Here is a 71,637-nt window from a genome sequence, read left to right on the forward strand (position 1 = left end):
CCTATCTAACCTACCTACCTACCTACCTACCTACCTATCTACCTACCTACCTACCTACCTATCTAACCTACCTACCTACCTACCTATCTATCTATCTATCTATCTATCTATCTACCTGCTTACCTACCTATCTAACCTACCTACCTATCCAACCTACCTACCTACCTACCTACCTACCTATCTAACCTACCTACCTACCTACCTACCTATCCAACCTACCTACCTACCTACCTACCTACCTATCTAACCTACCTACCTACCTACCTACCTATCTACCTACCTACCTACCTATCTAACCTACCTACCTACCTACCTATATAACCTACCTACCTATCTACCTACCTACCTACCTATCTAACCTACCTACCTACCTACCTATATAACCTACCTACCTATCTACCTACCTACCTACCTATCCAACCTACCTACCTACCTACCTACCTACCTATCTAACCTACCTACCTACCTACCTACCTATCTACCTACCTACCTACCTATCTAACCTACCTACCTACCTACCTATATAACCTACCTACCTACCTACCTATATAACCTACCTACCTACCTACCTATATAACCTACCTACCTACCTATCTACCTACCTACCTACCTACCTACCTACCTAGTTATCTAACCTACCTACCTACCTATCCAACCTACCTATCTAACCTACCTACCTACCTACCTACCTACATCTTTCTCTTTCAGTTGTTTTGACTTGGGGCTCAGTATGCTGTTCATTCGGGCCTTTGGCTTGTGCACCTTGTGGCCGTGTCCGGAGTAGCTGGGACGGCAGGCCTATGCCACTCGGCCCGTTCTGATCGGACTGGTTCTTGACAATGGCTCATCATAACCGCTCCACTTTCACGTGGTGCAGTGGCCCTTTAACATGGGTCTTCTGGAAACCAGAACACAAATCCTGAAACCAACCCCTGATGTTGGTCCTTCACGTACAATGGCTTCCGAGGAAGTAAGAGCGTGATTTTAGGCAAAAGATCTCCCCAGGTAGCCCTAATATACCTCCCAGGGCATAGAACAAGGTTTAGTTCACTTTGCTGGCTACCTCGCTACCGGACAGCGTCCATATGTCTTCCCAATGCCTGCAGGACTGTCGGTAGCTCTTCTCCTGCTGCCTCGACCGGTGTCCAGCCTTTCTGACTTTAGACGAGGGGTTCCGAGCACTCCCCGCCCTACTTATGTCCATCCCACACTTCCCAGCAGAGTATCCTGGAGACCCTTTAATGGCCCCGACTCTGGGTCCCCCGTAGTGTGAATGTTGCACACCGCATTCTGGCACAAGTCTTTTCCCATCCCCCAAGCGCCTACAGCAGGTGACAAACACAAACTGCTTCCTGTAGTGACAAGTGACAGGAATCGCAGCTGCGTTAGTGGCCTAACCTAACGCCACGAGTCTCCAGACTCAGGTCACTGGGTTAACTGCCTTAGTTTCGTATCGAAGCCGAACTCCGACTCAGGCTTTCGGACAAAAGATATCTAGGCTTTTACCTGCAAGAACAGCTTCATGCGTGGGGGTGAAGGGGAGGATAAGGGGTTTGAGAATTGAAGGAGGAGTAACAGCTGCTCATGAAGTGAGGGACCTCATGCCACAGGACCCTGTTTGCTCTGTCCGGGTTGCACTGTGCAGACGGTAACCACCAGAAGGCATGGTGGGAGACGCCTGGATCTAGCGGGGGTGGTGGTGGTGGTGGAAAAATTCCTCTCGCACCAAGTATGAACTGGTCTATGGCAGACTAGACACAGGAGACAGGGACACTAGAGCTGACATCCAAAAAGAGTCCCCAGGCAAAGAGCTGAGGAAGGTTTTCTGCTTGAAGGTAGACTTCGTGGCTAAGGCAGCAACAGTTGCCTTGTGGTGGCGTTGCAAAAGGCCTGACCAGAAAGAGGCAGAAGAAAGAAGGAAGCAAAGCAGGGGAAAGTGGAGAGAGGGGTCCATGGGGCTTCTGAGGAGGCTCGCCCTTCCCCTAAGCCAAAGGGTAACAGAATCATACTCGTCCCTTAACTCTGGCTGTAGGTCACTGAACACTGGAGACTTCAGGGATGCGCAGGAGAAAAATGCCAGTCCCTGGGCCCAGGGTAATGGGGGGCAAACAGGACTAAAAGGTCAAGAAGTCTAGATCTTGGAGCTTGGCTGGAGCAGGGGGATAGGCTGTTATCATGGTGAACTCAGATCTTTCAGCTTTGTACCTCCCAGAGGGATGGATGTAGGACTATTGTCACCAGGATGGGTCATACTGTCACTCCCTGGGAACAAGGCACCATGATTTCTTAACTTCACTAGATTCCCTTGAAGTTGGGGAAATTTTTCTTCCCCAAAGAGAAGAGGGGTACAGACCCCAGCCGCAGTTACCACAGTCCACTTAGAGGAAACCAACAAGACCCCATTTACCACAGACATTAGTGCCATCGGGCAAGATCCACAGTGCCCTAGGTGAGGCGTGCCATTGTTGAGGTCACTGCTATGGGCACACAGGTGCACAGGCACCATCGGGATCCTCAGCCCAGTCCCCCAGACGGCCTAGAGTGTCACATCTTGGCCCCAGTCAAAGCAGAACTGAAAAGGTAGAGGGACTGGTGCCAGAAGTGTCAGCCAAGCTGGTAAAAGGCAGAGGCGCTCAAGTGGGCCAGTATGAAGCAATCCGTTTCCATTTCGAATAAGTACAAAGGCACAGACATGCATACACTGTTGGCATACAGGAAGTGCTTCACCCTGATGTCACAGAGTCCTGGATCTGAAGAAGAATTCTTTGTATGTCTCGGATTTTTCTAGAAGCCTTTGGCAAACACATTAGCATTCTAAAGTTCAGTGCTAAGTGAAAGAGGAAGTGAACACAGCGAGAACTGGTCTTTCAAGATCCCCTGGCTACTCGGGCCAAGTGGCTGTGTTCAGACCAGTAAAAGTGGCCAGATTACCCGGATGCTTACCTGAGACAACACGGTGTTGTGTTTCGTGTGGCCGGTTCATGTGGACTTATCAGAGAGCGTGTGTGAACAAGGGTGAATGCCTGAAACCTCACGGCGTTTGTTTGCTTTGCTGGTTTATTTTCCTGTTTTAAAAGTAAGAATTCTAGTGGTCAAGAAGCAGAGGCAATCTGAGGCAAGGAAAGATGCATCCGCAAAACAATAGCAAATCAAAGGTGGATCAGGAGAGCCTTGGGAACTGGCCTCACAGAGGGGCACAGCAGGAAACAGCCTCTGCTTTTTGCTAAGCTGGTAAAACATTGGGCTTAGTGTGTTAAGCTGATGGCACTTAGAGTCTGTGGTTGTCACACTTCCTGCAGAACAGGTCCCTGGCCCAAGCCCAACATAGATCTGGCCGTCAGCTCCTAGAGGAGTGTCTGCCCCTGCTTGAAGGGCCCTGCTCTGCTGAGGAGTCGGTGTTCAACGGGACTGTCAAGTTCGGTCTAACAGTTCATTTCCATTATGTCTTGGTGACAACCTGAAAGGTCACTCTACATGATTGCCGGGCACTGAGAACTGTAGAGGAGGCAGAACTTCCTACAACCCTACAGTATAACAGTGGCTGGTGTTGGGACTTGACCCTGTGCTTCCAAGTTGTCTAGCCCACCACGCTGTTCTCTGAATTCTTGCCCTAGCGCCATGATGGGTGGGTCCAGGCAGAAGTACTCAAGCCAGCAATCCCAGAATTTGGCCGAGGCAGGAGGATCACTGTAAGTTCAAAGCCAGCTCCAGGACAGACTGAGCTACAGAGTGAAGCTCTTCTCAAACCCGTCCTCTAACAGAGCAGACCCAGATTCTGTGCCCTCCCTGCACGGATCGTGTGCCTAAATCCTAAGCAATGAGAGACGGGAAGAACTGTTCTGAGATCCAAGGAAGGAGGCTAACCCTCAGCTCCCATCTTCCTCTTCGGTATCTGCAATCGGCTGCACAGGCCAGGACTCCCCCACCCCCCACAGATGCTTGGATGCCAAAGACCACTCAGTAAGGAGCAGGGCTTCCCAAGTCTCGAAGAGCCCGTGGCTCATCTGGAAACTGGTCAAAACTGCACATGTGGTCTGTTGTCTCTAGATGCACCCCTCAGCTCCCCGACAGGGCTAGGTGCAGACCCCATGGCACAAGCATCTGGGATGGTAGCCAGGCCCGAGATGAGATTTTTTTTTTTTTTTAAATGAAAGTAATAGATGATAACTCATTGAGAAAAAAATAAAAATAAAATAAACCAGGAAGTCATGAGTCCTCAAGGACATGCCAATGAATACAACAGTTATTTGAACTGGGTGTCTGCCTTGTTTTCAGATTACTTCCATAAGCATTTGTTGGCGAAAGAGAGAGGCCACAGTTGACCCTTGGCAGATGGCAGCTTCCGTGTTCGGAACGTGCGTCCTCAGCGGTAGAACAACATACGACCACTTGAGAACTGGCGACCCCGTGAGAAGTCAGCGTAAGATGAGTGACGCCCCCTCTAAGCAAACGCAGTGTGACGGTGAGAAGACCCCAGGAGAGCTGAAAAGAGGGGTCCTCCACAGAACGACTGCTCCTCGATGTTCAAGAGCGTTGAGGGGAACCTGAAGAATGCTTGCAAGCCAAATGAGGCAAAAAGTCACAACAACCGAAGGCCTGTCAGTTCTGAACTAGGTCTCTCACTATAAAGGGCATTACCAGGACAGTCAGGGACATTAAGGGACATGAGGGCAGAGAGGTTACAGTCCCCTGGGAGACTGCCCTTCCTTAGTGTTCAGAGCATGTGGAATCAGGCAGGTGACTCGCTCTCAAACGGTTTTAAAACTAAATTCCTGGGGTCTGGAGAGATGGAGGGCGCTGACTGCTCTTCCAGAGGTCCTGAGTTCAATTCCCAGCAACCACACGATGGGTCACAACCGTCTGTCATGTGGTCTGATGCCTTCTTCTAGATTTGTCTGAAGACAGCTACAGCGTATTCTTGGAAAATAAATAAATAGATCTTTTTAAAAGAAACACCTAAATTCTTCTTACTATATTCCTAAATTTTTTTTTGGTACCCTTTGTGATAGTTTCAAATTTTAAATAAATAAATAAATAAATAAATAAAAGCAAACTTAAAAAAGAAAAGTCACCACTCTGTCCTGTTTTGCACAGGAGCAGAACATTTTGTTCTGTTACAGGGGGTTTGAGGCTAAGATGTGAACATGGCGGTTTGGATCTGACCGTGTCAAAACTCTGCTTTAAAAGGTCAGTGGGCTGGAGGAGGGAAGGCTCGGAGGTTAAGAGCATGCAGTTTTGGTACCCAAGTCCAGTTCTCAGCATCCTTACTGGGCAGCAGCTCACGGACAAGCTCTGGATTCGGGAGCTCTGACGCCCCCTGCTGGCCTCCACAGGCGCTGCACCGCAACGCACACATGCTGGACACACAGACACACACAGACACACACAGACACACACAGGCACACACAGGCACATAATGAAGAAACTGGAGGACGGGTAATAATAGCAAGTCGAGTTTCCAGCACTTACAAGCTGATTCACAACCACCTTCAGTTCTGCACCGTGCACACATGTGGCGCACACACTATATGCAGGCAAAACACTCATACGCATTAATATTTTAAAATGTTTTTTTTTAAACCAGTAAAAAAAAAAAAGTAACGTTAAAATTACCCTTCTGGGTGCCAGACATATTTGAATTTTAATTTCTTTCCAATTCCCTGCTCTCAGGCCCCAACTCCAGTTGCAAGAGACTTTCTATTTATACTGAGTTGGTTTTTCGGAAGAGCTTTTGCCACTGGAGGGGGACAAAGCTTTGAGACTAGAGCTGTGACTAGGCTAACCCCAGGGTGGTACCGCTTGCTACCGACTCACTTATCCAAACGACGTGTAACACCTCTACCTTGTCGAGTCCTGACAGAATATACCCAGAGTCAGGCACAAAAGTCACTGCACTGGGTTTTATTAAAACGCAAGTCACCATTTAGAACAAGCTTCTTACCATGTTCCTCTCGTGACTTTTTTCCGCCTGAGGAACAGTCGCACGGTCCCAGCTATACGGGTGTATAAAACAACCACACACACCAACAGCTACTGAGAAACAGACTATGGTAAATCATAAATTTATCCTACAACAATTACCTGTTACACGTAAGTCCAGCATACTTATTTTAAATGAGATATATATATGTGCTTGTTTATTTTTTAATGAAGTCTCGGGTTCTAGGACGCCTTCGGTGTTTATGGAGTTGATTGTGTTCTTTTATGAACCTCAGCACTGAGAAGCCCCTTCCCGTAAGCAAGTCCCTTCACAAGGCGGCAGGGCTCGGCAGACCACCACAGAAAGTACTGGAAATCCCAATTTCAGGCCGAAATTCACTTCACGGTGTTCCCCGCTCTTTGTTTTCCTGCTGAAACTCAAATGGCAATTTTTGTTTTTTTGTTTTGTTTTGTTTTGTTTTTTGAGACAGGGTTTCTCTGCGTAGCCCTGGCTGTCCTGGAACGTGACCTTTGGCTGGGCTGGCCTTGAACTCACACATTTCCACTTGCGTCTGCCTCCCAAGTGCTGGGATTAAAGGCCTGTGAAACCATCACTAGACCCTCAAAGTAAAATTCTTTAAAAGAGCCGTAGATTTAACTCAGGGGTGGACCACTTGCTACACATGGTCAAGGCCCTGGATTCAAGCCCCAGAATTTTAAAAAATAAGAAGAGGAGGAAAAAAAGAGGTCTTGCACAAACACAAACACACTTCACAGAACAACAGATTCTAACACAAAGAATCGGAGAAATTCGGATGCTGACTGGATAGCTTCATATTTAAGAAGGCCAGGTAGGCACAGGGTCACGTGTCTATCACCCCAACACTTGTGAGGCGGATCTCCACAAATTCAAGGCCAGCCTGGGCTATATGGTGAGACTCCAGCTCATAAAACTAACAACAGAGAGAAACAGCATCAATTTCCCCCTTTGGTTTCAGAGTTTCTCTGTGTGGTTCTGGTTGTCCTGTAGACCAGGCTAGCCTCCAGCTCACAGAAGCCTGCCCGCCTCTCCCTCTGAAGAGTTGGGATTGAAATGGTTTATTTTGTATTTTGTATGCGCCACCATGTGAAGTCAGACATGGTGTCTGAAACCGCTTTCCCCTCATCTTGTCATGTGTGCGTTATGGGTATGCAGATGTGACAAAGTGTCAGGTGGGGCTGGAGAGATTGCTCAGTGGTTAGAGCACTGACTGCTCTTCCGGAGATCCTGAGTTCAAATCCCAGCAACCACATGGTGGCTCACAACCATCTGTAATGGGATCCGATGTCCTTTCCTCGTGTCTTAAGACAGTGACTGTGTGCTCATATACATAAAATAAATAAACGATAAAAAAAGAGTCAGATTCAGGAACCGCCACCGACGGCTCCTTTAGAATTTAGAAGGCACCTTGGATCCTGGACATGCAGGAATGGCGTCCTCACTCCTGAACACAGGCTATCACTCCTACTCCTACAAGGACCCCTACAGAAACTCACGGGGTTGTTAAAAAAAATATCAAACTTGAAAGTCAAGGGAAGGGTGATTACTGGGGAGGAGAGAGGAGCTGAGGTGACTAAGACCGAAGTGCATATGCACACATGCATAAATGTCATGGTAAAGCCCATAATTATGGGTAATTAACATATTTTAATTAAAGTGTCTAAAAATTATGAATTTAGATTAGTTGGGGGCTGTTATACTGTTCAAAATTAAGTATATGTGAAGATTCATATCATATTAATAACAATATTCTATGTTGGGTAGGGGTTGGGGAGTCACACGTGGCAGTAACCAGTTGCTGGGAGCAGAAAGAAACGTCAGAAGTTCAAGGCCAGCCTCTGCCATGTAACCAATGTGAGGTCAGCTTAGGTTACATGAGACTTACAAAACAAACGAAAGATGTTATTTAAAATGGACAGACCAAGCCAGGTGTATTGGTCTAGAACTGGAATTCAAGCACCCGAAAGTCTGGGGTAGGTAAATTGTGAGTTCAAGACTGGGTTCAAGTCGTGGATTATACAGTCAACAATCAAAGACACAAAACTGGCAAAAAAAAAAAAAAAAAAGGAAAAAGTTTCAACAGGGAAAGTAGCGTAGGAGCTGGGGAGATGGCTCAGTGGTTAGAGCACTGACTGTTCTTCCAGAGGTCCTGAGTTCAAATCCCAGCAACCACATGGTGGCTCCCAACCACCTGTAATGGGATCTGATGCCCTCTTCTGGCCTGCAGCTGTATGTGCAGATAGAGCACTCATATACATAATAGAAAAGAGTGAGAAAAAAAAAAAACCCATATGCTTCAAATAGAAAAATAAGATAGTGAGGATGTGTCACATTAAAACCTGTTACATTCCATGTCTCACTCCATAGCTACTGATGAGAATCAAACCCGTGGACCTCACTTCCTGCAAAGGACTTATTTTTTTAATTGGCTCATAGAGATTCGAATGAATTAAAGAATACAGTTTTCAGTAGACTTATATCCACACACACAGATATCCACACAATACTTATTTTCCTTAGCACGACTGTATATGCACAGATCATATGTGAACACTAACCTATATGAAGTGTGTGTGCCTGTGTGGAGCTCTCTACTTCCCCTCTGCAGACAGCATCTCACTCGATGGGAGACATCGGAGGTCTTCTGAGTGTGATCAGACACAAGACGATTGTTTTCCTACTGTGTCATTTACACAGGAGGAACTGCACAGAAGTGAGTCAGAAAACTCCATCTCTAGATGAATCCCACACCATAAGGCTGCCAGAACAGCGGTTCCCAACTGTGGTGCTTTGTATATGCTTGGCCCAGGGAGTGGCACATTAGGAGGTGTGGTCGTGTTGGAGGAAGTGTGCCACTGTGGGCGTGGGCTTGGAGACCCTCCTCCTGGCTGCCTCAAGACAGGGATTTTTTGTCTTTAGAAGGGGAGGTGGAAGTGGTGTTACTTCACAGTGGTGGAAACCCTAAGATAACTAACTACCTTTCCGAACCTGCATCTCTTAATAAAGCTCCTCAGGCCATGGTGACCTCCAACCATAAAGTTATCTTCGTTGCTACTTTGTAACTGTAACTCTGCTACTGTTGTGAACTGTGTAAATATTCGATATGACCCTACGGAAAAGGTCATGTGACCCCCCCCCAGGGGTCACAACCCACAGGTTGAGAACCACTGCTTCAGGGAAAGAAATAATTTAAAAACCAATGTAACTAGATGTAGTTAACATACAAAAACAGTCACTGGGCTGGCTGCTAAGCCTGACAGTCTGAGTCTTACCCCCAGGGCTCACATGGGAAGAGAACTAAGTCCTGAAAGTTGTCCTTGAACTGTGTGCTGTGGCACATGCACACAGTAAATACATGTAATACAAAAATGAAAGCTTGGGAGATCGGGCTCCTCTTACAGCGCAACCACATCAATCACGTCCTGTAACGGAGGGGGCACCACGGCCATCGAGGGAAAAAAACTATGTGGCCATGGCTTCGGACAGGCATTTCGGGATCCAGGCCCAGATCGTTCCCATGGGTGACAGGCTGTACCTAGGCCTCTGGCCACTGACATCCAGACAGTTGTCCAGCGCCTCAAGTTCCAACCTAATCTGTATGAGCTGAAGGAAGGTCGGCAGATCAAGCCTCACACCCTCACGAGCATGGTGGCCAACCTCTCGCATGAGAAACGGTTCGGCCCCTACTACACAGAGCCTGTCATTGCTGGCTTGGACCAAAAGCCTTTCATTTGCTCTCTGGACCTCATCAGCTGTCCCATGGTGACCGATGACTTCGTAGTCAGTAGTTCCTGCTCCCAACAAATGTATGGGATGTGTGAGTCTCTCTGGGAGCCCAACATGGATCCAGAACACCTATTTGAAGCCATTTCTCAAGCCACGCTGAATGCTGTGGACCAGGATGCCATATCGGGCAAAGACATCATTGCCCATGTAAAAGATCACCACCAGGACGCTGAAGGCCCTTATGGTCTAACCTGTGCTCAGGATGGACTAACCTGTGCTTTCATCTAAAATTGGATTATATCGTGGGAGAAACACGTAACTACAAGCGTAACCAAAAGTTACTTTAAGTATTAGTATTTTAAGCATTAATGAACTTTAACAAGGAATGCTCAACTACCAAAGGAACTAAGCTAGAAAGAGCTCTTGAAAATGTAAGAGCTCTGAAGAGACCTGTCCTGTTTGGTATCTTCATGTTGCCCCTGACGATGAGCAAGGCTACTGCAGGTGGAGCAGACAGACAGCCTAAAGAATCAAGGGTACAGGCTGGAGACGTGGCTCAGTGGTTAGAGCACTGACTGCTCCTCCACAGGTCCTGAGTTCAATTCCCGGCAACCACATGGAGGCTCACAACCATCTGTAATGGGATCTGACGCCCTCTTCTGGTGTGTCTGAAGACAGTGACAATGTACTCACATACATAAAATTAAGTAAATCTAAAAACGAATAGTTAAAAATTGAAAGAGTAAATCTATTCCCCACACCACACACAAGAACAAACTACCAATAGGTCTGAGATCTAGCTATAGAAAGACAACTCAGGGGCTGGGCTGAAAAGGTGACAGAGCAGAAAGCATGGGCCTCTGAGTTCGGAACCCAGGATTTACATTCAAAAAGCCGGGTGTACGTGGGCAATCGCTGTGCCGGGGCTGGGGAGCCAGGTGGCCGAGCCCAATCAGTGAGCTCCGGGTTCAGGAAACCTGTCTTTGTGACTAGGCACTTGGGAGATAGAGGAGGTTGTCAAGATGAGACCAGTCTGAGACAGGAGACAAACCAAAGCAGAATAAAGTCCCTTTTTGCAAAAGGGACCACCATAAACCACGTTAAGACAGAAGACAAACTGAAAGCTATCTCTAACGTATCGTAAATAAATGGCCAGTACCCAGTCCAAAAGTCTAAGACGCCCATTAGCCCAGGGCCTCTCAACCTTCCCAATGCTCCGACTTTGTAATAGTTTTATTGTCATGACCCTAACAGTGAAATCGTTACTTTTATGTGATGACTGTAATTTTGCTACTGCTACAAATCACCATGTAAATATCCGTGACCCCTGTGAAAAGGTGGTTCCACCTAAGAGGGGCCATGATTCACAGGTTGAGCAAGACCCCTGCTATAACCCAAGCACTTGGGAAGCTGAGGCAACAAGTTCGAGGGCAGCCTGGGCTACACTGAGAGACCCTGTCTCTAAAGAGACATCTTCACAACTGAGGCGGGTGGGAGGCTGGCACAGTGGCTTAAAGGGAAGGAGGGCGCTTGTCTCTAAAGCTACGGCCCTAGTTCAATCCATGAACATTGTCCTGATAGATACATGTGTGCACTCATGCTGACAACACACAGAGACACACCCACACACACCCACACATACCCACACATACACACCCACACATACACACACATACATATACACACACATACATACAGACAGACACACATATACACACACCCACACACATACATACACACACATATATACACACACCCACACATACACACACATACATACACACACACATACATACAGACACACACATATATACACACACCCACACATACACACACATACAGATAGTTACACACATACACACACATACATACAGACACACACACACACACACACACACGCATCCCACATGCACACAATGTTTAAAATATAAGATAGATATAATGTCTGGTTCTAGAGCTAGGATTGATTTGGGTATAAGTGATAAACCCTGAAGTTTTTGGTAAGCCAAGGACTTAAAAGTCACGAGTGGGGAATCACAGGACAGCAGGGAGTCTATAGAGCAAGTCTGAGGAAAGGAGAGCATCCAAGGCAAACACGTAATTGACTGTAAGCCGAGTTTAAAGGTAGAAGTCGTGAGTTTTCACTGGTGGTCTATCAGCCACTGTGGAGACAACTTTCCTCCCAGCAGCCCATGTGAAGACCTACTCACCGCGTGCAGACAGGTGACTCAACCGAGAACCCAGTGCTTCCTGTGTGGTGGAAGAAGCTTGGAAGGACAGGGAGAGCTTGAGAATTCTGCACTTTTTTAAGTTTCTCTACAAACTGCTGGTTAGTGGGGAGAGGGTTAACTTATTAAATAACAGCCGAGTAAGGGTGCAGCCACTGTGGAGACGGGGAGTCTGCTGCCTGAACCTAATTTTAAGGTAACAATGAACCCAAGCTGAAGAACATTTATAAAGTCTCACTTGCGCAAAAGCAAAGCTAACAACCACCACCAAACAAAAACCTGAGGGCCAGTGGGAAAGACAAGTGAATTCCGTAAGTCCTAGGTTGGCAAAGGAAAGGTTTGCAGGGCATGGGGTGACTGAGAGTGAGCGAAAGGGGGTCACACAGATCAGACCGAGCTACTAGTTATCCGTAATCCCAGCTGTCCAGGAGACAGAGCTCACCTGCCCAAGTCGGCAGACTGTGTGGACCGACATGGTGGCCCCAGGTTCAATCTTAGTTCCATAAAGGGAAGGGAAGGAAATGCACAGGCAGCGAAGGGCTCAGCCTGAGTCTGTGAGAATTCCCCACCGTCCCTGCAGCCTTCTTAAGCCAAGCTCGTAGCTATAAAGGGCATTTGCTACTTGAGGCCTTTGCTGCAGGTGCTGGGGTGGGCCAACCGTGCCTGCCTTCTGCACAAGGCTAAAGTTCCCCTGCTCTGGAATCCCAGCACTCAGGACAGAGTTATTGCAAAGCCCTGGCTTGTCACCGCCGTCATGATAGACCTCTTCTTGCAATGGTAAAGCTCCTTCTTAACCTTCGATAGGAGATGAAAAGCAAAGAAAGTGATTGGGTACTAGAGGGTTAAGATTGATATATACGCATCAATAAGAAATCTCCAAAGTGTCAAAAATATTATTAAAAAAAAAAAAAAAAAACTAAAATTTGGGGCTGGAGAGATAGATGGCTCAGCAGTTTAAGAGCCCTGGCTCACAGGAGTGCCATCTTTACAGCCAAGAACTAAATCCACAAGTTTATTCACACGAGACAATGGATAAATTTTCATATATTCACACACAGTCTCAAGTAGCCAGCACTGCCTTATACTTGACAGACAGACAGACATACTATCCAGAGGCCAAGCACAGGAATTTCTAAGCTCATTAATAATAAACCGAGGGGAGGCACGAGGGAAAGCTGAAGTGATAGAAAGGGACATAGATGTAAACTCTACATGGGTATCTGGGTTTTGGCCAGTGTTTATACCAACATAGTCACCTGTGAGAAAAGAAGACCCTTTCTATAAATAAATATACATAGAATTTTTCTAGGCCTAAACAGAGAACCATTAATTCTTCCAAAGGACTTCTCTTGACTACCCCAGAATGTCCATCAGAAAGCATGACTTGAAACTTTAAAACATGCTATTTGCATCCTGGTCCTTCTTCAGGGCAAAGGCAGGCCATGTTCCTGGGATTCCTGGTGAGACGCTTGTGTGGCTTCAGGGAAGTCAAACCCCAACTCCATCACCAGTGGCTTTGGACAAGTTATTTCTTAAAGCCTCTACACGGAATAGTCAGTCAGTGCCAAAGGATACGTTTAAGGATGAAAGGAGCTGAGTGTGGTGGTGCACACCTTTCTTTTTCCAGCACAAGAGGCAGAGGCAGGCAGATTCTGAGGTCAGCAAAGTTCTACATAGTTCTAGGATAGCCAAGGAGAACCTGTCTGAAAAACTAAGTCAGCTCTGTAAGCCAGCTGGGCAGCTCTGTGGTGTGTGCCTACTGTGCACCTAGCCATGAGCTCCCTCCACAAATTGCACGTAAGTTTTAGTATTGCTCTCCCATCGTTACTGACGCTGACTGAGGCCGAGTGTGGTGGCTCATGCCCTGAGGAGGCAGAGGATGGCAGCCTTGTCTACAAAGCCCAGGACAGCCAAGGCTGTTAGACCCCATCGCCAAAACAACCCAAAAAAGGCCTCAGGACCTCCCATACTAACTGCTGTCACCTTAGTGCAGACTTGTGTCTTCACTCTTGATTGTTGTTGATCCAAATTATGGTGTATCGTAGGAACCATCATTTGTGAATCATTTACCCATGCACTCCGCAGGACGCACGCTTAGCACCGAGTACTTTCCTACCTCCTGCTTACATGTGAGGAGGGCTGGTAAAGACGTCCCTTGATCTGAAATCAAGCCAAACAAAATCCATGTGCCGCACTCCGAAACCACACACTCCTCTACTAACAGGCTTTATCAATGGGCATGCTTTTGTGTAATCTTTCTGAAAACACAAATCCCTTGACAACCGAAGGAATGCTAATTTGACCTTATATACTCCTGGGACTGTCGGTAACCAAGTAGCTTGCACGTTTTCCTACCCTTGTAGGACACAAACTTGCCCAAATGCAAACACAGAACCTACAGCAGGTAACACTATAGTATTTTGCCACATCAACACAGCACTTGAGAACCAGGTCACAAGCCACATCTGAAAGGTATCCAGAGGACTGGAGTGAGAAAAACAGCAGTCTCCACCCCCAAGAGGCTGCTTAAACGCAGACAGGTTCCAGACAGGTTCCGTTTAGGTGCGCATAGCAGCACAGCCTGGCTGAGGTAACCAGTGCACTGGGCAACTTCCAGTACAAACTCATTTTACTTTGCTTCCAGAGCTGGATAAACATACTCATTAACCTGTTCTAAATTGAGGCTCACCTAAGTTCACTGCCAGGGCCCTCACTTTATCTCAAGGGTAAGAAATTCAAAGCACGGGGGCTGGAGAGATGGCACAGCGGTTGAGGTTCAATTCCCAGTAACCACATGTTGGCTCACAAGTGTCTGTCATGGGATCTGATGCCCTTTTCTGGAGTGTCCACATGCATCAAACAAATCCTGTAACACTTATAATCCAGGCAGTAAGCATGAAGAGTATTGATTAGGTGCACAGGTCCTTGCCACAAGCTACCGTACGCAGCCAGTCTGTTCTCACTTACATAGGAAGATCTAAGCCCAGCCAGAGAAACAGCTGGATCTGGGCTTAAAGATCGCCTGGATTACAGAGCTAGCCCGACTGAAAAATAAAAGGTAAACCTGCAAATGGTCCTTAAACATCTGCAGCCCTTTCTGTAGGATGTGCTGTTTTCCTATCCCCTGAATCCCTCAGGGGAAAAAAAAGGCCTACCTTGGCAAACCCTATCTTCCTGAATTGTGTAACTTCACAAACTTACAAGCCTTTCAAACTAGAGCCTGCGTCAAAACCTAAACCATACTAAGATCAAGAAAGATGTTCATTATTTCTCTACGTTCTCTAAACACCTTCAAAAGCAGAGTTTGGTGACATCCTGTGATCCTCAGTGTCAGGGTGGCCAAAGCCCCAGACCAAACAGGGCTACAGAGTCCCTGCTACGGATTGTAGGATCGAGCAGACCAAAGCAAACCAGGATTCTTCCTCATAGGCAAGTCACACATTTTATCTGCCTGTATTTAAGCATGGTCCTAAGATCATATGCAGCTTAGAGGTAGAGGCAATTTGAGTTCTAGGCCAGCCAGGACTGTTATTTAGACCACACCTCAAAAGTTAAGCTGTATTATTTCAAAAGTACAAATTGCTTGGGTACAGGATTGTGTTAAGGTCATGAACCAATCCTGATACAACCCAGCTTGCACATCTTTACCTTCCCAGTGGTCTGGGTGACAAGGCATGACAGTCCCTGACAGTGGGCCACTCCTTCCGTAACTACTCAAAGCAGCACAGGGTAGACGTGCCTTCTAGTACCCACTGTGGCATTCCTCCCAATACACTGGGTAGCTACTGTGACTGTCACACCTTAAATTCATTTTGTAGCACAGAAACTGTACTAGTGATAAGTTGGTATGTTAAAAACAGCTAACTATACACAGAACAGCTGAATAATGTGAGGAACTAAAATAAAAAATATATTAGAATATTTTCAAAAATGAGACATACATATAAACCCAAAAGCTGGGGGAGGCAAAGCTGGTCAGCACTCCCTCCCTTCCCCACAGAACTGGGAGCTGCTTTCAGCTCTGTACTATTGAGCGGGGCACCTGCTGCTACACCAGCCAACTGCCAGGAGAACCAAGGTAAATAAAGCAGAACCATTTACTGTTTAAGGAATTTTTATTAAAGCAAGAATTTTATAATCCAAATTACGTTTCCTTGCTCGGTCGTCAACTCTGCTCCTTAGAACAGGACTGACGTCCCAAGCTATTCCACAGTAAAGAATTACAAAATTAAAGAAAGGAATGCTTTAAATTTTTGTACTTTGCTGAAAATTCTTTTCCCAGGGTCTATAAAACATTAATTTGTTTTTATATTTTACTATTTTTTTGTATTTTTGTTGTTTTACATCAAGTAATCTAGGACTAGCACTGTTTGCTAGACCTGGCATTTGCTCGGTACATAAGGTTCAAAGTTTCCTTTCCTTTTTTTATTTATTTTATATTTTGCAATGTTTTTTTTCATAATATTTAAATTTTTCGATGTTTAAGATATTTTTCTTCGGTGAAGCACGAGTTTCTGTTCGTGGTCCCTGATCAATCTGTAAATGTTAAAAAGAGACATAATTAAAGCCCTTGCCTGAATTCGCCGAGTCTGCTGCCTGTCTTTATCCGCACACAGCCAGAGCATTACATCATATACAGCATGGCCCACTACACACAGGTTCTAGTAATTCTTTAACTGACACACCCACTGTTGACCTCACTATACCTACACACACATTCTCTCACATTCTCTCTCTCTCCCTCCCTCACCCAAGCACCAACAGTTTCCTGGTAGTGGTACAGAGGCCCAAGAAACCACTTAAAGCCATCACCCAGATTTAAAAAGCATCAACTATGAAAGCCAACTTCCATTACAGGCCGTCGCATATAAATTTTATGCAAAATCTGTTCCAAGTATTGACTTAAAAACAAACTGCTGGTCAGTATTGGATGGGAAGACTGGAAAACCGCACTCACTCGCCCTGTCCGGGGAGCGAGGGAGAACTCACTTAGACAGTTGGAACACCAGTGGCACTGTTCACGGCTTTCTGAGCAGCCTCCTTTGCTTGGTGGGCTTGTAGTACAGCCACAGCTTCATCGACCTTTGAGCGGAGAGACTCTGGAGACTCGAGCATGTGAAGTAACTCCGAGTTGTCAATCTCCAGCAGCATGCCAGTGATTTTGCCAGCAAGAGAAGGGTGCATGGCTTGGATGAGAGGAAACAGCCGTTCACCTAGGAACAAGAGAATGCGCTGGTACGACCTGGAGTTTAGGACCCTGTTTAACATAGCATGTGCCTGCTACACAGCCATCGTTTTAGTGCAAAGGGTTAAAGTGATCCTTGTTTCTTGTCAACTCTAACCAGAGCCAAGACAAAGTCACTTACCCAACATTTGCTTTTGCTCTTGTGGGGGCGCAGATGCCAACATGGAAGCAGTTAAAGGTTCTTGACCTTGGACATGAACAGCAGGCTACATAGAAAACAGAACCCTTTTAGCACTTCAGTAATGAAACATAAACCAGCCAGCCCTCAATGGGTAGTCACAGGAAGGTCAGAGTGCTGCCTAAGTTTGACAAGAGAAGCTAAAGAAATACTGACTAAAGGTCAGTACAGATAATCACATCCCACACACCGGCACTTGACACATAATTACATTTTAGTCTTTAGTTTTTGGTTCCAGGACTAGGAAAAAGATGAAGTCTAATACCAGTGAATCTTCCTAAGCACACAGGGAAGAATGCTGGCTGCCTGTCTACTTTCTTCACATATCAGCTAATGAGATAGATGGTCCAGAGAGCTTATGTTCATAGCTCATGCAGTTACCGTCAGACCTGATTTCAGCTAAGGTTATGAGTCTCACAAATAAATGATAAGCTGTACCTGTTGCATGGTAACTTGTGGCTGTGCGTTAAGATGTTGCTGGGGATTGCGGACTCCCGCGGCGTATTTATACTGGGGAACGGTGCGGACAGCAGGAGTGGCTGCAGCAGCAGCAGCTGCGGGACGTGGACCCATTGTCTGTGTTGATGTGTTAGCCACACGCTGTGTCGACATGACTCGTGGGACCTGTGAGGAAGCTGGTCTCATCGTACTGAATGGTGGTCTAGGAGCAGCTGGGCGGATAGCACCGGGCATATTCTGGAATGCTGCATGGAAGAAAAGATCCCACATGGACTGGGAATCTCACTGAGTGAGACCCAAAGCTTTCCTAGACTAATGGTTGCAGGAAAAGCTACACCACAAGAGACTCTTGTTTACAGTGAGTTAGATAAAAACAGAATTATAAGGAAATACCAAGTGCCCCAAACCCAGCTTGCTACACCACGGTAAAATACCACAACCCTAAAAGCTCCTGTGGAATGGAAGCTTTGAAGCCATAGTTACCACAGCAAATTAAGAACTGAAGGGACACCCACTGATGACAGTGGCATTGTTTTGTTTGGGTTTAACTGAGAGCTTGGCACATACACCTTAGCACTCACAAACATGAGCGGCTTGCTAGGTCAGGGCCAGCCTAAGCTACACAGAACACCAACAAAAGCAAAATCTACCAACCATAAATTATCAAGAGCCATTTACGACTGTACTGGGGAACTGAACCCACAACCTAGCGCACAGTAAGTTGACTGTTATATCACTGATCTATACATATCCCCCCCCCAGTTTCAATTCCCAAACAACTAAGCGAGGCTTACGATGAGGTCTGGCACCCTGAGCAGTCCAGCGGGGACTTGGTCTTAGCTGAGCGATTTGGCTGGGAGGATAGTACGCAGCACGGTTCTGAGTCTGTGGAGAGTCAGCCCGTCATTACCACACGCGCTTCCAACATGAACTCCCACCTTTGCCATTTGTTTTTCCAACTTTATCTGATAACTTAGCATACCTGTGGGATAGCTGCCATGAAGTAACCTGAAGGAGGTGCTGGCTGGTAGGGGTTGATCACGGGGTTGGGCACAGCTCGAACACTCGCCATCCTCTGCATATACTGGTTAGTGAGGTGAGCCTGGCGCTCTTCTTTGCGCTGAGCTAAAGCTACATAGAGTGGCTTTGTGGCCACAATTCTACCATTCATCTCTGTAACTGCTTTAGTGGCTTCTTCAGGGGACGAGAAGCACACAAAGCCAAACCCTTTGCTGCGACCGCCCTCCATCATTACCTGAAGAAAAGTGAGGGAGAATAGTTAATACCAAGACTGTCCCGTGGCCAGTCACTGAACCATATAATCTTAATGCTAGAACCATCCTGTATGAACAATCAATTCAATCCAAGGTACAGGCGTGTAATATCAATCTATTATCTGTGGTTAACACCAAAAAGCTGCATGAAGTCCAAGATAAAATGTTCCTCCTTACATAAGAGGACCCAAAACAGAAACAAGGCAACGCAGGCACACCAGTAAATGATAAACTGCATTCAAGCAAGACAAATCTAGAGACCAGGAGATGCCCAGAACTGTCTCCATCTGAACACATCACCCCAGCAATTTCAGCAGAAAATGCTCAGACTGTAAGCAGCTCCTCTTGTGAGCAGTGTATGAATGGCTTTTACTTCCATTTTAGCCACCCCTTGTGTTGCCTGGCAAAGCTGGTTTTATTTTTAAATAAAAACTAATCACATGTCCTGTAGTTTAACTTGCCAATCCTCACACTCAGAAAAATGTTCAGGCACAACACTGGAAAGTCCTTCAAAAATACTAGGAACACAAACTCTAGACAAATGCATCTGAAGCATGCAGAACACGCCTGCACTTAATTCACCTGATACACCTAAAAACACGGTTTCTAACCAAAGTCTAAGTCAACAGGAGAGGCTGGAAAACTGGAATGGAAGGCAGAGGGGTACCATTCAGGGACTAACGCTGTTTCACCTGTTCACTCCCTAAACCCACACGTGCCTAAAGCTCTGCTGGGTGGCCTCAGTCAGACACTGGGTACAACACCCACAGCTTAGCATCTTTAACCACAATCCTGGAATTTAGGTCAGAATCCATTGCTTTGCGTGCGATCGGATTCCAAGTTCAAGAGAAACAGAATCTTTTCTAGGAGGGGGAGGCTGCGCACCCACAGTGAACATTAACCACAGGTTATCAGTGGTTAGTGACAGCAGAGACAAAGGGTCTCTAGCTTAAAAACGGATTCAGTCACACTTACTTTTGCACTGGTGATTGTACCAAATGGAGAGAACTCTTTCCGGAGACGTTCATCATCAATACCGTCATCAAGGTTCTTCACATAAAGGTTGACGCCCTGGTATCTGGTGATCCGATCCTGCTTCATCTGCTCAAATTTGCGCTTAAGTTCCGTCTGCCGTTCCACTTTCTTCTGAGCTCGGCCAACATAAATCTGTTTCCCATTGAGCTCCTTCCCATTCATCTCATCCACAGCCTTCAAGAAACAGCAGAAACCACCTAAGTTACTTGTCAAACAAAGTACATCCATCTCACGGACAAGGAAAATCTATCCAATCACTAACACCCATCCCCAATCTGAAGGAAATACACACTCTTAACTCTAACAATAGGATGCAAATCAATTGCAAAATGTAAAGCTTCAATTAATAATGTTGGCATATAAATGTACACATTTCAATACAAGAACTTCCATTCTTTGATAGAGTTAAGCATGATTCAATCTTACCTTCTGCGCATCTTCATGCCTTTCAAAGCTTACAAATCCAAATCCTTTGGACTTTCCACTTTCATCCGTCATTACTTTCACACTTAAGGCAGGCCCTACATTTTTGAATAAATAATTCAGTTACTGTACATTTCATATCTCAACATAATCACACAAAAGCCCCAGGCCTAAGGTTTCACTAGTCTCTCACACGCACGTCTAAAAATTTTTAAGATGTCATAAAAACTTAAAAGATTTTATTCTTAGTTCAGGAGAGTTGTCCCTTTACATCATTAATCTCATTTTTCATCTGAAAGCCTTGTCTTTTCAACAGTAAGTAGAGAGAATAAATGGCTAGATCTACAGGCCAAAATAACTCAATTACCCGAGAGTGTTTCTAACCCAAGCTTTGCCTTCCCCTTTTGTGGAGACATTAAGTAGGTGACAGGTCAAGCACAGGAAGAACTAGGTCGGCCCACATACATCTCAATACGTGGTCCCTAGTTATCGGCGGGCTTTGAGGTTTTAAAAGACCCACACCATTCCAGCTAACTGACTGCTCTGTGGCTGTTGTCTTAAGGAAGCTCTCAGCTGCTGCTCCACTGCCGTGCCAGCCTGCCACCAGGTAGGTCCCCGCCAAGATGATCATGGATACACCCTTAGATTGTAAGCCCAACAAACTCCTCTATTATAAACTGCCTTGGTTGTAATGTCTTAGCAACAGAGAAGCAACTAAGATAGTGAACGGTTTAGACAGGCTGTGCAAGAAGTGACAGAAGTGTAAGAAAACAATCTCAGCTCTTAGGAGACAACTGGATCTGCAAATCCAAGACCAACCTTGTACATAGTAAATCCAAGAGCTAAAGACACCCCCACACACAAAAGCTTGTTTAAAAACTTCCTGATCCAAGACAGATGAGATACAAGAAAAACTAGAATAAGGTGACCAAACATGACCGTCATTTTACATGGTTAATATTTGTGCACAATCAAAATTCCTTTTACTCAGAAGATTCAGCCCTGTGTGCGTGCCTTCTGCCTTTAATTCCAGGACTCAGTCATCTCTTGTTGAGTTACATGTCAGTCAGAGCTAGGGAGACCCTGTCTTTGGCAAATCTTAATCAGCACAGCCTTATGATATTAGCTATAATAAATATAGAACCTAATAAAAGTTCATTTCTAGGTTCGACAAAAACCATCTGATTTCAACTTTTAGTCCAACCCTGAGATCCCAGATCATCTACCTATCTCATACTAAGGTTGTCTGCATTCCCTGTCTCTTAATGAGACAAAACCTTTGCTCCTCAGCCACCCACGAATGCCTTTTTAGTCAATGTCCAGCACAATTCAAATCAACTGTTACAGCTTTCTAGTAAGATACCAGTCCCTAACTTTAGACAACTACTCTAAGTGTAGATTTAACATGGACACATTACCAAACTTGCCGAAGAGTTCCTTAAGGCGCTCATCATCCATGTCTTCTCCAAAGTTCTTAATGTACACATTGGTGAACTCCTTTGCTCTTGCTCCAAGCTCTGCTTCTCGCTCCTTCCGAGATTTAAATCGTCCGACAAACCTAGAGAAACGTCAGAGCTTCATCAATCAGGTTGTTTCAGCGCTCAGATGGAGGCTGACGGTTTACCAAAAAAAAAAAAAAAAAAAACTGGCAAACTAAAAATGTCTTCACCAAATAAAACTTAAAATAGAACCATGTATCTATAATGACAAGTTTTCTCTCAATGCACACTTGGTTTAGTCAGCCCACTTGTCACCACAGCAGTGTCCTGTGCCCTGCATATGCACTTTCCCTTCAGAAGGGTCCCTACCACAGTGCCACCTCCACAGAAACCCTCAGTTCTCACTACCACAAGAACCTTGGTCTGATCGCAGCAGCATAACTAAACTCAGTCCTTCTGCAGTATTAAAAACTGCACGACACACATGAATACCAAAGAGCAATTCCAGCTTTTATAACCGCACACAAAAATCACACACAACTTCAAAGGCTTCTTGTTCTCTGTTCAACACCAAAAACACGAAGACATTTGTTTTTTTTAGTATCTTTGAAATCATGGGCTTTCTCCATGTAGTTTGGCAAAGAACCTCAATAGGTGATTTAATTATAGACCCAACTTTCTGTTCTCCTAAATACTGCTTTAACTTACTATTTCTAAGGATAATCCACAGGTAAGAAATTATTTATATGCACAATTAAACTGCTTTCCAGTGTGATGCCTTCATTATACACCTCATCCAGCAACAAACCAGTCTTTGCTTGGATCTTCCCAGCAGTGAAGATTCTTTAAGTCTTACTGAAGCACTGCTATCAAGTTTTCCATTGTAATTACAAGTTAAATAACCTCTTGGAGGAGTAAAGTGTCAAGAGTCTCACAGTATTTATAGGCTTTATTTGCTGAGCACCTCACCTGAAAACCAAATATGCCAAACCTTATTGGTCAAGCTTTAAAAATTGCTAGACTGCAAAGAGCCCTTTAGAGCTCAGATTTCTACATCTGGGATCAGCATTTATTTCACTTTATAAAGGAACGCTGCAGCAGGGACGGGTGGTACATGTCTTTAATCCCAGCACGCACTCGGAAAGCAGAGAGGCAGGTGGACCGCAGGGCAGACTGATGTTCAGAGTCGCAGTACAGCCAACTAGAGAAACCCTGGGGTGGGATGTTTCTTTTGTTTTTAAAACCAGATCAATGAAACTTCCACCCATGACCTTTCTGCCTGAGCTAAGGAGCAAGAATTATGGGCATACACTACCTACACCAGACTGATCTATTCGACCCATGTCAGGAAAAGGAGTGGCCTGTCAATGATCATGTCACCACCGGAGTTTACACCAAAAACTCCCAGATCACTTAATATGTGACCTTGTGTAATAGCTCAATTCTCCCAGATCAAGAGAAATCAACCTGCAAATTGGGCTATGGTGGCACACACCTTTAATCCCAGCACTCGAGGACAGAGGCAAGCAGATCTCTCGATTAAATTCAAGGCCAGCCTGGTCTACAGAGTGACTTCCAAGACAGCCAAGCTTACACAAAGAAATCCTGTCCCAAACAAAACAAACAAATAGATCCCTACTGACAACAGCCTTTTAACTGTGTCATTTGCCAATGGTTTATTTTACTCTTGTTAAACAAGTTTACTTCAGAAGAGAACAATACTTCAGGAGAGACTAATCAAAAACGCACCAAGTGATCACTGTATTCAGACTACTGGGTGTGCAGTCAACCTGTAAGTAATTTCTTTAGCTAGCTTCCCTAAACACAGCATAAAACAGGCTGCTGAATTAGTTCCTCAATAAGCTGTATGGATCCAACATGCACTTATTTGACCACGTTCTCTGCTTACCTGGGTCACTTTGGGTTTCTACGCTGAACAACTGGTATATGTGGATCAGTGCTGTATGAGTGTGCCTGAGTGTGTGACCGAGTGTGTGCACCCACAGTTTGATGGCTTTTGTTCAGTCTCATGTAGCCTAGCTGGCTTGGCCTTGACTTCATAGACCCTCTGCCTCTCTCTCTCGAGGGATGAAATGACAGGCGTATACCAGTTGGTTACATGTTTTGAGACAGCTTCCGTATGCAGCCCTGGGTGCTGTAACCCAAGTAGACCAGGCAGGCCTCAGACACCTACCTGCCTCTGCTTCTATCACAAGTGCCAAGATGAACACAGCACCAGGTCCTGCCCTTGAACAGCAGACTGAGGATTCCACTGAACAGCAGCAATACTTACACCTTACGGTCGTTTAGAAGCATTCCGTTCATTTTTTCAATAGCTCTTTCAGCTGCTTCCTGTGTTTCAAAATGCACAAATCCATAGCCCTTGGAGCCGTTTTCATCACAAACCACCTAAGGCAAAATAGAACACTCACTTTTTATTACTTGTGATTGTTTTCCTACTTTGTAGAAATGTCAGCTCCCTGACCCAGGAACTTCAGAAATACTGACAGCATCAACAGACAGCACATATCACAACACTGCAAATACCAACCAGTTCCATCTCACCTTACCTTACATGAAAGGATGTTACCAAACGCAGAAAACGTATCATACAGTGCTTTATTATCGATGGATTTGTCCAAATTTTTGATGAATATGTTGCCTACTCCACTTTTGCGAAGTGATGGATCACGCTGAGACCACATGATGCGCACTGGCTTGCCCTTTATAACATCAAAATTCATGGTGTCCAAAGCACGTTCCGCTACAAGAAATGCATTTCCAGAGTAAATATCACTTCTAACATCTCACTAGCCACTTTTTTAAAAAAAAAATCACCAGTGTCAGTCAGTAAAAGGTTAGCCATGTGGCCTCAGCTCAACTTCCTCTTTAAAGTATGGACCTTACTACATTGTGACCTTTATCTTAATCACTGTAATGAATTTATTCCAGTTATCTTTGGCTATGCTTCAGATCAAAAAACCTATTCTACACCTTCAAAAAAGATTGAATTATGTCTACCTGTAAAGGAAATGACAACATGGAAACTTTTTTCGGATACAGGGTCTCTATGCAGCCCAAGCTAGCATCGAGTCCAGCCACCCCTGCCTTCAAAAAGTATGTACCTGGGCTGGAAAGATGGCTCAGTGGTTAAATGCACTGACTACACTGCTCTTACAGAGGTCTTGAGTTCAAATCCCAGTAACCACATGATGGCTCACAACCATCTGTAATGGAATCTGATGCCCTTTTCTGGTGTCTGAAGACAGCTACAGTGTACTCATATATAACAAATAAATATTTTAAAAAATTTTTAAAGTATGTACCCATTACACCTGTCTCAAATGGAAAAATATTATCTAAGAGACCAGACCTTCAAGAGGGGAGGGAACAGTCCACTTGAATCCCTGAAGGAAATTTCAAATCTCACTAGTAAATGTAGTTATTGACAGAACACGTTTTTCAACCACCTTTTCATTTTTTGTGGGGGTGGATGGGAGGGTAAGATCACTGTGTAGCTTTGGCTTTCCTGGAACTCATGTAGCCCAGGCTGGCCAAGAACTCAGATAAATGCACATGTTAGGATTGAGTGAAGAAGCCACCACACCCAGCCCCCCACCACTTTCCTATAAATGATATGTCCTGTTCCTAGAATACAGTGATAATCAGCAGCCAGCCAGCTCATCACCAGGCCACACCTCCTGGGCGCCCCTGGTCATGCTGACTTTGCTCCAGCTTGGTTTCTGTTTTAATGAGTCACCTTCCCACTAAACTGAATACTGGTCACTAGCAGAACCCTAGTCAATTACTGCAATACAGAAGAAAATATTGTAAAAAGGAGAAAAGGCTGGTGAAAAGAAACCTATTTGGAAAGATGGAACTCTGGACATACAGCCACAAAATAAGTGTAAGAACAGAGGCAGGACCCCGAGCAGATGGAATACTGTCCACCGACAAACGTATAAAGCTAACTATAACCAAGGCAATTCAAGTTCAACTTCTCAAATCCCAGGACTTTTAAAAACTGGGTTTTTCTGAATTTAAAAAAAAAAAAAGAAAACCACTAAAGCTTCAAGTCTTTCAAGTTTTCTTATCATAGTTCTTTTGGTTTCATGCTCCCAAGCCACCTTGTTTTAGCTTACATCCTGTCACCTCCTGCCAAGTTGAGAGCTGTAATAAAGTGACACTAAAAGTGCCCCTTAGAGTGCCAAAGGGCAGGCCACCTGCAGTGCACTTTTACAGCCATGGCTTCCAATCACTTAAGATGCTGCTTACCCAAAATCTCACTATCACCCTTAATCTACTGAAAACTGACTATTCAACTCCAATCTTCCTTCCTGATTAAAATAAAACCCAGACCCCGACCTACAAGTCATTTAGATTTAAAAACCTAACATCAGACCATAGACCTGATCTGATTCTTATCGATGTTTTTCTGTGGTCTGTCAAACTTCAGAATATAAGCTCAACGTGTTACTTCTCGATAACTCCCCAAGATTCATGGTCTGAACCACTTTACCAAATAAAAAATAATCAAAGCTATCACTAGTTGGATGTCTAATAATTCAGCATGATCCTATCCAGGTTGCCCTAATATTTAGAACCAAAACTAGTCAGCATGTTTAAAATTCATAACCACAGGTGCTATTTTAGAAAAAATTATGCATGTATACACTAAATAACCACTTCTATTAAACTTAAGATCTAACAAATTTGTTTGAAAATGAGCCAAGGTGTCTGGTGCCCTAGAGTCTTCCCCATCCCCTCCTCCACGGCATAGTTAAGGATGCTTCATCTAGGGAAAAATCCCAGGCAAGTGCACATGGTATGTAAGGTGCCCTTTTCCGGTGCACAGGCCGGGCTAAGGACCACCAGCGGGCATCACCCTATTAACTTTCTTCTACAGCCTTGGGCTCCTCCCAGCGATTGAGCCACCGGCAGGAACAGGCCTCGGGCCTGTGAGGTTACAGGGTTCAACACGTGGTATTTCCCAACACCGAATCGTACTTCCTCCCCGGCCCGAGTGCCGGGCCAGGGCAGGGGATGGAGGGGCGCCTCGGCTCGCTGCTCCAGGAGGGGGCTCGCAACCCCCCAGCCCCACAGCCTGTGGCGGGAGCGCGGGGAAGGCTAGATCTTACTCACCCGCCCGGCGCGTCATCGCCCTAAAGTTTGTGAGCGACCGATGGCGAGAAAATGGTCGCAGAGGAGGAAGTGCCGGCCCGCGAGGGGCTGCGGCGCCGTGCCCTCCCGCCCCCTCGCCCGGCCCGCTAGGCCCGCCGCCCCGGCCGCATGGCCGCCCGCCCGCCCCCCTCCGGCCTGCCACTCACCGTCCGCCGGCTGCTGGAAGTTCACGTACGCGTAGCCCAAGGAGCGGCGGGTGATCATGTCCCTGCAGACCCGGATGGAGAGGATGGGCCCGGCCGGGCTGAACTTCTCGTAGAGCATCGCCTCGGTCACGTCGGGGTGCAGGTCCCCCACGTACAGAGAGGCCATGGGGTAGCTGGGGGCGCTGGGGTTCATCTCGGCACGGCTGCCCGCGGGGCCGCAGGCCGCGACCTTTCCCGTGAGAGGAGGAGAGCGAGTGCGGGGCCGGGGGACGGAGCCGGGGGGAGGGGAGCGGGGGCGAGCGCAGAGGGACAAAATTCAACCGGAATCGACGCGTAGTCAACGGCCGTGGAACCGGGGGAGCGAGGCTGGCGGTGCTGGGTCCGGGCGGCAGGAAGGCCTCGGTCTCTGGGTTCCTGCTTGGAGCTGCGGGGCCGCGGGCGGGCGGGTCGGTCTCGGCTGCTTCACCGGGTTATTTTATAAAAGAGGAAGGAAAAAAAAAATAAAAGTCTCCGGCGGGGGAGACGCGGATTTTTTGTAAATTTTTTTTTGGGTTTTTTCAAAGGATTTTTTAGATTTTTTTTGGATTTTTTTAATAATAAATGTGTGTTCCGAGCCCGGAGCACACACTCCGCACTCTCTGCACTAACCGCCGGGGAGAAGGGGAAGCACCGCCTCCTGCACCCTCTACTTATACCCCCCGCCGCACTCGCCCCGCCCACGCGCGTCTGACGCCAGGGCCCTACGCGAGCGACGGCGCCGGAGGAGGCGGAGGAAAGCGCAGAGGAAGGGAGAGGTGGCGGCGGCTGCGGGCGTGGGGGTGGGGCCGAGGCGGGGCGGGGCTTCTGCGCACGCGCCGCAGCCAGGGGCCGACTTCCCGCTGCGCAGGTCCAGGAAAGGGCGGGGCCGCCGGTGGGCGGTCCCGGCGCTGCCGCGAAGTCCCGCCCCTCGCGCGCACGCCCCGCCCCCGCCCGAAGGAGCGTTAACCCGTCGGCGCCGCGGGTGGGCGGGCGCGCGGGGCTTCCGGGTTTCTGGGCGCCAACCGCCCCCCACGTGCGCGACGGGTCGCGGCCTCTTCCCTCCGCCGCGGCGTGGGGCTGTGCTCCGCCAGCCGCCTCGCCACCCCGCCCCGAGCGGCGCCGGACACGGGTGGGCGGGCGTGAGCCTCGGCCGGTCGGGTTTTGGAGCTGGACGCGGAGGGAGCTGCCCTGGTCGCCTACCCGGACCACACTACGAGTCCCAGCGGGCAGCGCCGCCACGCGCGTGGGCCGCGGAAGCGGTGTCTGCCGGGAGCTGGAGTTCTCAACGGCCGCGGGCTGGCTGACCCCAACCGGACCCCAACCGTCCCGGGCGTGACCCAGCACCGGTCCACGGCCCTTGGCGAGGGGGAGGGGACGGGAGGGGAGGCGGCTGTTGGGAGTCTGGGCGCTTAAGATGGGGGCTGGAGAGATGGCTCCGTGGTTAAAGAAAACTGGCTGCTCTTCCAAAGGTCCTGAGTTCAATTCCCAGCAACCACATGGTGGCTCACTACCATCTCCTCTTCTGGTGTGTCTGAAGACACCAATAGTGTACTATATATAATAAATAAGTAACTCTTTAAAAAAAAAAGCTGTTCTGTTGGAATCACTGAGCCGCTTCCTATAGGACTCGATCTATATGCGTTCCGGGGCTTGCAGATCCCTGAGTTCGGGGCCCCCCTAATCTGTACATCTAGATTACTGTAAATGATGTATCGACTCGTAGAAATGGCAGAACGTCACAAAAGAACTTCACTTTAGGAGTAGTTTTTGAAGCCCTATATAAAACATCCTTTGACAGTGATGTGCGGGAATCTTACCGTTAACGCTGTCAGGAATTAGATGACTGCTCGGCTCTTTAATCCAATGATCGTTAGTGCATACTTGGCTAATATAACTCTTCTCGTTTAATTAGAATTTAAGTCCGGAGACTCTTACATAGATGCTTACAACGTCCCATTCCCACCACTGCAGTTACTGACGTGAAATGGGGGCCAGTGTCATATTCTAAGGAGGGATAATTGTGCAAGGAAATCTAGAAGCAGAGACATCCTTGAAAAAGGGAGTTCAGAGAGACACAAGGAAGTTGGAATCCACCCCATTGAAAGTGGGAAGGATTTGGACCTTATATTAGAGTTCTCTAGAGTCACAGACCTTATGGTAGTCTCTATATAGTAAGAGAATTTGTTGATGACTTACAGTCTCTAGTCCAAGTCCCCAACAATGGTCAGCAGCAGCTGTGAATGGCAGTCCAAGGATCTAGCAGATGCTCAATCCCACAAGGCAAGCAGCAGATAAGACAGAATCTTCCTTCTTCCAATGTCCTTATGTAGGTCTCCAACAGAAGGTGTGTCCCACCACACCTGGATCTGGGATTTGCTTTGTCCCAGATGACCTTGAACTCAGAGATCTCCTTCCCTTAGTCTCCTGGGATTCACAGCCACTATGCCTCAAGATCTCCATGCCAAGATCCAGGTCAGAAACTTGTATCTCCTAGCCTCAAGATCTGGATCACAGGTGAGCCTTCCAATTCTGGATTGAGGTCCCTTCCAGATGTTGTCAACTTGACAACCAGGAACAGCCACTACGGACCTCAAGAACACTTTTTATCCAGGGATGTTGGTAACTTGCCTATCCCAGTTCTCTCCTTCCCCTTGTGGGTTCTGAGAGGCTTAGGGGTGAGCACCTTCCCAGGCTAAGCCTCCACGGTCCCTCCTGAGCTGTTTGTTTCGACGTACTTAGTAACTCTCCCTTGATTCCTTACCCCACTACAGTATTGATCTCTTCCCCTCACTCAAACTGTCCTGTCAGCAGTTGTTAAAGATCCCACTGAGGTTTGACAGATCCAGGGGTCTTTTTCAGGTCCATTAGACTCAACATTTGCAGAAGCTGTCTGCTGTCTTCTCTTTGTAAACGTTCTCTTGGCTTCTGCCACGCACCCAGCTCCTAGAAACTCCACAGCATGTTTCTCCAACACTCCTTCCTGACCATCAGCCTGGGCTGGGCTGGGTACCCTTCCTGACATTACATTTCCCACTTTACATTAAAATGTTCACTAGCTGCCTCCTGAAATAAAATCCTAATATGCTCCCAAAAGGAATGTGTGCCAGTTTATCTGTATCTCCACATCCTAACATGAAGCCTGGCAAATCCAAAGTTGTGGATTTGGTGCTTTGTTTTACCTGACCCCAAGAAGCCAGCCACGTTTTATTAAATCACGCAAAATAGGTTGCTAGGGAGATATCGAACTTGTTACCCTAGGACTGTGCACAGCAGAAGTCCTGGTCCGTTTGCCCATTTGACATCCGGTAGCCACTAACTGCTGTAGGAGGCACATCCTAAAATGCTGCCTGGCCTCTAGATTCTGGTTCACAACAGTAAAACCTCAACTAAGACAGAAGATGGTACCAGGAGTGGAGTATTTCTGTGATAGACCTCACCATGCTTTTGTGTGGAAGAGTGGATTTGGGGACTCTGGATTTGAAAAACTAGGGACTGCTTTAAGTAGGGCTTAATGAGTTAAACCAGTAGGAATATGGAAGACAGCGGTGCTGAGGGTTGTTTGAACTGTGTGTAGTCGTGCTGGCCCAAGAAGTTTCCGTGGAGAAGAACTTTAATATGTGGCTAAGAGACTGCTTTGTGATGTTTTGAAGACTTTGGTTGCTTTTTGCCGTTGTCTGAAGAGACTGCCTAAGGCTGAGGTAAGGAGATTTATATTAATTGTTTCAACAAAGGAAGTCTCAAAAAAAAAAAAAAGTCCAACTTTGTTCTTTGGTTAAGTCTTATGAAGAGCATTTTGAACAAGCATAGCAATCTTAGAAAGGAAAAAAATAAAGCATATGGTTTGAGTATTAACAGCACACCAAGAAGTGAAATGGAGCCGGATCCTTTGTTCTAGGAGATAACCGATTACGGGAGTAATAACCTTGGCGCAAGATTCCACCCAGTTAAATTTAGGTCTAGGCCTGGTGGTACAAGCCTTTAATCCCAGAAGGAAAGGATAAGTAGATGTCTCGGATCAGGGCCAGCCTAGAACAGAGCAAGTTCTAGGTGAAGAGAAACTTAAATCCACACCTCTAATCCCGGTGCTTAGGAGATGCAGATCTCTGAGTTCAAGTCTATGGAGTCAGATCCAGGACAGCCAAGCTTAGTCAGTAAAGGAGCTGGAAAAAGGAAGCTGGTGATAATGTAATAGAACAAGGGGCCATGTTCCAGCCTCTGCAAGCAACAGAACTGAGCAGCTTCAGCCATGTGTCTCTGGCTGTATATTCAAGAGGAGAAGGAGACTTCTGGGACAATTGATGCTGGTCAGCTGGAGCTAAAACTTATCGGTGATTAAGAAGAGACCAGCATCACTGAGGTGAAATCTTCTGGGAAGTGTTTCCTGAGAGCACAGAGAAGCTGTGTTCCAGAGAGAGCCAAGGTTGTACCTCGTGCTGTGGCTGGACTTGGTAATGAGTAAGAGTCACCCAGGTGGTGCTGGTTTTGAAGGCATGAAGAGCTGAGGCTCGGCACTGCGGGAGGCCATTGGTGAAGGTGCAGCCTCAGTTGCCGTCAACAGACAGGACTGAAGGGATCATGCAAAGGAGTTCAGTTTTGGCATCACACAGGGAGCCTGTGAGAGGCTATCGGTGAGGCCTAGTTGCATTGGAAGACCACAACATATTGGAGATGCCAGTACCATGGGATGATCACCAAGAACAGCAGCAGTGGAGTGGATCAACCTGAGCTTAGAATGTCACAGAGGGCAGAGCTGGAGAAGTGACCCAAGCCCTTTGGAGAAGCCGAGAAGATCATGTGTGGATCCCAGACATTGAAACAAGAAGCTGTAACATTGAAGTTGCCTTGGAGAACCCGAGATGTTTGGGATGCCAGAGCTGTGAGCTATCTGCTGAAGGAAGCTGCTAAGAGGGACTGGAACAAACCCAGTTTGTTTTGGTCAATGAAGATGAAAAAGGAGCCGGAGAACTGAAGACCACTTTGATATCAGACACAGAGAGACGCAGAGTTTGGAGTGTGCCCAGCTGGTTTCCTGTCTTGCTTTGGAGGTTACAGTTAAGTGATTGGATGACTCTCAGAAGAGACTCTGGACTGTTAGCGTTGTTGAGACTGCTACAGACAATGGGGACTTGGGAAGTTGTACTAAATGTGTTTTGTATTATGCTATGTTTAGGGATGGCTCCCATAGACTCATGTTTGAACAAGCCTATGGGGGCCAGGGAGTGGAATGTGATGGTTTGTATATGCTTGGCCCAAGGAGAAGCACTATTAGAAGTTGTGGTCCTGTTGGAGTGGGTGTGTCACTGTGAGTGTGGGCTTAAGACCCTCATCCTTGCTGCCTGGAAATCAGTCTTCCACTAGCAGCCCTCAGGTGAAGATGTAGAACTCTCAGCTCCTCCTGCACCATGCCTGCCTGGATGCTGCCATGTTCCGCCTTGATAATAATGGACTGAACCTCTGAACCTGTAAGCCAGCCCCAGTTAAATGTTGTCCTTTATAAGACTTGATTTGGTCATGGTGCAGAGAGGTAAAACCCTAACTAAGACAGTAATGTTTCAGAAAATTGCTATTTTCTGTTTGGGGTTGGTAAGGAATATAGCTTTTACTCCCAATTTATAAACTGACATGTCTACGATTAGGATTTCCTACGGGTCCCATTCAGATTTTATTTCCTTCCATATACAATATGTAAGGTACAAGTTAGAATGCAGAAAGGAACATATCCGTATGTGTGCACATGGACACCTAGATTCTGAAACGGAAACCCACTTGGGGTCTTCCACCCAGACTCCGAAACCCATGATAACACAGAGGAGAATGATGGAGTTCGCAATAGAGGAGAATAAGAAAGTTGCAGGAATCTTAGAATACCAAGACTTCTAGGCATGGCTGCAGTGTTAAGTCAGCGTTCTGTGATACTGGTTAACACGATCGGGGTTCCGCTGTCCTCTTAGAGAGTTACTGTATGACCAAGTGGTTTATAACGCCGCCCGCTACTCGGTGTCTTCCACTTCTTGAAACACAACAAATACAGGTGCTGAATTAAAATTTGTGTCGGAAACTCTAGACAGAGGCACGTACGTGGCACAAGCAACAGCTGTTAGCGCCTGAGCTACCTGCAGGACAGAAAAGTGTTTCACTTCCCAGACTCTGTGGTTCTAGTGTGGTCAGCCAAGCAAGCGTCATGGCGTCCTCGAGACATTAAAAAACCAAACCAAACAACAACAACAACAAAAACAACAAAACCCATTACTGTTCTGTGCAGAGGTCAATGTGAGATGATCCGAGATGACAGCGTCCGTGCGACTATGAAAACAAGTTCATGAGTAATGCTGAGAAACAGCAAAGCCCCAAATAAACATTATTAATGGCTAATATTCACTGAGCACGGCAATGTATTGAACTTGGGTGCTTTCGTTGCCTCTCTTACAGCTCTTTATCAGACAGGAAGCAACCAAAGTGCCAATAATAAATTGAGGCTTAACAACTAAAAAAAAAAAAAAAAAAAAAAAAAAAAAAAAAAAAAACTTTGACACCCAAGTTTCAAAGGATGAGGTCTTTGATGTGGGAACTGAGACCTGTGTTTGGAATAACGAATAAGAAGGAAGAGCCTGGAGGGAGAAAATAGCTTCCAGAGTGTCCTGAAGGTAGAAATAAGCTTTGGGTTACTGAGGAAGGGCAAAGTCCCAGAGTGGAAACATGGTGCTCCAAGACTGGGCGGGGAAGGGCCGGCATCACATAAGAGGAGGACCAGATCAAGGCTTGCAAGGAGCAGACTGTGTGCAGCCTCTTGTCCTGCTAGGTTTTTTTCCATGGGCTATTCTGGCAACAGTGTTACAGTACTGGGTTTGAGAAATGAGAGACCGGAGAAGGCCAATTAAAATATTCCTGGAAAGGTGTTACTTTACTGTTCCAAGAAATGAAGGCAAGAAGAAGACAAATCTTCCTGGTTGAGGTGTGAGAAAGGATGGGACACTCTAGGCTTACTCAGGAAGACAGTTTCTTTTTCCCCGGTGTTAAACACTAGTGTGTGTCACTCTTTACTAAGAAGATACTGACCCGTCATTTGGGAGGCAAAGGCACTGCCTAGACAGTGATAAGAACCACAGCATCTCTGCCTCCAGGATGCTTGCTTTGTAAAGAACGGACAAGAGTACCTTTGCCTCTGCTTTCTATTTTTTGTTTCATTGTGCTGAGACAAAGTTTCACGCTATAGCTGAAGCAGACCTGAAATGCAGAGTAATGCTCCTGCCTCAGCTTCCCAAATGCCAAGTTATTGGCACATAATACCATATATAATCTTGAGCAGCAGTTTTAAATGGTGGTTTTTATTGTTGCTGTGTTCAAGTGAAGGAATTGGTTACATGGGTATTTTTTTTTTTCCCTTAAGTCAGCTCTCAGTAGCTGCTGATTAGGATTCATTAAAGGCATGTTCTACTGAGATTGACAGCCGAGGATCCAGCTCTGTGGAGACCAAAGGTGGTGTAACCTTGAGGCTCTATGTCTTGGTTTGCAGTGGTTTCCTCTGGGCTGGATTAAAGTCACCTTTAAACTGAAGTTCAGGTACAGTGACTGAAAGTGTAAGTATCCTCTGTTGGAGACTAAAGCCAGCGTTTCTGTGTACTTACATAGGCATCCCCCACTCCACATAAACCGATGAGCGGTCTGCTAAAAACCTTCAGACGTTTCAGAAGCGGGAAAGGAGAAAAGAATCCCCATGTTAAATGTAAAATGACGATAGCAACTTTATAGGATTCACTTGTCTTTCTTCTTTTTTAACCATGTGTTATGTGGCTGTACACACACAGGTACGTGTGCGCATGCGTGTATGCATGCATGGGTGTGTGTGTATGAGTATGTGTGTGTGTCATACATGTGTGTGCATGTATATAGAGGCCTCATATAGGATTCCCTGTGTTTTCAGTCTTTCATTGGCCTGGAACTTGACAAGTAAGCTGGGCCTTCTGGCTTGATCCCTCCCACCCCCTTTCTGGTTGTTTGAGACTCTGTAGCCCAGGCTGTTCTGGAATATTGTGTGTATGTGTGTGTGTGTATATATACACATATGTCTGTATATATATGTATGTGTGTATGTGTGTATGTATATGATGTATATGTAATGTATGTATATGAAGTATGTGTATGTGTGTATGTATATGATGTGTGTGTGTTTACCCCAGGCTAACCCCTACCTGACAGTAAGTGATCTTCCTGCCTCACCTATAAAGCCATCATCCACGTGGAATTTTAAAAAATTTTAATAACACTTTCCAGAACTCTCTAGAGAATTTGATAGCCTGGACTTCCTCAGAAGCAGACTTTTTTGGCTACAGCCCTCTAGGATTTACCTGGAATGACACAGAGCCCGTTAGGCGAGAGCAATCAGAGCTGACTAGTCTCCTGAGGTGCTTGCGTCTAGCACCAAGAGGCTTATTTGGTACAAGGAGGATCTATAACTCCCCACTGAATGTGTGCTTTCGAGAGATGCTCGTGATGGCACAGTGTTATATGAAGGCTGTCACAGTCTAATGGACCGGCAGACATGACGGCCACAAAGGATCCAAAGAAACAGCCCTCACGGTTAAAATGCATCGTTGATTCTGGAACAAAATAGGGGTGACCATGACTTGGGATATAGACTTCAGTCTCCTCCAACCGGATGCTTCAAGGAAGAAGCTGTCTCATGGAGTGTTCACACTGGTAGAACAGAGAAGGTTATATATCAAAGCAATTAAAAAACACTGCTGGGAACACCAGAGGTCATCACAGCATGGATCTCTGCTATAGGGTCCTCTATACAGGACCTCTTCTATAGGGTCCTCTATACAGGACCTCTTCTATAGGGTCCTCTATACAGGACCTCTTCTATAGGGTCCTCTATACAGGACCTCTTCTATAGGGTCCTCTATACAGGACCTCTTCTATAGGGTCCTCTATACAGGACCTCTTCTATAGGGTCCTCTATACAGGACCTCTTCTATAGGGTCCTCTATACAGGACCTCTTCTATAGGGTCCTCTATACAGGACCTCTTCTATAGGGTCCTCTATACAGGACCTCTTCTATAGGGTCATCTATACAGGATCTCTACTATAGGGTCCTCTATACAGGACCTCTTCTATAGGGTCCTCTATACAGGATCTCTACTATAGGGTCCTCTACACAGGACCTCTACTATAGGGTCTTCTACACAGGATCTCTATTATAGACTGAAGATGTTATCTAATGACATTCTTAGCATTCCCATTGAGGGATAAGAGGGTTTTGTTAAGTTAATACATTCCGAGGGCTTTTCTTTGTTTATTCCGGAAGTCAGGACCTCAGGTCGGGTGCCAAGGGTCAAAGGCTCCTTAGGAAGCTGAGAAATCCCCCCCATACTGTCTGATCAACAACTTCCCAAACTCTCCACAGCCATTACTCGACCTATCAGCCTGTGCGGGCAGCTTCTTCCCAGGAATCCTGGGTCACAGGAAGTAGGAGGGTACTCAGAGCTCTGGGTATGCACACACAAATCTACTGAAATCACTTTTGGAAGTATTTGGGGTTAGGGGCGCAAGAGAAAATTGGCTGGGCGTCTCTAACTTCACAGGGCCGTAGGAGAGCCCTCAGCCCAGGGCTGGCTGTGGTGAGGCTGGACACAATGCTCTGCCATCCTGACCGTCCATCTGCTCACCAGAGTGTTTCCTCACCAACGTGCCTTGGAATGATGTATAGGCTTGAGAACACACAAAGGATCTTGGAACAGCTTGTTGGGGCACAAGCAAGAATGTCTTAAAATATAACAACATTCCCGTCAGTCTGGATTCCATCAGTCTGAATGCCTATATGAACTCGATGACTATGGTCAATCAAAAAGCATTTGTGAAAAACTAAGTCCATAAAGACCGCATCTTAGTCAGGGTTTCTATTCCTGTACAAACATCTTGACCAAGAAGCAAGTTGGGGAGGAAAGGGTTTATTCAGCTTACACTTCCACATTGCTGTTCATCACCAAAGGAAATCAGGACTGGAACCCAAGCAGGTCAAGAAGCAGGAGCTGATGCAGAGGCCATGGAGGGATGTCACTTACTGGCTTGCTTCCCCTGGCTTGCTCAGCCTGCTTTCTTATAGAACCCAGGTCTACCAGCCCAGGGATGGCTCCACCCACAGTGGGCTGGGCCAGGGATGGCTCCACCCACAATGGACTGGGCCAGGGATGGCTCCACTCACAATGGGCTGAGCCAGGGATGGCTCCACCCACAATGGGCTGGGTCACGGATGGCTCCACCCACAATGGGCTGGGCCCTCCCCCCTTGATCACTAGTTGAGAAAATGCCTTACAGCTGGATCTCATGGAGGCATTTCCTCAAGGGAGGCTCCTTCCTCTGTGATAACTCCAACTGTGTCAAGTTAACACAAAACCAGCCGATACAGATAGAAAAGTTGGTACACAGTTCTAACACTGAGTAGTGTTGGATTCATCACTCACTCCGACTTACTGTTAGTGCTGTTGGCCATGTTTTGTATCAGTGCAGAACACATAATTCTCCGCACCCCAAGTGTGTTAGCTCTACTTAATCAAAATTTGTGTTTAGGAAAAAAAATTTCCTTAGCTCTTAAGCCATAGCTGCCCATGAGCAAATTGATCAGGAAAAAAAAAATGATTTGTTTGTGTAGGCACTCATCCAACACACCCTGTCTATTCAGAAACACCCCTGGATGTTTGCATTGTCTCTCAAAATGTTCTAGTGAGTCGTCTCAGGAAAATTGGTGCTGGAATATATTTAAACCATTCAACTTCTGAGTTTCTATGTGTTAAATCACTAAGTGGACAACAGGCTATCTAATAAACTTCATATGACGCTGGACATGCCCTAAGACTATGCTAATAGGTAGCCATTAGTCACAGGAACATGGGGCTAGATGGATCTGGAAATGAGGTACTGTAACAAAGACCCAAATGTTTTATTACGCTTATGCCTGGAGTAAGAGGTAGGCATTGTGGCCCATACCTCTGGTCTTAGCACTCGGTAGCAGTAAGAAGATGAATGCAAATTCAGGGCCAGCCTGAACTAGACCCTGCGTCAAAACAAAACAAAACAAACAAAAACATCAAAAATGGGATGAGCCAGCAAGATGCTTAGCCTGTTGCCAAACATGACGACCTCAGATCACCCTGCAGGTCCCATGTGGTGGACGGTGAGAATCAACTCCACCAACCTGTCCTCTGATCTCGGCCCCCTCCCAAGAAAACCCCAAATCCTGAAAATTAAAAACAAAGCAACAAGAATACACCTTAAAATGACAAGAAAATACACACAAGACTTCTGCTCACCGGCTACCTGGGGGGGCTTTACCATACCAATGAGCCGCCAGGGCTGGCCACAAGGCTCCCTTTTTCTGTTGACAGGTTTTGGGAATCGCCCACTGTGTTAGTTCACCAACCTCCCTTCCCCCTTTTCTATGACTATGGTCTGAAGAATCTTTTTTGTAAAGGTTGCTGAAAGGTGGCTTGTCTGCCATTTTGGTGATTAGTAAGATAGCTTGCCTTTGGAATGCTGAGAATCTTAGTTTCATAAGCCAGTAATCACAGCAGCTGGTTAAACCCACAGCAGCCTGTAACCAGACGGTTTAGGCTTATTCCTTTCTTTAAAACACATGTGAATAAAATCTGGCTAAGTTTTGTGAGGTGACACAAGCTTTTATAACACTGAAAATGATTTTGTGTGTGTGTGGTGTGTATGTGATGTGTGTGTGTGCAATGTGTGTGATGTGTGTATAGCAAGTGTGTGTGTCATGTATGTATGTAATGTGTGTGTGAGTGTGTGTTTGAGTTCAGGCTTGTGTATATATGACATGTATGTGTGTGATGTGTGTGAGAGATGTGTGTTTGGCATGTGTGTATAGCATGTGTGTGTGGCATGTAGGTGTGTAATGTGTGTGTGAGTGTGTGTTTGAGTTTAGGCTTGTGTATATATGACGTGTGTGTGTGTGTGTGTGTGTGATGTGTGTGTGTGATGTATATATGTGATGTGTGTGAGAGATGTGTGTTTGGCATGTGTGTATAGCATGTGTGTGTGGCATGTATGTGTGTAATGTGTGTGTGAGTATGTGTTTGAGTTCAGGTTTATGTGTGTATAGCATGTGTGTGTGTGTGTTTGAGTTCAGGTTTGTGTGAGTGTGTGGCATGTGTGTATAGCATGTGTGTGTGGCATGTATGTGTGTGTGTGTGTTTGAGTTCAGGTGTGTGTGTGTGTGTGTGTGGCATGTGTTGTGTGTGTGGCATGTATGTGTGTAATGTGTGTGTTTGAGTTCAGGTTTGTGTGTGTGTGTGTGGCATGTGTGTGCATGCAGACTTGTTGTGGTGTGTGTATGTGTGAGTGTGTACATGAGAGGCCAGAGGAAGACTGCAGTATTCTTGCTCTATCACTTTCTGCCAAATTCCCTTCAGTGAACCTGAGCCAGGCTGGTGGCAGCAAGACCCATGGATCCTCCCGTCTGTGACCCACAGCCCTGGAGTGACAGCCACAGAGCCCTCCAGCATTTTGTGTGGGAGCTGCGGTCTGAACACAATTCTCACACGAGCAGAAAGGGGCTCTTCCCCCAAGCCACCTCTCCACCCAGCTCAATAGAAGTTTTTGGTCTGTTTTTTTGGAGTTTTGTTTGTTTGTTTGTTTTGGGGAAAGGCTCGATTTTAATTTCAACAACACATGAACCCGTCGGTTCATTTTTGTGTTATATACAGACTAAATCCCAGACTCTGCACCCTGCTCTGCCAGACTTCTTATGATCGGGCTGTGGACTTCTGTTTTTGTTTCTTCCCCTCCCCTCTGCTTCTCCCACCTCACCCTCACATCCAGGGCCTTTTTTTCATCAATAGTCATTTACATACATGTATTTGCACGTGTAACCTGTTGTGTGTGTTTTCGGGCCAGCGCTTGCCTGGGGAGGGCGGGGTCTCCCCTCCCATACCCAGCTCAGCCAGTCGCCTGTAGTTTTTGAGAGCAAGGTCTCCAGGGCTTTCCCCCACCCAGTTTGGTTGTTGGAATCCTCCTTGTTCTGCTCACATCTGGATTGTCATGCTGGAGGGACTTCCGGATGGAACCTCTGATGTCCCCGATCTGTCTCCCGCGGTGCTCCTTGGTCCGCGGGTGTGGACTTGTTTTGTAGACGTATCACTGGAACTGGGTGGCTGTGGACTTAGGCATTAGGTGCCAGCCATATGAGCATCTTAGCCTAGCCACGGGGACGCTGTGCTTTCTGGCCTTCCATTGGCCTTGCTCCTTCCTGCAGCTTTTTTATAGCTGTCTATTTCATCCTGTACTCTAAGATTAGGTGTCACCTCCTCCTCGATGTCTTCCCCGATGGCCCCCAGCCACGCTGCCATTCCCCCCTGCACACTGCCGCTTTCTCCCTAGTGTGGGCATGCGTACTCGCATCCGTGCTGTTGACGTATGAGACGTCTAATCTTCACTGGTGCATCTCCGTGGCCCAAGACTTGTATACTTGGCATACAGAGAATATACAACTAACACACGCTGCAACAAAAGCTGCTTATTAACAAATAAATATCGAATGCATCACCAATACTACAAGACCTAGAACCTGATGCAGTGTAGGGAAATGCCATGCTTTACAGAGAGAGTCCCTCAAGGTTCTACGGATAAAGGCACTTGCCACGGGGTCTGACACCCCCCCCCCCCAGGGACCCACAGGATGCAGGGGAGAGAACTGACTTCTGTGTTGTCCCCTGAGCTCCACATGCGTACACGCGGTCACGAGCACAGCAAACACATAAGGCATGTAGTAAAGAGTCCCTTATGAGTAACTTCCTCTAGTCCACTCCCACAGACTCATGTCTTTGGTAGGTCAGAAACGTGAGGCATGTTCGAGTCATACAAGCTCCACATTTCCACCGCGACTTGGCTTTAAGGAAGGGCGCAGCTTATACTGTCGAGGAATGCGCTCTTCCTCCGAGTCAGGAAGCCAGCGTGTGTCGCGTTTGCGTTCAGCATTTATTAGTCAATGGCCTGCCTCGCCTTCCTGAAATGCGCACCTTTATGAGAGCCCTACGGTTTGGTAGGAGTTTTTATTGGTGTCCATGTGTCTGATCTTCCCCCATCCCTCTGCTCTGTGAAGCCCCTGAGGGCCATTCTCCTGGGGAGGCTGGTGAACAGGGCTTACTTACATTTTACTTAACACAGCTCGGGAGAGACAGAATCAGTAGCCAGCCTGGAGGCACATGGCTATCCCAGCACTTGAGAAAGAAAGGGAAGACCAGGAGGAGTTCAAGGCTGGCTTCAGCTACATAAGGAGTTTCGGGCTAGCCTGGACTACATGCCTCTCTCCCTGCCCCCCAGCCCTCCCCCCAAAAAAAAGATGGGAGGAAAAGAAAGAGAGAGAGAGAGAAATGAACTTAAATCTTCCAAGTCCCAGTTTTAGCGCCATCTCGACCCCTCCTACTCACTTAGTTGATTAAGACCTTAACAGCTTACAAAGCACTTTCTAGCAAACCCTCTCCTTTTATCCTCTTAACAAACCCTGTGGTTGACAAAGCAGGGGAAAAAAATCCTTTCCTAAAAATATTGATACTGTCTCTTTAAGAAGAGATACACAAGAGCAAAGACACTGTCACCGAGCAAGTACTATGCAGAAGCCAAAGTGTGTGCAGATTAATGCCACACGTGTGTCCAGATGCGGCAGAGGCTGCGGGGTGTAGATGACCTAGGCTAGATGGCTCAGCTTGGGAAGGCACTTGCTGCCAATCCTGACAACCTGAGTTCTAACCCTGGGGTTTAATGGAAGGGAAGGGAAGGGCAAACTGACTCTGGGCTCCCAAAGGTGCTCTGTGCATGTCCCGCCCCACACAGGGACGCATGCACACACGTGATACATGTCAATTTTTAAAAGTCTAATATTAAGATTAAGTAAAATGTTACAGTTAATAAAAATGTATTGTTAAGATTAACGCCCCCCCCCCCACCATGGCTCCTTTAAGGATGAGTAAAACTTGCCTGCAGCTGAGGAACCAGACTATTGGGCTATTTTGATGGCCAAAAGGCAGACATGTGGGGATAGTAAGAGTCTGTCAGGAGTCAGATAGTTTGGGACTATCCTCTGGAGAGGAATAAGTCCATATAAGGGATGGGAGAGGAAGAGGAGCCGAGCTCTGAGGGGAAGGGAGGTGGTTAGAAATCTGTGGGAGCACACACTAGTTCCCTGGGGCAGCCATGCTGTCTGCTCGTAGTAGCCTCCACTTCCTGTTGTCCAATGCCAGTTGTCTGGGATTGATGACCTAAGTCAAAGCCAGGGGACACTTCCTCGTCATCGAGAGCAGTCAAGGCTAACCTCAGTCGGCCCAGCTTGAAGATTCGCTACTGGGAGTAAGTTGGAAGGGCCGTTCACAGAGGGAAGGGGTCGGAACCTCAGATGCCAGGTGTTCAGAAGAGAAGACGGTGGTAGAAAACATGGAGGGAAAGGTGGTCTATGCCCACAATCCCAGCTAGAGACGGAGCAAAAATCCCACTGAGTTTGAAGGTAGCCTGGGCTCTATAATTTCCATCTAGCCTCGGCTACAGAATAAGACTGTCTCAGGATCAGAGATTCTTATTTCCTTCCCGATCCTTCTTCTTGTGCAAGTTTTCTAGCACTGACTGAACCCCCAAATTGTTTCTTGGGAAATCCAAACTCCGGACCACGGCAGCAGCCAACAGGTTGTTAGCCTCGGCTAACAGGCTTTTGCAGCAACGGTGGCAGAGGGTTACTGAGGGGCATTGAGAAAAGGGATGGGGATGGGTTGTGGGCTGGCCTGGGGCATGCAAAGGGAATCACAGCAGAAAGCCTTGGCAGGCAGCAGGCAGGCTTTTCTCCAAGAGGAAGGGCACACACAGTCTTCTAATCTCATGAATCCGTCAGAAAGAAAGTTCCTTTCCTGACTGGGGCATAGGGGATCCAAGTTCTAATCCCGAGCCCACGGGCTGTGTCACTGGGCTCACATCCTCTGTTCTGGTTTTCATTAGCATCAAGAGCCCGTCTTTGTGTAGAGAAAGAGCAGTCTGCCATCTATCTCTGAGTCCTGGGATGACGGTTCTATCTCTTATTGAAATTAGTCTTCTCATATACCAACATCCTATTTCTTTTTCTAGAATTGACTCAATCTGAGCCCGTCCGTAGGAAGCTGCTCTGGTTGCTGTGCTAATGGAATCAACCTGCAGTTGCCCGGTTGAGTACCAGACCCAGACCTGGACTGATCATTCCCCCCAAGGGAACATCGTAGAAGACGGACGGCTCATCTTTCCAGTTATTTCCTGTGACACACAATCACAGGGCTGGATGTCCCGTAACTACGACTCATCCTGGGGGGTTCAGAAGACTCTTGGAGAGGACTCGTCCAAATGCTACCGTAGAGGATGAGTAAGAGGTGGGCGGGGTCTTCCCAGCCCAGGCAGGGCATGAGGAAGCCCCAGGAGAAGTTTAGGAAAGAGAAAGGACATTTGGGGGTTGGAGGAGGATGGAGTCTCAGGAGAAAGAGAGCCCTCTATGCCTCTGAAGTAGGAGATCAGGAGGAAGACCAAGGCTTTATCCCTCTGGCCTGAGGCTAGACCACAGTTTTGTTTTTCTTTGTTTTACAAGAGCACAGATCAGCTTTTATTTATTTACTCTCACTTAGTTTAAATCCTCCACGGGTACTGCATCACGCGGATTCTGTGCCCAGTGGCCTTTGCGGGAAGATTGCTTCAGAATTTGGCACGAACCACGCCACTGTTTCCACGGGCCCGAGTTACTTTTCCCCAGATCACGCTGGTTTTGTTTGGTTTGCCTCCAGGAGCCACTGTATTGTTTTTTGCTTTGTACACATAAGCACGCCTCTTGCCTAAGTGTGACTCAGTTTCATCTCGGGCATAAACACCTTCCACATTAAGAAGAGCTGTGTGCTCTCTTTGGTTCCGGAGGCCTCACTTGTAGCCAGCAAAAAAAAAAAAAAAAAAAAAAAAAAAAAAAAAGAATGGCCTTGCGACACATTCTTTCAGACACACTCCTGTTTTTTAGAAGTCCTGTTCCCAGCAGGCCCCCACAGGCGCCAAGATGGCGGAAAGATAGACCACAGTTTTAAGAGACCAGTCCACTAGCGGTTAGAGATAGGTACAGGTGTAGATTTGAGGAAGTGGCTTCTGAACCATTACACTGGGAAGAACCAAGCAAGGAAAATATGGCCATCTTAGGTGGCACCGTTGGTCTGGTTTTGATGTCTTTGGGAACAGCTGTACCGGGCTGGAATGCACCCAGAGAAAAGGGGCTGTGTTCTGTCTTCAGGGAATAGGTAGTAACAGCAGGAAATATTCCTGTCTCTGAATCATTCGCAGGGATCTTGTCCTGAGTGGCAAGCTTGTCTCCGTTCCAAATTTTCCAGTTTAGAAATCTATACGAATACTAGACAGCTCAGACCCACCAGGGGGCTCACTGTCTTTTCTTGTCCATCCTTGTCAGGACGCTAAACCCATCCTTGAAAAATCCAGTTTTAGCAAAGAAACTTGCTGAGTGAGTTTAACAAGGAGTATCCTTCTTGACCCCTGGCCACCCTATCTGATCACCATTGTCACACCCCTGGGTTATGTTGGGTTTCTTCTGCTGTGAGGACCGAATGTAGTTCTCCCCACGCCCACTGCGGCCCTCTTAGCCCTGTGTCTGCCTTCGCACACATTAAAAGTCTCATGGAGTAAGTTTTGCTTTAACAAGCCCCAGCAAATCAGCCAACTGCCTGCTAAAAATTCCCATTCAAATTGGCAAACAATCTTCAGGTCGTTTTTGTCTTTTATCCATATTACAAAATGTCGCTGTGACTGTTGAAAATGTGGGAAGGGCCAGGGGGCAAACGTTTCTGTCTTTTTAAAGATCCTCGGCCAGCAACTCCGAGTAAGACTCAAGAATGGAATGGTCGCCTGTCAAACTGCTGGGAGTGGTCTCCTTGCAGGCAGGTTCCCAGTGGACAGCCTCTGTCTATAGATAAGGAATGAGATGTTCCACATACCATAAATGTACTTGTTTCGTGCAAACTCGCTCAGCACCACCAACAGACAGGACATTTGCCTACAGTAACCTAGAGCAGTTTCCGCATGCTTTCTCTGCTCTGTAGCCTGTCTGCAAAGATGGAATTGGCATGCAAATACTCTCAAAACAGCCCACCAAAACCCTTCTCTCACACCCCGCCAGCATCCCTCATGGGGACCGACGCAGGAAGCCATCGCAAACCAAAGCCTTTTCTTTCCCTGGCCCTGAGCCTTCCAGAAACTCTTGCTAGTGGCTTCTGAGCCCAGGCTACACCAGAGATGAAGTGGTCCAAGGGTTGGAGGCAGAAGGAACAGGAAAGGTAGGGAGATGAGCAGGTACAGGATCTGGGGGCGGGGCAAGGCATTTAAGAAGGTGCCTGGGAATGCTGGGAAATGTGGCAGAAAAGGTAGGCTGGGGCCTGCGCTAAAGGTCAAGACTCAGCTAAGTATGTTTACCAGCAGTGACAGGCTCTAGCTCGACAAAACTCAAGCTACTTGGATCACCTGATGACAGGAACTACCCACTGACAAGGGGTCTATTCACTCCGGTGAGCAAGCTTGGCCCGGAACTTCCTGCGCCACCCTGTCTCACGTGCTCGCCCCTGGTACCCTCTCTGCGCTAATCTCCCCAGCTTCATCCCGGGTCTTTAACAAAGATCATGGCAGGTGTGATGCTATTTGGGTTTGCAGCCAGACCTGTCTGACCTCAAAGAGTAAGGCACGAAGTTGCCTTCCACAGCCCAGGGTTCCAAAACTGTAGATGTCACCAGTGGAGGGTGGGCCGTATTTAGAGAAGCATGTCGCATTTGTACTGATTGTGTGCTGATTCTGTCCTCGACGTCCCCTGAACAATGCAATAGTACTATTTGCACAGCATTACGTCGTAGTGGATAGTCTATGCGATTTAAAGTTTGTGGGAGGTGTATGCAGGTTGTACACAAATACAGTGTAGGTTCCTATTAGCTAGCGTATCCGTGGGCTTTGGTAAGCAAGGGGTATGTGGAACCAATTCTCTATATTGAGGGTTGGCCGTATGATATCACAGTGCGTCGTGGGGACCCCAGCCCAAGTGCTTGGTGGACTGGCTTTACCAGCTGGAAGACTTTTTCTTCTGGGGTTATTATCTGTGCACTATGTGATCTGTTTTCAACAGCTATTCATTTGTTGCCTTTCAAGTATTTGTTGGAATTTGGTGTCGCTTTTATGATAAGCAGGAAGGTGTCAAGGGCGATCACGTAGCTTCTACACGGAACATTCTTGCAACCGAGTAGAAAAATACGAAAATTAGAAGGCACCCTGTAGGCTGACCACTGTTATAACTATTCATAATAGAAAATAAAAATAAAGTAAGACAGCAAGGTGGTTCAATGGATAAGGCTTAGTGACCCATGTTTGATTCCAGGAACCCATTTTTGTGGGATGAGAGAACAGACTTCTCTCATGATTTCCACTGCACGTGAAAATCATCAGAGAGAGAGAGAGAGAGAGAGAGAGAGAGAGTCAGAGAGAGACAGAATGACAGAGAGATAGAGACAGAGGGAGAGACAGAGACAGAGAGAAAGACACACAGAGACAGAGAGAGACAGAAAGAGACAGAGACAGAAAGAGATAGAGAGAGACAGAGACAGAAAGAGACAGAGAGAGACAGAGAGAGACAGAGAGAGAGAGGGGACAGGTTGCGTTCCGTGTACCCATCTTTGGACCAGCAGCTTCCTGGGATGTGTCCGTGTCCCAGGCTGGGGTCCAAGCAGATCAACCAACATCGGATTCTAACAGGCTGATCACAGCAGCAGGTGGGCATCTGCAAACGCAGAAGTGACCTCAAGTCCCTCCTACTCCAGTGTGGCCACCGTGTTTCCTGCGGGTTTAAAATCCCCTGGTAGAGTCTGTGCATCTGGCTGTGGCGTTCTGCTAACACGTCCCAGAGCAACACTGGCTTCTGAACCAAACCTCAGCAGCCCGGGGGTATCTGTGTCTCCAGGGCCTGAAATCACACACTGCCGCCTGAATGAAGGGTGTCTTGGCCCAGGCCGTCCTGGAACTTGCTTTTTTAAACTCTATTATCCCCTTTGCACGTACAGAATGCTTTTTTTTTTCTGGTTTACCCCGGGACATCTGTGATCTTTGCACGGGCTCTTGTTTATACTTGAAACTTTGCTGCTCTGAGATTGTAACATTTTGTTTAGTGGTTTTTGTTACTCCCCCTCTGATGAAGACATGATAAACAGGCTTGGCCTCTGGCATTTGCCCAATTTGTCCCTTGGCCAATCATCAGCCTGTGGCTGTGTTGGTGACACTACAGTCTCTCTGGAGAGAAGACCAGACCTCCGGCAGGTATGTAGGTCCTGGGAACGTATGGCTTTCCAGTATGGATTTATGAGCTAAAGGAAGTGTTTAGAGTGTACTCACATACAATAAATAAAACAAAAGGGGGGAGGGCTGGAGAGATGGCTCAGTGATTAAGAGCACTGGCTGCCCTTCCAGAGGTCCTGATTCTGGTCCCAGTACCTTCATGACGGCTTACAACTCTCTGTAATTCTTTTTCCAGGGGATCCTACCTTTTTCTGGCCTCTTTGGGTTCCAGGCATGAATGTGGCACACAGTCCTACATGCAAGCAAAACACCCATACCCGTGAAAGAAAAAAACCTTACAGCACATTTTCTTTCTTTTGTTTGTACAGCACAAATAGATGGAGGGCTGCCTGCAGGGGTCACGTCTCCCCTTCCACCACATGGGCCTGAGGACTGAGCTCAGGTTTTAGACTTGCCACTGTCAAGATCCTTTACTGCACAACTGTTTTGCTCCCTGCCATTTCACCCCCAAGTTATATTGTATCCCACACTGCTGTGGGGCTGAAAGGATGCTGTCTATACTGTGTGCCCTTTCGGTCCCTGTCTGCATAGCTTCTGGTTAGACTCTGCCCATGGAGGCACTAAGGGACGGAAACAGAGAGACCTGGGTTCTTCTCTCTCTTTCTCTCTCTCTCTCTCTGTGTGTGTGTGTAAGCCAGATGACAACTTGACAACTTTGGGTGCTATTTCTCATGTACTGTCACCTTGTTTTATATGACAAGATCTCTCACTGGTTTGGAACTTGCCAATCAGGCTAGGCTAGCTAGCCAGTGAGCCCTAGAGAGTCCTCTGCCCTGCCTCCTTATCACTAGGGTTCTAAGTGTGTCCACTACACTCTGCTCTCTAAAAAACAAACAAAAGCAAATGTGGTTTTGGGAATGTAACTTCGGCGGCAAGCATTTTGCTATGATCTCCATGGGGTTCCAGATTTTAACCCATCTCTGAGTCTTTGACTCTTGGCTTTGGGCAATGTCGTGACTAGTCACTAGGCAAGCTGGTTTCCCTCAGTCCTCTTCCTTTGGCTTTTGTAACACACACCAGTTTTCGGTGTCATTCTCTTTACAGTGCTGGCACAGGGCTGGGCACCTGTAGTTCCAGCTACTTGGGAGGCAGAGGCAGGAAGGTAACTTAACTGTCGGCTCAAAGCCAGCCTGGCCACTAAAGTAAGAAGTGATTTATTTATTTCCTTTAAAAAAGTGTTTCAGCCAGGTAGGGCAGGCAGATCTCTGGAGGTTTTAGGATAGCCTGGTCTATGTGAATGCCCGGTCATCCAGAGCTACATACTAGAAAGACCCTGTCTCAAAACAAAACAAACAAACAAACAAACAAACAAACAAAACACAACAAAAACAGAACAAAAAAAAAAACCCCTTCACAAACAGATAAGTATTTCATATTCTCAGCAAACAGGACACAAGCCCCCCACGTGTCTGAGACTTCCAGAACACATGTGAATCTACAGAGCACGCACAGTACCAAGCTGCGTGAGAAGCGTGTTCTGATTCGCTCTACATTATTCTGAGACATTTCTTCCTCCTCCTCATCCCAGGCCGGTCTGAATGTCATATCCATCAAACAGGCTGGAGACTGAGAGGTTATCCTCCCTTCCGTGGGGAGGTAGCTAAGGTAAGGTCATTTGCAAACCGAGCGCCACCTGGAGAGAGGTGCTGGGAGCCTGCTTGTGACTGATTGATGGATGGATGTAGTGATTGATGCGCTGGAAAGACACCTCTTTCCCACTGGGATCATCCACTGTTTCTTGTCAGAGGTGGAGTGTCACAGCTGCTATCCCGGAAAGGATGCAGTTTCGTTTTCAACTGGAGACGAATCTGGCTTTGGGTTTCCTTGTTTGTTCTGTTCCGTGCGTCTGAGCCGGGACCACGAGAGAACACGCTTCGGCTGCGTGAGTCAGAGCCACTGCAGAGTGGAAAGCGGGTAGACAGACGTGCAGCACGCGACGCGTATTCCCACGTCCCATCTCAAATGGTCACACCGGCCCATTATCATTCTTGTCAACAAACACATTAATCTCCATTTGTAAGCCTGGTCCTCCCCTGGGCCCTAGTAACCCTGCCTAGTGTGGGGGGCAGGGGTGAGGGTACAGACATCGCAACTAAAGGAAATTTGTGAGTATTGTGTGCATGGGTGTGGCTAAGATGCTGTGTGTGCCAGGAGGAGGAAGGATGGGATGGAGCTAAGGCCCTGGTGCATGGTCCATGCGCCGTGATGCTCATGGCCAGTCTATGGCCACCCCATGCATGTCATGTTTTCAGAAACACCGGTCTGGGTGACCTGCAGAGTTTGTGACCCACTGAGGCAGTCATCAATAAAGACAGGAGGTGAAGTGACAAAGCTCTCCCTCCACAGGACTTGAACTCGGGACCGACAAACTCCTGGGCTCCGTTCCTTTCTCTACGCTTCTCTATCCTACCCAGGACTTTCTGAGAAGCACCGAGGCCGAGGCAATGCCTGAACTGTGCTCAGGAAGCCCATGAAGAAGGAAGAGGACGCGCTTGGCTTAGCCTCCAGAGCAAATGTTTGGTGCAGCTGCTCAACCCGACCATGACCAGTGGGGAGAAGAGAAAGTTGGAATTAAACTGTAAGAGCCTTGAACACCACACCAAGGAGCTCATTCCAGCCTGCCATGGAGCTGTGATCCTTCATGGATTGGGTCTGGTTCGTTATACTTTCAGGCTGTGTGGCTGGCAGGGCTCCCTAAGACAGAACACCGAAACAGACTTTGAAGTACAACACGCTTCTTAAAACTCAACACTTGTGAACCAGCACAGAGGTTCGTGACCATAACCCCCAGCAGGAGGTCGTGAGTTCAGGGTCAGTCTGGGCTACAGATGGAGTTTAGTTGGCCTGGACTCACTGGGAGGTCCTGAGAAAAGAAAAGAGGATGAGGAAGGGACAACGAGAAAAGAATGGTGGTTCGAATCTGAAATCCTGGCACTTGGGAGGCTGAGGCAGGAGGAACCATAAGTTCAGAGTCAGCCTGGTCTATAAAGCAAGGGCTGGTCCAGCCAGGGCTACAGTAAAGCCCTGTCTCAAAAAGCTGAGCAAAAGGAAAAAGAACAAAAGAAGAAGAGGAGAAAGAGAAAAGAGAGAAACCAGCAGGTGAGGGGAAGAGGAAGAATTCGGGTGTAACCGAGCCTCAGCCTTCCTCCCAGGAAGAGGTTACAGTCAGCCAGAACTGTCACTGAGGCAGGCTGTCACTGCAGGGTGTGACCTTGACCACACCAAGGAGGGAGTTAGGCTGCTGCCAACTAACCTCTCATCACAGCCAGCCTACGTTCAAGGGGAAGCGGACTCCAGGAAGCATGCTGTATTCAAAGAGCAGGCTTTCTCCCCAAGCCCAGAGAGGCTTTCCCCGTGGACAGGGGTGGGGCTGGGGGAGGGGCATGGGGGTGAAGAAGAGGGCGTGGGTGCATAGAAGATCACGTAGGCTCCCCAGTTTGCCATTGTGGTGCCCAGTTCTCATCCAGATGTGCTGGTTGGTTGAGCTGCGCTAAGCGGTAAGACGCTCTGGGAAGATGATTTAAACGGAACCCTGAAGCTTTATTTGAATATAAACCTTCTGTGCAAGACAGTTGTGAGAAAACACACGCAGCTGTCATTCTTTCTCTCATTGGTTTAAAAGGGAGTGGTCGTGAGCCACAGAAGGGGCATGGCCCTGTGAGGCTCAGGTCCCTGTTTGACTGGCTTCTCTGTGGTCCTCTGAGGCATTAGTCCCTAAAGTCACTGTGCTAGCAGGACCAACACCTGGAAATGCACCAGAAATGTAATTTCCAGATACCACCTACTCCAAAGCCAAATCAGAAACTCCACCGCTGGGGCCCAGCCACCAATTTGGTTCTTCGTTTAATTTTGTTGGTGTTTTGGCAGGTCTGAGACTAGGTTTCAACAGGTAGCCCAGGCTAGCCTCAAAGTCTTCCCAGCCCCGGTCTATGCCTCCATTGTTCACAGGCACGTAAGTCACATCGGTCTTCATCCACACATGTGTTTTGGGTAACACATTTGTGTCTGGGAGACACTGAACCAAGGATTCAGTCCTCATTTTTCCAGTCTGAACTCAGGACCAGCCTGTGGCCAGGCAGAAGTGAGCAGTTAAGAGTTCATGCCATTTCTCTCAAAGACAATGTGTGAAGTTAGAGCTTCACCTTGGCAAGAGCCTAGTTCTGCAGCTGTGGGGACAAGAGGTTTATTACGGAGCAGCGAGAAACCCTGGGAAGGGCAGTCTTCCTCTGAGAGGTTCTGACTCCAGCTAAAAGGTGGGATCCCATACCAATGGAAAATAAAGGCATCACATTGAGAACTAACAGCCTCTGCCAACTGAGGAGGTTTACAGTCAAGGTGCATGTGCCAGAGGAGGGGGCAGAGGCCAGAGGAGGGGGCAGAGGCCAGAGGAGGGGACAGAGACCAGAGGAGGGGACAGAGACCAGAGGAGGGGGCAGAGGCCAGAGGAGGGGGCAGAGGCCAGAGCAGGGGACAGAGACCAGAGGAGGGGACAGAGGCCAGAGGAGGGGCCAGAGGCCAGAGGAGAGGACAGAGGCCAGAGGAGGGGACAGAGACCAGAGGAGGGGACAGAGGCCAGAGGAGGGGGCAGAGGCCAGAGGAGGGGCCAGAGGCCAGAGGAGGGGGCAGAGGCCAGAGGAGGGGACAGAGACCAGAGGAGGGGACAGAGACCAGAGCAGGGGGTAGAGGCCAGAGGAGGGGGCAGAGGCCAGAGGAGGAGGGGGCAGAGGCCAGAGGAAGGGATGCCCTTGAGAAGTAGATTCTGACCTTAGTCCGCTGAGGCAGAAAGATCCTGGGCAACATTGTTAAGATTCTGTCTTAAAAGGAAAAGTGAAAAGAGGGCGGAGGATGTAACCAGTGCTTGGCCGCAGCTGTGACTCTTGCACTCCGGCCCAATACTGAAAGGAAAACCACGATGTGACGACTGCTCTGTTTCAATGGTGAGGAAAGGTGGACAAGACCTGAGTTTCCAGGCAAGGGTACGGAGGCTGTGATAAACACTAGAGGGGAGGGCAGAGGGAGGACCATGGGCCTGATTCTGGGCTCCGTGGATCCTGGTTAAGGAGTAAGCAGCTAGAAATGACCAGTCCAGCCAGGTGTGACGTCACATGCCTACGAGTTTGAAGTCAGCTTGGTCTACATAGGGATGTGTCAAAAGACAAGGTGGGGGGCGGGGAGCAAGGTGCAGTCCTGTGGTCAGAGATTGGAAGGATCCGGAGGCCGGAATTAAAAGCTTGAGAAACAATGTAGCAGCCGGAGTACTCACGTCCGCGGATTGCCCAGAGTGTGAGGTAAAGGGGATCTGGGCAGACATGAACGAGGAGAAGCTGAAGACAGAAAGTGTCTTCCTCTCCTGCTCCTCTTCCTCTCCTGCTCCTCTTCCTCCCTCCCCCTCATCCTCCTGCTCCTCCCCCTCCTCCTGCTCCTCCCCCTCCTCCTGCTCCTCCCCCTCCTCCTGCTCCTCCCCCTCCTCCTGCTCCTCCCCCTCCTCCTGCTCCTCCCCCTCCTCCTCTAGCCGGCTTGAGTGGGCCCACCCGGGTCTAACCGTGACATACCATCCTGGTTCACAGCTTCGCTTTCCTTCCCAGCATTCCAGACTCACGTTTTTCTCTGTCGCGAGGCGTGCCTTGCCCTGAAGCCCAGATTCTTCTGGACAACGTAAGCAGTTGGTGTTGCTCTTACCTCCCATGTGCTGGGAAGAGCCGGTCAGTTCTCAGCATCAGGACTCAGGTTCAAGTCTGTGGTATGCCCCATCGTACCTCTGCATATTGTGGACAGCTCCTTATTGGGGAAGACAGGCCAGAGCCACTCTCTGGTCATTGCTGGGAGGTTCCTCTTGGCGTTAGCTTACTTCTAAAGTGCTCAGTGTGTTTGTTTCTAAATTTTGGACAGTTGTGCTTGTACGTGGATAGACGGTGGCTGCTTTTATCTCTCTGCTTCTGATGCGGGTGATGCTTTGCCTGTGGGAAGCAATTCGCAGCATCCACCGACCGGCTTATTGTCAACCCTTACTCGTGTGCAGACTGCAGAGTAGCCCCAGTTGTTTTGCATATCTTGTGAGGTCACTATGGGAACGCTGTCATGAAACAGCGCTTCCTGTCTTGAGCACTTCTCCTGCTTTTTTTTTTTTAAAAAAACAATTTCACTTCCTATTGATATGAGAGAGACATTTGATATCCAAAATATAGTATATTAAATGTAGCCCAAAAGTTCCAAGTTTGTTTCATTTGTGAGCATGGCTCTGCAGTCTAATCTGAAGAAGCCTAGATGTCTTCTGCAAGTGTGCACTCTCATAACAGGCGAGTCATCCAGGACTCCCTCGACTCGAGCGTGGTGGCATTGGCGACTACTAAAGATGTAGACGCTGCTGGCATCCGGGCGTGAGCACGACAGGCCGCCGGGATGGCTGCTTCTTAGAGACAGACCGAGCCCATTTATCTCACTTCCTGTGCCACCCAAACCCGCCATTGTGTCATGGTCACCAGTTGGACTATCAATGGTCCCCCCATTTCCATGCCATTGTGGCTGAAGTCACGATGTTCCTAGTGTGCTCGAACACATTACTATTCATCCGTCTAAAACCCATCGGCTGTCTCAGACTAAATACACGGCTAATTCATCGGCGGTCGAAGGGATCTGGCTCACCCGACTCCAGTCACGCATCCGTGTCCTTTCTGGTCTGCTGTGTGCAAGCATGCGGGTTGCAGGCTGTAGGAACTGCGGGAAGGCTGAAGGGTGAGCGACACCCTCGTTAACACTCCAGCAACCGTGTTCACACACACAAACCCTTGTTCTACCATTAAGCTGAGCCACTTGCCTGTCCCGCTAGAGCGGAACTTTCTCGGACCCGCCAGAGGCATAAATAATGACACCAAGGCGTTTGAAAATACAGTCTAAAACTTAGGCCGTTCACCTAGGGCAGTCTTCCAGCTTAGCCCCACCCATCCACGTGGTCAGCTCCATCCACCTTTCTGCTCCGTCCCTCTGTCCGGTCACCAGCCGGGAAGTCCCGCCCTCCGCTTTCTGCTCAGCTATTGGACCTCAGCTCTTCATTACAGCCAATCAGATACAAGTCTAGACTGCCTCTGGGCTAGTGAGGAAGGAGGAACGTCTGCAAACTTGAGACCTGGCGATGGGCGGTAGAAATGACAATACCAGCGTCCTGGTAGCATTTAGCTCTCTGCCCGGACAGAAGGAAGGTTGAAATGTACAGAGACCCACCCTCACACAATCCGGGGGCCCTTCCTAGGGTATCTACTGAAGGCTCCTTGAAAAAGACATTGAGCACAATAGAAGCCCTTCTACAGGGACTGGTCACATCCCCATGAAGCGGAAGTTTCAATGGAGAGGTCCATTTGCTTCTTAACCGCCAACAGCGAAGCAGCCTTTTGTATTTAGAGTCAGTACCTGGTTTTTAACCATGCTGGGATTCGGTAAACCTTACCCCTCCGTTACCTAGCAACAGCCAGGTATGCTCCGCCCCAGTGACCTGGCACTATAAAAGGAGCTGCTTGACCCCTCCTCTCTCTCTTGCTCTTGTGCTCTTGCAGCCTTGCTCTCCCACCCCTACCCCTCCTCTTCCCTTCCCCCCTCGCCCTCCACGTGCTCATGGCCGGCCTCTACTCCTCTCTCTCTCTCTCTCTCTCTCTCTTTCTCTCTCTGCCTCTACCACCTCTACCACCCTCTTAACTCTCCCGTGACCTGAATAAACTCTATTCTGTACTATACCATTGTGTGGCTGGTCCCTCAGGTGGAAGGAATTCCCAACATGGACCCCCCCAGAGGCATCTCCCTTGCCCCCAGGTCTCGCTGCACCTCCATGGGCCATATGCACCCCCACTCTCTTCATCCTTCCCCTAACATTGGTGCCGAAACCGGGGACGTCATCTTCTAACAACAATGGTGCCCCGTGACTTTTCCTTTCATTGGCGCCCCGTCATTTTTTCCTTTCACAAAGTGTAGCATTCTCTTCTGGAGGGAGATGGGAGGTGTGTGGTCCAGGAAGCTCAGGCATCAGATTCCCAAGGCTCCTCCCAAAGATTAATAAAGCTAGATTTAAAAGCAGTTGCTTTGAGAGGGGACTATCAACCACTTGGTTCAGAGGGTCCAGGGATGTGGCGTTCTCGAATTGTCACCCAGGCTGAGGTGAGACTTAGACACTTTATCTGCCATTGGCTCACCGATGCTCCTGTCCTGTAAATGAATCTAAGCTTGTTGGTTCTCCAAACTAGACCTGAATCGTTTCTTTAGTGTGTCATTGGTATGCCCTGTGTGGGGTGACTAGATCTTTGTAAAAGTCGTCTGGGGGGAGGGGAGCCACCAATTCCACAAAAAAATGGAAGCATTTGGAATCACAAATGAAGCAGGGCTACTCAGAAGACCCTGCTTCTGCCTGGATCTCAGGAAGAACATCTAATCAACTTGAAAGGTTTTGTGTTTCTTTTTAATGAGGTCTTAGACAGGTTCTTATTTTCCTGTAAGTTTGCCTTGGAGGCACTGGCAGACTTCTAAGCAGAGGAGAGCATAGGTGCACAGCCGTCAGAGAGCCCGTCAGTGGGTAGAAATTCACTACAGTTGGATCTCTCTTCTAACAAAAAAAATTGTATTTTATAGACTGGGTTTTGGATGTATTAATGAATTCAATTATATTTTAAAGTTTAGTTAAGACTGAATACTTAGTAAATGACTAGGTATATATTTTTCTCTGCACTTGAGTCGTTACAAAATTACTTTAAAATGATCCCCCCCCCCCCCCGCCAGTTTCCCACTCCCCACACACCCTGCTGTAGGTTGGTGTCAAGGCGATACATGATTGGACAGTAGAAAGTGGGGCAGGGGCTGGAGAGATGGTTCAGTGGTTAGAACACTGACCGCTCTTCGAAAGGTTCTGGATTCAAATCCCAGCAACCACATGGTGGCTCCCAACCATCTATAATGAGATCTGACACTCTCTTCTGGTGTGTCTGAAGACAGCTACAGTGTACTCATGTACATTAAATAAATAAATAAATATTTAAAAATAAAAAAGGAAGTGGGGCGGGTACAAAGTTTTGGTAAGACAGAAGAAGGAGAAAACAGATTCGATTAGGAACAATGTGGAGGCAGACGTAGATCTCTATATGGATACGGATTGTTATGAATATTTTATAAGGGATGGGACTGTACAGGATGATTTGACTTATCTAGGTGGGCAAATTAAATCATACCAATTGGATCAGAGTATTTTGATGTGTCCTTTGACGTGGGGACTTAGTTGAGATCAAAAGAGGGTGTAGTGGCGGGATGCACAAAGCCTGCCACGGAGTTGGGATTTGTGTGTGCCAGGCGTGGTTACAACCCATCTAGGGAAAGTGAGTGAAAACAGCACACTGGGGCGGACGTGGACCATCGGGATCAAAAGCAGCCAGGACTGGTGGAGCCGACTTCCTGGGTCAAAGGAAGCTGGGGCCTGTGAGTACTTGGGGTTAGCGTGGAGCGGCTGAGATAAAGATGCCCCACAGTGTCATGTGGCCCCACTGATGGCTGCACTAGCGTGGGTTATAAAGTTACTACTTTTTATTTTTACCGCAACATCCCCCCCAACACGCACGCACACGCACACACACACACACTGGAGGTATGAAATCAGGGACTCCCACAGGCTGGGCTAGCAGGCAGTCACTAAGCCACGCCCCCACTCTGCTCTCTCATAGGCTGGGCTAGCAGGCAGTCACTAAGCCACGCCCCCACTCTGCTCTCCCACAGGCTGGGCTAGCAGGCAGTCACTGTGAGCCACGCCCCCACTCTTTTTTACTTTCATCCTAAAACGGGTCTCTCTAAATTGCAGAGGCTGACATTGAAACTGGGATCTTGTCTCAATCTCTATAGCAGTTGGGAATCATGGGTCTACACCAGCCAGCTTATCTGTCTGGGGGGGGGGGGACCACGGGGCGGGGCATAATCGAATTCTTGTTGAGTCAAGGTTTTGTTATTTTGACACATTTCAAAGTTTTACTTAATATATGATTAACTCAACATGTGTTCACTGCTTTCATTCATAAGACATTTATAATAGTGTTAATAAATATACATGGCCTACCACTTAAAAGAGGTGTGAGATCTCAGGGGTTCCTCTTTTAATCCTGGGAATCCAACGCTCTTAGTCTAAGTAACAGCATGAGAAAACTCAAGTTCAAGGTTCTGGGCCAGTGAGATAAGGCAGCATGTGAGTTTTCAGAGGGAGCGGAACATCTATCACCCCTCCTGGAGCTGGTGAAGCCATCTGGGGCTCTGATATGCCTTCTGCAGCGAGTCGCTGGACCAGTGCCAAAGGCAGAGTGGCTGTACACACAAAAACATCCTGAAAGTGCTTGTGACCCACCAAGGAGGAAAGTGTACCTCTGCTCCAATTTTGCTAATTTTTGAGAAGACCACTAGAAGATGAGGAAGAGAAGAAAAAAAAAGAAAGAAAGAAAGAAGAGGAGGAGGAAGAGGAGGAGGAAGGGGAGGAGGAAGGGGAGGAAAAAGACCAATTGGAAGAAAAACAGAACAAAAGCTAAACATCTATAAAGTCCCTCACTGAACCACTCTAGGCTTAAACTAGTTCATGATGTCTGCAAACCAGGCTCCCCGCCTCCCTGCCGTGATAAACTCACCCACATTAAAGACTAAATGACCAATGAGGATTCAGGAGCGATCAAACACAGGGCAGACACGGCCAAGCCCTGAAAAGGAATTGTGGCCAGAGAGCTGAAAGCTTTTATGTTTTTATTTTATTTTTAATGGAAATTTGTAATGGCATAAATGTGCAGGGTTTGAGGCAGTACTGTAATTTTTGGTTGTACTTCATAGAAGGAAGAGTTGACAGTGTAATTGACTCACTTTGTGTGTGTACCTGCACACCACAGCACAGCTGTGAAGGTTACACGACCAGGTGGAAGATATCTCTCACTTTAAGCCACGTGGGCCCCGGAGGCCAGAACTCTAGCTACCAGACCATCAAGGGCAAACCCCTTTACCCACACGAACCTTTCCAAGCCAAGAGTTGAAAATGACATTTTATTGATTGATTGATTGATTGATTGATTGACTTTGGAGGAACGTGGTGGTGGAAAGTGCTCACCTTACACTTCCATTATGGAGGAAGTCCGGCCCCAGAATGGAAAATAGTCAAGAAACCTCCTTGCTGACTTGCCTTCTCCGGGGCTGGAGTCTGTCTGTCTGTCTGTCTGTTTGTTCGAAACAAGTGTTCTCTGTGGACCAGAGTCCTGGCTGCCCTAGACTCTGCTTGTATCCAGGCTGGCTTTGAACTCACAGATTCCCTGCTTCTGCCTCCTGAGTGTTGGGATTAAAGGTGTGCGCCATCAGGCTTTTCCCAGAGCTGAAACTTTTAATGGTAGACTTTCAGCAGAGACCCAGGATAAATGACCTTACCCTGAAAAAACTGAGATCTCCCTCTCCCTCTTCCCCCCCTCCTCTTGGTTTTGGATTTATAGAAAAATTTCGGAGGCAGTTCAGAGAGCTCCCCTCCCAACATCCAACTTCCTCTAATATCAACGATTTCTGTTACTATGGCACATTTGTCAAAGGCAAGAGATGCGAGCCAGCATGTTCACTAAACGCCAGCTTTTATTTGGATTTCAGGGTTTTCCACTAGTGCCCTTCTGCGTGTGATACAATCCGGACTCCTATACAGCATTTAGGCTGCTCTAACCTTATTCCCTATCAGAAAGCCCCTCCCCCCGAAGCTGCACCTCCTCCGGCCCCGCCCACCTTGGCATCCACCCTTCCGACTTCTACTTACTGTCCCACTAAGCAATACAGAGGCCCCTGGGATCGTCCCCTGTCTTCTGTCACTCTGGGTGTACTCCTGCTATAGGGTAAGCTCTTTGTGGGGATTCCTACACGGAGACCCGTGTCCTTGGGACCTCTGCTGAACTCCGAGCTGACTATCGCACTGCTTGCCCTTTTACCTTGGTGTCTGGTCGGTTGGGTCTCAATGGCAGGCCCCCACACTGAGCCCGGACCTACGCTTGGAGCCTGCCCTTCTCCAGCTTTTCCACACAGGAAACCACGGCTGCCCCCTGCTAATTGCCTTTGCCAAAAACCCCACACTTCCTTTAACCCATCTCATCTGCTCTGTCTCAACGGAAAAAGTTACAGAGCCCAGCTTAATAGGTCACACATTTAATCTCAGTACCCAAGAGGCAGAGGCACCTTCCCAGCTGGTCTCTGCCTTCTCCGTGTTGTTCTTTCAAAGACAACACCCTGTGTTCTCTCCAACCTTTGTTGTTACTTCGCTTTCAACTGTGGGTCAATGTGAAATTCAGCAAATGAACGCACCCACCTAGCTATGTGTCTTCTGTCTGAGAATGAGCTAGGATAAACATGTTTTTAGTTCAAGTGAGTGAGTTACTGAGAGTACAGAAACCAAATTAAAGGAGGAAATAGTGCGTAGCAGATGTGGAGGTGAGCGAAATATCATCCAGTCGGGCGCTGGAGACACCCAGCCCGGAGCTGACTGAAGCCCCAACGGAGCGGGCAGCCGAGGGTCCGCGCTGGCCCCGCTTCTGATCGTGAAGCAGAAAGGCAACATCCTCTCATAGCCTGCGAAGAGCCATCACACAGAAGCTGACTGGGGAAACTGAGGCTGGCAGCAATTGCACTCGCTGACTGAGCCTTCTTCTCTCAGTGGTCGAACTAGCCTCTCAGGGCTGCACCTCAGGGAGTAAGTAGACAAGTCTGAGGTTATATTTTTTGCTTACAAAATAAAAAGTCACTAACAAGAAAACGTTTGTATAAGAAAAGAACGGGGCTGGAGGGATGGCTCAGCGGTTAAGAGCACTGACTGCTCTTCTAAAGGCCCTGAGTTCAATTCCCAGCAACCACTTGATGGTTCACACCATCTGTAATGGGATCTGATGCCCTCTTCCGGTGAGTCTGAAGCTATAATATATATATATATATATATATATATATATATATATATATATATATATATATATATGTTTTTCCTTATTATTTATTTATTTAAAAAGACAGAACCAAAACTGGGATACCTAAGCAAGCCAGAGAAGACCCCAGGAAGACCCTTGGAGGTGTTGGAAGATGGTGTATGTTAACATGATACATGTTTAATGATCAAAAGTTATTAAAATTCCTAAGGTTACATTCACCTGATCATAACAATGTTAAGAAAAAACTGATTTAAGAAACAAAATCAGAGCTGGAGAGGTGGCTCCGTGGTTGAGAATTGCAGAGGACCCGAGTTCGATTCCCAGCACCCACATCAAGCGGCTCTTAATTGCTTCTAACTCAGTTCCAGGGGATGCCTCTAACCTCAGGCACATGCACATATATAGACACACAGACATGTAAATGTAAGTAAAACAATAATAAAAATAGTTTTGAAATACAGGGCTGGAGAGATAAGATATCCTCAGTGGATAAGAGCACTGGCTGCCCTTCCAGGGAACTGGGGTTCAGGTCTCAGCACCCACATGGCAGCTCACAACTGTGTGTAACTCACACCTTCACACAGACGTAACTGCAGGCAAAACGCTAATGTTCATGAAGTAAAAATAAATGGATAATTTTCAAAAACCTGCATGTCTAATCGAGATGATTGTGGCTTTCCTACTTTGTTGGGCTCTAACTGCTGGTTATCTAAAACTGGATTTTTCTGAATATTTTCTCTAAATAGTTTCTCTAACTATTACACAGAAGGTAAAATTATAAGATTGGGAAGGCCATCAATTAGAACATTGCATAGGAAGGAGGAGAGAAAGGAACAGGGGATATGACCCTTGACCCTTGGCCAACACCCTTCTAGATCATCACATAGTCCCTGATCAGAGTGGCCATAAAGTGTATGGAGACTCTATTCAGGAAGCATCCTGTAGGAAGGAGGGAGAGGGAAGAGGGACATTCCCTGTGATTCCAAGGGAAGCCACGAGGTCAGAAGTACCCTGACCCCTCCCTGCAGGTGATGTAACTAATAGATGAAAAGCGCCCCTTAAGACCGCAAGAGCTGCTGTCGAGGAGAACAGACTGACTTTAGAAACTGAAACGAAGGGTTAATCTGTGGCCTGTCTACACAGCCTTAAACACGGGAACCAGAAGGTACAAAGCTAGTGTAAAAGTGTGAGCAGTTAAAGAGGCAACATTCCACAGCGTCACTCTCTGGTTCAGCTCTCCAAGAAGAGCCAGGTAGTTATTGGAGCAACAAATCCATTGAGAACATACGTTTTGTTTTCAGAAGGGACCCCAAGGGAACTTAGGACGATTACTTGTGCCCACCAGGCACCCAGATCTGTCTCCCCCCAAAAAAAATTTTTTTTTTTTTGATACTGGCCCATCCTTAACCCTGAGACCTAATCTACAAAGACTGCACCTTTCTGTTTTATTTTTTCTTTGTGTCTTTAGTCCCCGTTTACTTGTGATTTATGTTCTTCTAATTCCAGGCCTTCTGACTTCAAGACTGTCTAAAGGATGCTAACCTAGGCCACCGTGACTACCTCCTCCTGAGGGCTGCTGTATTACCCAAGGTAATCCACAGACCTCTCTGTGAGCCTGGGGAAGAGACCCAGCCAGCCAAGCCAGGTTTCATCTCTACCTGGCTCCAAAGCATTGAAGAACAGCCATGGCCAAAAGAATTGGGTTCCAAATCCTTAAGGAGAAAATATTACAATAAGAACAGATGCATAGTTAAAATAAATATGTGAAAAATGGAATTAAACTGAGGAGGGAAAAGAAACACTAAAAAAGATGAATAAAAATGGTCGTGCATCTGAGTATGAGATAGGCAAGCTAGTCTGACAAAGAGACTAGGCTTTAAAATTAAACAGTAAATCCTTTATAGTGAACTAATTTTCTTTATAGCATTTGGCTCCGAATGTATTAAACCATCCACCTTATGTGTCATAAAATAACTCAATAGATATAAAAGTATGTCTTAGTACCACGTGGACAAGTCATGGGCTACATGTAATAGGCAGTCTATTGTGGTGTGCACTGTTTGAGCTCGCTAAGGGACTTGCTCTGGAAGTGGGGCTGTTTTCTCCCAGTTCAGGCCCAAGCCTGTTTATCTCAAAAAACATCTCCTAGGACTTCTTGTTCTAACGCTGTAACAGGGAGGGAGAAGGACACCAGAGAAACCTGAAGGAAATGACACCAAATGCCTGGTGACCCTTCCCAACAGTGTCGGCCGGTGCCTGTCCCAGGATTCGAAGGTGCCTGCAGCGGAGAGGGAATTTGGGCGTTCAGCCTCAGAAGCTCGGCCACGGAGAGGATGCTTAGCTTTGGGAAACTGTCAGATGGGGACGCCAGCTGACTGCCTCAGCTTTTCCAGTCAGTCTCTGCTGGACATCTGATGACTGTCTATGTTTGCTATCTGCTCTCTTGTGTGTATCCCGAAGGGGATATGCCACTCTCCATGGGACTCAGCAGATCAACGGACCCCAGCGGACTCCCTTATTTGGGCTTCCCCAGTTGATTTCTGCAGGGTGTTTGTAAACGCTCAAATCCATGACATGTTATCTACCACTGTCTACTCCGACCAACTTTTCGACCCTTCGCTTGCTGTATACTTAATCAACTCACTCACTTGAAATAAAAGCGCAGTGATTATAGAGCGTCCTTCTAACTATACAGAGCAGGCATAGAGGTAGATGCATATTGTATGTTGTTCACATGTACACACAACACTGTGCATACTTTATCCTACGTAGCTAATAATTGTCATAGCTGCTGCTGTTCTGTTGGGGTCACCGAAGCTTAGATGAAGTCAGTCTTTCATTGTGGGACAATGGTCGAGCACACGCCTCGCGGTGTACAAGGTCCTGTGTTCAATCCCCAGCACCATAGAAAACGGCCACGGCCACGGCCACACCCACGAGCTCGCACCTCTGTCAGGACAGAACTCAAACCTGCTTGAGCGTTTAGCCACTGCGTTTCCTACAGGTCACAAGAAAAACATGGGCTGCTGTTTGGAAATCCCCAACTTTGTGAGTACACGTCACAGGAATGATTGCTTAGGCATGTGCTGACTTCTCATCCCCAGAGGTGTGAAGAACCCGGAAGGGAGACAGTGAAGCTGTCAGGAAGCCCAAGTCACTCCACAGGTAGGTGGTTGACTCACGTCCTGCCGGGAAGGATCTGAATTCTTCCCTTAGCTTAACACTAAGTTACCCCAGAGGAGACAGAACCCTGTCAGTAAATCACAAGTCCCCGTTGTCCTCGGACAGGATAGATCCTGGGATTTGGAAGGGGTACTCAAGCAGAGTTTAAATGCTGTTTTATTCACTTCCAGATACTCAGCTTTTTAGCACACATTTCTGGAGGAAAAGGGCGCCTCTCTTGGTCAGTGGGATCTTACAATGGCTACTGGCCAAGCAACAAGAAGTGTCATCGGGACATACGTACCAGGCTGCTTTATATTTCTGTGGAGTAATTGGACAGCTGCAGCCTGTCCACCTTTCAATCCACAACCGAAGGACTATTTCAGAGGTAACGCGGTTCTGGTTGTTTGCTGAAACTCTGTGAACATTGTCTTAAAAGATGACAAGAACCCAGGTCTCCCAGCTCAACAATGGTACCACCCACAATGGGCTGGGCCAGGGATGGCTCCACCCACAATGGGCTGGGCCAGGGATGGCTCCACCCACAATGGGCTGGACCCTCCCCCCTTGATCACTAGTTGAGAAAATGCCTTACAGCTGGATCTCATGGAGGCATTTCCTCAACTGAGGCTCCTTCTCTGTGATGACTCCAGCTTGTGTCACGTTGACACCAAACCAGCCAGTACATATGCCTAAACATTTTACCTCACTATTGAAGCGTTCAACAAAATAGCCTCGGATGTCAGCAAAATCAGATGTACAGCAGTTACTGATGCAGTTAAAGGTGGCTACCGCTGTGGCACTCTTGAGAAGCTGGTGGTCACCCTTCTTTTTCTAAGGCAGTCCCCCTGAGTGCCACACCATTACTCACCTGTGCTTAATTTTATAGTAAAAGCCTTTTCTTAATGAATCCCACTATTGGCTCCTATCCATCCTAATATTCTTGCTGGAGCCTAAGAAGCCAAGCTTTAGTTGGCAACAGGAGTTGATAAAGCTGTTCATCCTGCCTAACCACCTGAGCTCAGTCCCCATGTAGCCATGGAAAGACAGCTGCTGCTAAACAGTTGTCCTCAGACCTCCACTAGGACTAAGACGTGCTTGGCACACACCTTTAAGCTCAGCACTTGGAAGGCAAAGGGAGATCTCTGTGAACTCAAGGCTAGTCTGGTCTATACAGCAGTTTCCAATCCAGCCAGGTTACGTAGTGAGACATTGTCAAAAGAATCCCAGATTCGCACCTACGTGCACACACACACAGGCACACACACACCATAGCAGTTCCTAAAGAAACCCCCTCAACCTAAGCCACTGAAAACACTGAGGTGCCCCCTCAGCTGCTCTGTAGCGAGCATCCTAACTCCAGAAGAGGATGAGCCAGGGCAGGTCACAGTGGTAGGAAATGCTAGGCCAACCTAGAAACATGAACACACTCTCCCCTCTCCCCTTTCTTTCTCTCTCTCTCTCTTTCTCCCCTTCCCCTCTCTCTTCTCTCTCTCCTTCTCTGTCTCTTTTTTTTCTCTCCCCTTCATTTCTCTCTTTCCCCTTCCCCTCTCTTCTCCTTCACGTTCTCTCTCTCTCTCTCTCTCTCTCTCTCTCTCTCTCTCTCTCTCCTCTTTTTCTTCTTTCTTTTTTTGCTTTTGGGTTTTTCACCTGAAAGCTCCTATGTCCCATAAAACTTTCGTTACATTTTCTTCCTGTTTGTCTTTGTCAAGTTTTATTTCCAACCCAGGCAGGACTCCTGGAGATCCCAGGAAAGTTCATGTTCTCTATAGAACCAATTTATTATTATTATTACTGAGACAGGGTCTCATCTGTCAAAGATCTCCAACTCCATATGTATCTGAGGCTGGCCTTGAACCCAAGTGCTGGGATTCAGTTTGCACCACTGTGTGCCAAGGTGTTCTCATGACTTTGCTATGAGTATCACTGAAGAATTTCAAAGCTGGAAAACCCAGTCACCCACATACTGTTGGAATTGAGATATGGGATTCTGCAATTCAATACAACCCCCTTCTTTTTCTTCTTTCTTTCTTTCTTTCTTTCTTTCTTTCTTTCCTCCCTCCCACCTTTCCTTCCTTCCTTCCTTCCTTTATTTCTTTCTTTGTTCTTTCCTTTTTTTAATCTTAAAGACAATGTCTCACTATATAGCCCAGGCTGGACTATAGTACTCAATCCTCCAGCCTCAGCTAAATTGCTGGTATAAACCACCACAAACCAGCAACTCCTGTCTCTTCCTCTTAGACCATGGACCTACTTCTTAAGAGTTTGTTAGAGTTTACATTTTTCCCATCCACGAGTAGACTGAATAACTAAACTGTAGGAAAATCGAGTTCCCACTAGCGTTAGGATTCCTTCTGCAAACTAGCCCTGTCTGATTTGACGGAAAGCAGCCATTGGAAGAACGTGGAGGTTACTCCTGTACAAACAGAAAGACAGTAAGATCAGCTAGCTCTGTCTGCTTAGCATGGGGAACGGAGCCCACAGGGCTCACAGTGCTATAAGCAAATGTTTACTGAGTGTCCGTCACACAGCAAGTGGGAAGACATACAAACACGTGGTTTTTGTTGGCTATTGCTTCAGGCAGAGTTTTGCTATACTCCTCCTGGCTGGCCTCAAACTCATGGCAATCCTCCTGCCTCAGCATCCCAAGTGCCATATTTTCTTTGTTTTGTGTTGTTTTTATTTCAAACAAGGAAACGGTGATTCTGATCTTCAAGAAGTTAAAATGGAAGCTGGAGAGATGGCCCAGCTTGGTGCTTAAGAGCGCTTACTGCTCTTGCATTGGACCGGGGTTCTGTTCCCAGCACACACCATGGAAGCTTTCGTCTGCCTATAGGTTTAGTTCCAGGGGATCTGGCACTTTCTCCTGGCATCTGTAAGTACCAGGTATATACAATATACACATACACACTTGCAGGCAAGCACTCATACACATAAAACCTTTTAAAATGTAAAAATATGTTGTATTGCCAGGTATGGTGGCACATGCTTTAAATCCCAGCACTTGGGAGGCAGAGGCAGGTAGATCTCAGTGGGTTCGGGGCCAGTCTGTCCAGGACAGCCAGAGACATTACACTGAAAAACAAAAAATGACAACCGAGACAGAAATGTTGTAATGTGGGCTTTGCACTGGAGAAGGGATGTAGAGGAGGGTGGCGGAGAAGGCAAGGCGAGGCATTGGGGGTTGAAGAGCCCAGTCCGCAGCAAGGCCAGAAAGCTGGGCAGCTTCAGCTCCGCCTGGGGCTCCTCCCTTCTTATTTTGTAGCTTTTAAGTGCAGAGCTTCGGGGCATTTATGTGTTCTAGGCAGCTCTCCTAGCTGTTCCTAAAAGAGGATCATCTATATACGAACAGCCTTCACCTCCTCATCAGTGACTAAGCTGAATGGCCCTGGGCAAGCTGTTGTCTGGGGTCTCCGGTGGCTGAGGCGGGACTACTGAGTGCTTTCATTGGCTCTGGTTTTTATTTTATTATAGTATTATTCAGTGGCTCATTTGATCTTTTAAAAGACAGCCTCTTGTAGCCCAGGTGACCTCAAAGGTGACAGCCAAGGATGACCTTGAACTCCTGCTTCTCCTGCCTCAGTCGCTCCTGTCTCCCTCAGGCACTGAGATCACAGCTGTGAGCCACCATCCCTGGCTGGAATTTTCCCTCCGAGCAACTCTAATGCCCTTGACAGATGTGAGTTCTCTACTCTTTAAGGCAAGCGTAGTGGCTGTGGTCAGGAAATGGAAGCCCAAGGAAGGAGCTCGTGAGAAAGTGCCAACTGCTCCAAATGAGTTGAACTTTGTAAGACCTGTGGAATACAGGCCAGGTCTGAAATGACTTTCACATGTGTTCGTGCCTTAGCATCCACCCCTAAGAAGGCGGGAGAGCGGCAAATGTGTCAGATGCTTGAGGTCCAAGATTTCTAAGCCACAGTAGCAAAGAGAGACGCAAGAAAAGAGGTCCCAACTTTAAACGGATTCCTAGGCAAACTTTGGAATGATTTCACCGACAGCATCTACATGTTCTTAAAATTTTAAGTCGTGGACTGAGGGTGAAACTCAGTGGTGGGAGTCATTCACTAGCCTGTGAGTGACTTCCGGTCTGGTCCTTAGCTCAGAAGCAAACAAAGTATCAAAAACAAAGAAGAGCATTGGGAGAAGAGGCGGAGGAATGGATGGATAGCCCAGAGTCACCACAAACAAATCTATATTTAAGCCATACCAAATTCCTAAAATTACTAACAAATTACAAATTTGTTATAAATTATTAACAAAAACCCAAGAGAAATACTTCAACTTGTAATCTCAGGACTTGGGAGGGGGAGGCAGGAGGATCTGGAGGGCTGATGCTGAGGACAGCCTGGGCTACTTGAGACGACCATATCCCCCAAATAAATAAATAAATAAATACATAAAAATTTTATATAAACTCGTATCCTAGGTCTGTAATCCCCACATTTTTGAAGTAGAGGCAGGAAAATCAAGAGTTCAAGGCTACACAAGAAAATATTTTGTTTCCAAAACAAAATACGGAACTATACACACTAACTCTTGTGCTCCTTTTTTGTTAAAGTTGTTAGGACAGCTAAGTATCTTATCAAGTGCTAATTGGTTTGATCTTAACAATACCACACGAATAACAATGAAAACAATAACACTGGTGAATAGAAACTAAGGCAGCCCAAGGCTAGATACTTAGTATTTTGTTGGTTTTGAGACACGGTCTCCCAAGGTAGCTCTGTTGTGTAATTACTACATTGTTGAGCCTGGCCTCAGATTTGGAGCAACTCTCCTGCTTCAGCCTCAAGCACTAGGATTATACTTGGGAGTGAGACCTGGTCGAAGCTAGTATTTGAAAAGTAGGATTGAACTGGGGTCTACTGTGAGGGAAAACCTGATCTAAGAACTGGGCTGTATTTCACAGGGATAGAAGGTGTACTGGCTGGTTTTGTGTCAACTTGACACAAGCCGGAGTGATCACAGAAAAAGGAGCCTCAGTTGAGGAAATGCCTCCATGAGATCCAGCTGTGAGGCATTTTCTCAACTAGTGACCAAGGGGGAGGGCCCAGCCCATTGTGGGTGGAGCCATCCCTGGCCCAGCCCACTGTGGGTGGAGCCATCCCTGGGCTGGTAGACCTGGGTTCTATAAGAAAGCAGGCTGAGCAAGCCAGGGGAAGCAAGCCAGTAAGTGACATCCCTCCATGGCCTCTGCATCAGCTCCTGCTTCCTGACCTGCTTGGGTTCCAGTCCTGACTTCCTTTGGTGATGAACAGCAATGTGGAAGTGTAAGCTGAATAAACCCTTTCCTCCTCAACTTGCTTCTTGGTCCTGATGTTTTGTGCAGGAATAGAAACCCTGACTAAGACAAACTGGTACCAGAAATGTACCTGTGACAACCTGACCATGTTTTGGGGGGACTGTTGAAGGACTTTGGAACTTTGAGCAACAAGAGCCGCTGGGATATTAAGAGCTCTGTGGGATGTTCTTTGGGAGCTTGGAAGAAGATAATGTTGAGAACAGTGAAGAAGATGGAAGCTGGCTTGTGAAAGTTCAGAGGAAAGATTAGACTCTTATCACAGCTGTTGCTGTTTTGATTGTGAAGAAGCTGTGGTTTTGGTTAGCCAGGGCTGAAGAATCAGCTGTGATTAACAAGATAGCAGAACTACTAAAGCAAATCCTTTGCATTACTGGAACTGTTTATGCTGGTCAGCTGGAGCTAAGAAATTAGCACAGATTAAGTAGAGACCAACATTGCTGAGGTGAAATCTTCTGAGAACTGTTTTCTGAGAGCACAAAGAGGCTGTGTTCCAGAGATGGCCAAGGTTGTACCTTGTGCTATGGCTGGACTTGGTAGTGTGTAAGAGTCACCCAGGTGGTTTTGAAGGCATGAAGAGCAGCTGAGGCTCGGCACTGTGAGAGGCCATGGAAGGCCACTGGTGAAGAAGGTGTAGCCTCAGTTGCAGTTGATGGCTCAGGGATGAAAGAGGCATCCTTCCAAGCACTGAGTTGATCTCCAGCCAGCACAGTGACTTGTTTGTGAGTGTAGTTGAAATTCTTAACTCCCAGAAGCAAGTGGCTTAAGCCAGGCCCCCAATGAGAGCACCCCTTCCCCCAGGCACTCTTAGGTTCCTGTCCTTTTGTAGTGACTAGGAAAGCTTAACCAGAGCGGAGTGGGCCAAGAACCTATTTTCCCCCTTCCTTGTCCTCCAGGTATGCCCTAAACCTAATCACCATTTGACCTTGGTGTTCCGAATTTTGAGCTGGTATTTGTACAACTCCCCATAGTGGTCCTCTCTGAGGTTGAGCAGGAACTCCCACCTGTCACCTCCAGGGCTGTCTCTCTCGATTGGGAAAGAATTCACTGTCAAAGTATCTTTTGAATCGTAACTGTATAAGTGTAGAGTGTGGATGAAGGCTCCCTATTGCTGTCTTTAGGTTTGTCCACGCTGTGGCTGAGCACCGACCTTTCCTGCCACCTTGAATTAAGGGTGGCTATCCTGCCTTTGAGATCCCCGCCTTTCCTCCTTCAAGACTATGCCAGGTGACATTCTTAGCTCTTAAATGAGCACACTTTCCAAAATGTCTGGCTGTCTTTAACATTTCTAAGGGTCTCAGGGTAGAAAGCCAGAGACAAGCTTCTTTGAATTAAGAGTCTCTGAGCCAGGAGCGATGGCTCACAATCCTAAAATTATAATCCAGGAGGCAGATACGGAATTGTTTTGAGTTTGGGACCGGCCTGAGATCCACAGTTAGTTCGAGGCTAGCCTAAGTTATGGTGTGTGACCCTGTGAGTTAAAAGGCTCTGTTTTAAGCCTTAGAAACATCCTGATAGATTACAGAACATTAAGTGAGATATTTGAATCTGGTTGCAGTGGTGCTTCGAGACTTTAATCCCAGCACTCGGGAGGCTGTGAGTTCAAGACCAGCCTGCTCTGCAGAGTGAGTTCCAAGACAACCAGGGCTACACAGTGAAACCCTGCCTCAAAAACAAAACAGAACAAGCTTGTGCAGTGTAACTGCACTACACTGAGTGGTTTTAGTCTTACTATTTGATTTATTCTAGATCCCTGGATGGCTGAATTTGCTGGAAAAAGCAATTTTTGGATACAGTGTTGCAATTTTAAAATAACCTAATAATGGTTAGAAAATTAAATTTTTTGAAAAAGTAAATTGTTAGAAAATTTCAAATTTGTTCCTTAAAATATTCCCATAATTATTTTTGTGTGTCACCTTTTTAAGGGAACGTGTCCAGGAATCTTTTCCCGAGGTAAAGAAGACGTTTAAAAGAACCATATGCTTGCTTTTTCCATATGTTAACTTTCTGAGAGCAGGTCAGATGGATTTTCTAGTTTATAAACTCAAAGACAGGACAATCAGGAGAAGATGCCCATGTTCTGGAATAAGGTCTTTTATGACCAGAAAAACAAAACCCTGTGGGAAACTCTCAGAAGCCTTCACTAGAATAAAACAGTAAATTAGCCAATCTTTTCTTCCTTTAAAAAGACACTCTCTCTCTCTCTCTCTCTCTCTCTCTCTCTCTCTCTCTCTCTCTGTCTCTCTCTCTGTCTCTCTCTGTCTCTGTCTCTCTCTCTCTGTCTGTCTCTCTCTCTGTCTGTCTCTGTCTGTCCCTCTCTCTGTCTGTCTCTGTCTGTCCCTCTCTCTGTCTGTCTCTCTCTCTGTCTCTCTCTGTCTCTGTCTCTCTGTCTCTCTCTCTCTCTCTCTCTCTCCACTTATTTTGTGCATGTCATGGCTCTCTGTGGAGTCGGAGGACAACGGTCGGGAGTGGCCTCTTGCAGGAGACTCTTTTCCACCTCATGGGACCTGGAGATTAACTGTGGTCACTAGGCTTATC

The 71,637-nt window shown here is 47.2% G+C and overlaps 1 protein-coding gene and 1 pseudogene across 2 annotated transcripts; one reads left to right on the plus strand and one right to left on the minus strand.

Annotated features, from left to right (window-relative positions):
- The first annotated feature begins 4,332 nt into the window (after window positions 1-4,332).
- On the plus strand, window positions 4,333-9,935 carry LOC308414205 (proteasome subunit beta type-3-like; annotated as a pseudogene). Its single transcript has 2 exons — window positions 4,333-4,462; window positions 9,361-9,935. The product of its transcript is annotated as a proteasome subunit beta type-3-like (transcript).
- Window positions 9,936-16,020: 6,085 nt separating this feature from the next.
- PABPC1 (poly(A) binding protein cytoplasmic 1) lies at window positions 16,021-27,938 on the minus strand. The gene is made up of 12 exons (XM_080909393.1): window positions 27,294-27,938; window positions 24,537-24,730; window positions 24,260-24,375; window positions 21,946-22,085; window positions 20,531-20,625; window positions 20,045-20,278; window positions 18,778-19,050; window positions 18,590-18,680; window positions 17,775-18,040; window positions 17,280-17,364; window positions 16,903-17,126; window positions 16,021-16,449 (listed from the first exon to the last, which is right to left on the minus strand). The coding sequence occupies exons 1-11, from the start codon at window positions 27,484-27,486 to the stop codon at window positions 16,903-16,905; spliced, it is 1,911 nt and encodes a 636-aa protein (XP_080765519.1). The 5' UTR covers window positions 27,487-27,938; the 3' UTR covers window positions 16,021-16,449.
- Between the last annotated feature and the right edge of the window lie 43,699 nt (window positions 27,939-71,637).

This window comes from Micromys minutus (assembly GCF_963924665.1).
Source record: "Micromys minutus genome assembly, chromosome: 33".
NCBI classification, from domain to species: domain Eukaryota; kingdom Metazoa; phylum Chordata; class Mammalia; order Rodentia; family Muridae; genus Micromys; species Micromys minutus.

Coding starts and splice junctions, on each gene's coding strand:
- PABPC1 (XM_080909393.1), bottom strand. CDS start 27,486: ATGAACCCCAGCGCCCCCAGCTACCCCATGGCCTCTCTGTACGTGGGG. Junction 24,731..27,293: donor CTTCCAGCAGCCGGCGGACG/GTGAGTGGCAGG, acceptor CATTTCTTGTAG/CGGAACGTGCTTTGGACACC. Junction 20,626..21,945: donor GGAACTCTTCGGCAAGTTTG/GTAATGTGTCCA, acceptor TCAAAAATGTAG/GGCCTGCCTTAAGTGTGAAA.